The sequence below is a fragment of the Phoenix dactylifera genome, chromosome 15 (genome assembly GCF_051530095.1).
Source record: "Phoenix dactylifera cultivar Ajwa chromosome 15, Ajwa_hap1_PhDact_Kaust_v1.1, whole genome shotgun sequence".
Taxonomy (NCBI): Eukaryota; Viridiplantae; Streptophyta; class Magnoliopsida; order Arecales; family Arecaceae; genus Phoenix; species Phoenix dactylifera.
This window is the reverse complement of record NC_143204.1, coordinates 1,503,613-1,556,280: the sequence shown is the minus strand read 5'-3', so window position 1 is coordinate 1,556,280 and position 52,668 is coordinate 1,503,613. Positions and strand designations below refer to the sequence as shown.

The 52,668-nt window shown below is 41.1% G+C and overlaps 2 protein-coding genes across 15 annotated transcripts; one reads left to right on the top strand and one right to left on the bottom strand.

Annotated features, from left to right (window-relative positions):
* The first annotated feature begins 5,907 nt into the window (after positions 1-5,907).
* On the top strand, positions 5,908-17,632 carry LOC120107079 (zinc finger BED domain-containing protein RICESLEEPER 2-like). 5 transcript variants are annotated; one of them, XM_088711327.1, is made up of 4 exons: positions 5,949-6,206; positions 8,192-8,491; positions 14,803-14,928; positions 15,400-17,632. In XM_088711327.1, the coding sequence occupies exon 4, from the start codon at positions 15,401-15,403 to the stop codon at positions 17,438-17,440; it is 2,040 nt and encodes a 679-aa protein (XP_088567453.1). In that variant the 5' UTR covers positions 5,949-6,206; positions 8,192-8,491; positions 14,803-14,928; position 15,400; the 3' UTR covers positions 17,441-17,632. The 5 variants fall into 5 exon arrangements, with proteins under 5 accessions (XP_038976162.1, XP_038976159.1, XP_038976160.1 ...); XM_039120234.2 differs by lacking the exon at positions 8,192-8,491 and having other exon boundaries at positions 5,908-6,206; XM_039120232.2 differs by lacking the exon at positions 14,803-14,928 and having other exon boundaries at positions 5,918-6,206.
* Positions 17,633-26,599: 8,967 nt separating this feature from the next.
* Positions 26,600-44,928, bottom strand: LOC148699824 (uncharacterized). Of its 10 annotated transcripts, XR_016398479.1 has the most exons (5): positions 44,608-44,928; positions 40,104-40,257; positions 39,910-39,992; positions 29,699-38,340; positions 26,600-26,882 (listed from the first exon to the last, which is right to left on the bottom strand). XR_016398479.1 is itself a non-coding variant. In XM_089927456.1 (3 exons), exons 1-3 carry the CDS (start codon positions 28,044-28,046, stop codon positions 26,715-26,717), a joined length of 879 nt encoding a protein of 292 aa, XP_089783582.1. In that variant the 5' UTR covers positions 28,047-29,674; the 3' UTR covers positions 26,600-26,714. The 10 variants fall into 10 exon arrangements, 1 of the variants encoding a protein (XP_089783582.1); XR_016398478.1 differs by having other exon boundaries at positions 29,699-39,992; positions 44,452-44,928; XR_016398475.1 differs by adding an exon at positions 44,452-44,529 and having other exon boundaries at positions 29,699-40,257; positions 44,608-44,927.
* Between the last annotated feature and the right edge of the window lie 7,740 nt (positions 44,929-52,668).

The window sequence follows — 52,668 nt, the reverse complement described above, 5'->3', positions numbered from 1 at the left end:
GTGTTGCTTGCCTTAGTTGTTTCTCAGAATTTAGAGCTGGAACAGCTAGATGTTAAAACAGCTTTTCTTCACGGTGATTTAGAGGAACATATTTATATGCAACAACCACCTGGTTTTGAGGTTCCAGACAAGGAAGATCATGTATGTTTGCTCAAGAGATCATTATATGGTCTCAAGCAGTCTCCAAGACAGTGGTATCGCAAATTTGATAAGTTTATGGTCGACCATGGATACAACAGATCTCCATATGACAGTTGCGTATATCACCAGCGGTTTTCAGATGGATCCTTTTGTTACTTATTACTGTATGTGGATGATATGATGATAGCAGCCAAGGATATATCAATCATCCAAAATCTGAAAGCTGAGCTCAGTACTGCATTTGAGATGAAGGATCTTGGACCGGCAAAGAAAATACTTGGGATGGAGATCAGTCGTGACAGGCAGTTGGGTAGACTTTTTCTTACTCAGCATGGATATATTAAGAAAGTCTTGGATAGATTTGGTATGTCCACGGTCAAGCCAGTCACTACTTCTTTTGCCAGTCATTTCAAATTATCTGCCACACTCTATCCCCAGACTGAGGATGAGGAGAGATATATGTCCAGAGTGCCATATGCAAGTGCAGTAGGTAGCATCATGTATGCAATGGTCTGTACTCGACCTGATATTTCACAGGCAGTAAGCGTAGTAAGCAGATATATGGATAAGCCTGGAAAGGCTCACTGGTCAGCTGTGAAATGGATACTTAGATATCTAAAAGGAACTTCCAATTTGGGATTGGTATTCTCCGCACAGAGTAATTGCACTGTTACAGGATTTTCTGATTCAGATTATGCTAGTGATTTGGACAGGAGGAGGTCATTAACCGGATATGTATTTACTCTCTCTGGTTGTGCAGTCAGTTGGAAGGCTACTTTGCAGCCTACAGTTGCTTTGTCTACTACAGAAGCAGAGTATATGGCGTTGACAGAGGCAGCAAAGGAAGCTATTTGGTTAAGAGGACTAGTACAGGATTTGGGTCTCGAGCAGGACCGTTTGGATATTAATTGTGACAGTCAAAGTGCTTTGCATCTTGCCAGAGATCAGATGTATCACGAACGCACTAAGCATATAGATATCAGGTATCACTTCATCAGAGATTTGGTGGAGAATGGTGATGTCCGGCTTCAGAAAATCTACACTGCTCATAATCCGGCTGATATGTTCACTAAACCAATCACAGCAGTTAAGTTCAGGACTTTCCTGAACTTGATTGGTGTGAGCACTTGTTAATGCCCTTCCGGGCTTGTGGTGAGGAGGAGGTTATTTTATCAATCCATATTTGAGGATAGGTACATAATTTGTCGCAAGGAGGAGGATTGTTGACTATTTTGGACTTTGCTCCAAATATTGGCTTTGAGAGGGACCTATTTGCAAAATGACATTTCATCATATAAAAGGTACATGTTACCTGTTTCCCGTGGGATGAAGGGCTTTGTTTTGTTTTTAGGTTGAAAGGGTTTTTTCAGCCGCCGCCGCTCCCATCTTCTTCCTCTCGTACGCTCTCGGTCTCCTGGCAACATCTGACTTGGTTTCCCTTCTGTCTTCACTCGCTGGAGGCTTTCTTCCTTCTTCCTTCTTCAACCGTGGCTTCTTCCTGTGGCTTCCCTGTTTCCGTGAGCCCCTTTCTTCTTTGCTGTTCACAGAAATTGCAACAAGGGAAGGTATGGTTTTGATACTCATTTGATCTACCATTGGAGCCGTAGAAAGGTTGATTTGCATACTACACTTTTGATCTATCATTGTGGCTGCAGAAGGGTGATCCGATCAGGTTGTTTCTTGCTTTATATTTGGTTTTATATTGCCTCATATTGTGATCATTTGGCAGTCCATATTTTGGGCTCTTATGTATCTATGTTTGTACCCTATTGGGAAGATTGATATAGTGGATTGCTCCTCCTCCCCGTGGATGTAGGCACTTGCTGCCGGACCACGTAAATTTGGTGTCTTTGTGCTTATCTTTTCATGCCTGTGATGTGTTTGATGGAATGTCTGAATGAGTCCAATTCTTAATTGGTAAGCCGGATACAGTGAGTTTGTGCCCATTAATCCCAACACTCACCAATATATTTTATATATTTATAATCCCGAAGGAGAACATCGAAAGAAACTAACAAAGCAGGCAGCGAAGTTTCCAAATGGCTAGTGCTGCTATACGTTGCCCCCGAGAACGTCCGCCCTCACGCATCTTGCCTCGTCCAACGCCCGCGACGCTTGGTGGATCGCGATGTTCAATAGCTGCTAGGCTCTGGGGACTTGCTGGCATCCGCCTCCACCGCCAGTCGTGACGGCATCGATGACCAAGAACGTCATCCTCCCTCCAATCCCTTCCCAAAACCAGAACTCCAAGGAAACATTCCAGTTACCGAACGACCTCCGTTCTAACAGAGCTTCGTTTGGTTGTTTACCATTTGACCAGGAGAGGAGAAGGCTAATAGACCGAGGGGGAGGAGACTAACATGCTGGTGACTGATCGACCAGGGGAGGAGGACGCGGGCATGAGGTTCACCGATCGACGAGGTGCGGGCGTGAGGCGGTGGATGAGGATATCAGGCCAGGGAAGATCAACCTTCGCACCAATAGATTGGTGCAGTAGGATTAGCTTGAGGAGTTTTAGCTACTCCGTGACCTTCTTAAGAAGTCGTGGCAGCACAAGCCCACTTGGTAGGCAAAGACGACCTACTCTATTGCCTTCCGCTTGGCGGCTGTTGGGGGGAAAAACAAGTCATCCGGGAATACATAGGTGCGTGACCATCACGTGTTTGAAGGCGCTCGACCTGAAGGCGCCCGACCTGAAGGCGTCCGATCTTAAGATGAGCAACCAGGCTCGACGTCCGACCAGGCGCTGGACTCCGAGATGCCTCATCCTAGCATTCGACCTCGGCCTAATCTCCCTCGAGAGCCTAACTTTAGAAGTCCGACCTCACCACTCACCTACCACAGTCACATCCTTCCGCAATTCGACCAGGGACCATGTCCTGCCACTGCCGTCAACAATTAATGCACGTGGTCCCTGCAGACCTCCGGTTTACTCAACAATTAATGCGCATGGTCCCTGCAGACCTCCAGCTTACTCAACAATTAATGCGCATGGCCCCTGCCATCTACGGATCTCAAGCCTTCCACGGTAAATCTGCTCGGCTGCGTCTGATCAGTCATGACAACTCCTTGGCTCCAGTCTGATCTCCTACGGCAAGGCATTAATTCACACGATCGTGCATTAATTCAGGCGACATGCTCAATCATACGGTAACTTCGCCCCGTCATGTCACAGGTAATCCAGTACCCCTCTATAAAAGGAAAACCCTCCCACTTAGAGGGGGTTGGACTCTAAAACCCAGAAAAGATATCTCCTCCCTCCTCCTGCACATTAGCCCCCTCTGACTTAAGCATCGGAGGGCCGGCGCCGGAAACTCCGGCCACCGGCTTGTTGCAGGTTTTCCGGAGGACGCCGCTCGCCGACGGACCGCCACCTGCCATTCCAACATCGGAGCTCCTCCTTCTCAACCGACGGTCGCCCCCGGGTCCAATTTCCAGCAACAGCGGCAATAGCCTTATTCGGTAAAGCTTTCCAAGACCACATCTGCATATAAAACATGAAACTTAGATAGCTCGTCAATTTTAGCTTGGATGATAAAGAACAATAAGGAGGTCCTTACCCTAACGCTAGGTGGGGCTCAGACTCGTGTTAACCAGAGTTTGCTCAGCCAAGAGCTCCCAGACGAGAGAAACACGGACAGAGCATGGAGCTCAAGTACTTGTTGCTTGTCACTAGAGAGACTTGGAGCCTGATACCTAGATTTCTTCATGACCAGAGAGTATTGAACCCTTAGGTTTGCTTGGACACAACAAAATAGAAATGGCTCTTCCCACCATGGACTGAAGAGGGGTTTTGATCAGTTGATAACCCTTCCAAGCAAGAAAGTACAACCAACCGTGCACAGAGGGATGCTCTTTCAAAATGAAAAGAGCTCGGAAGAGGTCCATGGCGGGATGGACACCATGTAGAGCTAGGAGGAAGTGGAAGCCTATAATAATCCGCCATGAATTGCAGACCAATTAGGTGGGAGAAGATGAAACTAGTCTAAAAGAAGAATAATGGAGTGCAGAGGAAATATCATCCCTTTCTTCAAAGATTTCTTGTACAAGCAAAGATGGCAAGGAGAACAGTAAATGGCCCTTTCCTCAGGCCCGGGCAGCCTACGAGAGAAGACACATAGGATAGTAGCTTCTCCAAAACCTATCTAAATCTCCTTTGTCCAAGACACGCTCCGCTGTGCCTAGATTGTAGGGGACCTCTTGTTGGACCGCTTGCGAGCTATTGGAAGACTGACTTAATGAGGAGCTCAAGCTGGATGACCAACTGGCAAGTCACTCATGTGACCCATACGTTCAAAAACTAAGGAGAATAGAAAAAGAAGCTGATGAAGAAAAGAAAAGGGGTTGAGAAAGGAGAGAAGCTTATCGATCGAAGGAATGCTAGATACTTTTTGTGAGACGCCTATTTTAGAAAACTTGTGACTCTTCGAAAGAGAACATTGGTTTCCGAAAAGATACGGTGTTTTCAAAAAATTATGAATCTTCAGATCCATCACATTTCTTCGGTGTTCCGAATAGAGTCTATAAATAGACTCCTCTAGAATTAATCGTAATCTAATTTAATCTCTTTCTCTTTTTTTCACTGGTACTCTATTTTCCAAAAGTTTCTTCCACAGATAAAGTTTTTGTACTTTTTAACTTTCTGATTTTCATCTTTTCTTCTTCTCTAGACAATTGAAAGAGTCGATCGGGTCAAGCGTCACCAGCGATCGTGCTCATTAGATAAGGATCGGGCTGAGCCAGGTTGTTATACCTTAGGAACGAGTTCGCTGCAAACCCGTACGTAAGGGGCGAATCACATTCTTAAGTAAGTGTATATCACACGTCTCAATCCAAAAAGCTCTTTTCAAATTTTTTTTGAATTTATTTTAGTAAATTATTCTTTTATAATACTATTTTAAAATAATGACATAGCAAATTTCTAGGCAACAGTCTTCCAATAGTCTAAACTTGATTACACTAGAAATTCCTTAAAAAAAAAAGAAAAAAGGTTATAACTGGAAGATTTTCTTCTATGATAACAAGTTTCTTCAGGATAAACATATGAAATATGAAATTACATACCATATAACTCCAGTAACCAAGCCTCCCCAGGTGTGCTAGCTCGCAACCAATGGAAAAAATTGTAAGTTTTCTATTTAGTTTCTAATAATATGTTCATATATGTAAACTATAGATGTACTTGTTTCTTAACTGTGCACTAGTTATACAGTTTGCGGCGGCAAGCGCTGCTGGATCGCCCATGACGCCCATCTGCGTCATGATGCCAACAATGCCCATTTTACCCAAGTTTAAAATTTTATAGCCCTCAATGCGACAAGTCCACAAATCAGAGTGGGTCGGACTGCCGGAAACGCCTCCCAGTCCACGCAGAAAGCAGGGGCAGTCATGGGCTGGTAAGAGGGAAGCAACTCTCGTCAGCACAGCCTTGGGCTCTTCTTTGTTACAGCTTGGGCTTCCGCATTGGTCCATCATCCCCTCACAAAGGGGCATGGGTTCCTCTTCAAGCCGCATGGAGACCTGCTCGAGTCTCCTTGATCCACCTACTTGATCCAGCCATCCCAGCAAACCAATCCCATCCCACCCTGAAACCATAAAAATTTATGTGGGCTAATTAGGTCCCAGCCTGGGGACTCCCACACGCAAAGCCCAGGAAGACAGCGTGAACCAAGGAAGAAGCCCGGGCCCACTCCGGGGCACGACCGACCGTCCTCGTCCAGGCTGGACGGCGGCTCGGTGTCCCAAGCCCATTGGGCTACAGAGCCCATAAAAGAAAGGGGATTCGGTCGCCCTCTCCCCCCTCTCTCGCCCTTGTTCGCTCGCTCTCTCGCTAGGGTTTCCAATGCGCTGAGGGCCTCCGACCCATCATCTCGCCATCGGCCCCGATCCACCATCTCTCTTCGAGAAGGGGGCAAGGGGTTAAAATAGCAGAAGAATTCAAGGATCAGAGTTTCCCGCCATCGCTGCTTCTCTCTCCTGCTCTCTTCATTCATCGTTCGCCTCCATCCCCTAGGGTTCGACTCGAGGTGGTCCACTTGATCGCAAGCCTCGACCTCGGATCTCCGGTAAGATTCGCTAGATCTTTCTTCTCTTCTTAGATTCTTGTGGGGTTGCCCGGTTTTTTCTCCGAGTAAGATTTGATTTCTTCCGCGAAACCTCTTCGTCAGTCGCTTGCTTTGGTTCCGCTGTCGTTGTTATAGGCTCCTAGATTTCTTTTCGCGTTTGGTTTTCGGTGTGTGTTAGATCTATTTAGTGTTCGATTGAGAGAGGAGAGGGAATAAAAAAAAGAGAGGGGATTTTCTGGCCTAAATTGTTACCGGATCCCATGGATCTGGCAAGTGATTTCGATTCCGGAGGCAAGTCGTGTTGCTGGGCTTCCGATCCAGAACGACTCGAGAATTTGGGGTTTTTTTCTTCCTTGGATCAGTGTAGAGGAGGTTGGTCGCCTGGGAAGGTTTCGGTTACAACTTACATGGGCCTTCCTCCCTGCCCGCCTGCGAGAGCCCAGATAAAAATATCAGGTAGCTGGAGGGAAGCCCAAAGGCCGATCTATCTGCTTAGGTTCACCATCCGTTCTGCGACTGCCGTGTCGCAGCCCGGATGGGATCACGGGCCGATGCTGCATGAAGCATAGGGAGGCCCCCGTAATACTCTGCTTGATGTCTTGGGAATCATGTGTAACAATAATTGCACGATATTTAGCAATGGGCTGAATCGCATATTGTTTTCTTTTTTATTTGTTAGTCATGACGTTGAGGCCTAACTGCGTGTTGTCTTAGAGATTTCTTGAGGCCCTAATGTGAGTTAGAAGGATACATAGCGAGAACCCAGCACCAAGAATGCTTTATGAGCCACTTGGAGACCCATGGAGCCCCCTGTGGAACCTTTAACGTATAGGTGGGAAGGATGTGGAATTTATGTTCAGACGTGTACCATGGTGAAAACCTCCTATAGAGAGTCAATGGGCTGAAGCTGTATTGGTCAATTGCCTTGGGGCTAGGGGTATAGAGTTGAGGCAGTTTGTGGGATGTCTTGCTGGACTGGATTCATTTGGAATAGGAATGACATATTATTTCTTCTGTATCTTCACATTTAAGAAAATCACAGTCACTGTTATTAGAAGCAAGATGCGACCTTCGTGCTACTCTATGTCGTTTCATATTGTCTTTAATAAACAACAACATATGCTTTCACTGTTTCTCTCCACCTATAAGCTTATCCTTGTTTCGGGTCAACTTCTTTTGCAATTTTGAATTCCTCCTTGCAATTCTTGAGGGCGCACTACCCAGACTTCAAAATGTCACAGGCACTAAAAAAAGGGCATAGGCATAAGCCACCAGATGTCATGCTTAAGTTTATGAGAATTTGCAGAAGAATAATAAAAATCATTTGGAAATAAAAAGAAGCAATGTTCAGGACGTGCTTGTCCTTAGGGTTCGTTTATTACTCTAAACTTGCTGAGATTTTATAGCAGATATATTGAAATTGGTTGGCTATGTTTTGATATCATAGATGCCAATGTAGAGCGTATAGCGCACAATAACTTATTCTTCCATACATAAGTTATATTCTTCAGATCATACACCTATATGCTAAAATATACAAAAGCCCCATGACCCTGACTTTTATAACAACAATAGAATGTATGAAATAGGATGTATGATACGTTATAATGAAGCATTTTTCGTATTCTGTATCTCCTGTTACTCGTAATCTAAATCCTGAGATGTATATAAAACTTCACTTCTAGTTCTGGTTTATTTGATTTTCATGTACTTTTTACTGGCTTCACATTTTCTTAACTACTTTCTTATTTAATTAGTTGCTTCATTTCATGGGATCAATTGATTGCTTTTTTGATAGGTCCTCGAGTTTAGTTGTTTATTTTTTTGGTCAATTGAAGAAAACAATGTCTTCAAATGTTATGTTGGGTTTAGTTGCTGGAGAAGTACAATAAAATGCACAATCAAAGTCTCTTGCCCCCTGTTTTTGCAAAATTCTGGATTGTAGCTTTGTTTTTCTCGCTCACCTATTTTTCTTGTTCCAACAGGGATGAATAAGATTAGGTTTTCTAGATTGCTGCTAATGTACTTTTGAGGGATCCTCAATAGAATAAAGATGAGTTCAGCCATTCCTGTATGATATATGGAACATGATCGACCAGTGGAAATGTTCTAGTGTTGCCATGTATATGTAGAGAAGCAGAGAAGCAAACCAGGTGGCTGATCTGTTGGTCAATTTGGCTACTGCAGACAACTCCTTTTGATTGAAGCATTCCCATAGCAATTGGCAGTAAGAGCCTCGGCTGAAGCCTATGGGATAGGCTTTGAGCATGTCTAATAGACTACAGGTCCTTTTCACTACCAAAAAAAATAGAGCTCTTTTACTTTCATTTCTAATTGATCAAAACATGAGAATTCAGAATTTGCACTCAAATTAATAAAAGAAAGAAACTTCCCATCATTAGCTTATCAGTTCTTTTTAGTCTTAGTGTTCAAAAATCAAATCATGAATTTTAATTTGGTTAGTTTAAGAAAATATCTCTGAGACTGGGTAGAGTTCTTCCTCCTCCCTCCCTCCTATCTATGTCTGTTTAATTCTTTTCTAATTAGATATTGGGAGTTCTGTCCTTTGCCATCTTCATTTCTTTTCTCTGTACCATAACCCAGCCACAAAAAATTCCTAATCCTTCTTTAATATTCCTGTCAGGATTAGATTTGCTGTCACTACAAGCATTTTCATCCTTTCTCACACAACTTCTGACCTTTCTATCATATGTTTTCTCTCCTTGTATGGGCCATTAATTGAAAATATGAACACCTTTCCATGCCAATGCTTCTGTAAATCCTCTTATGGGCTCATCACTTTGATCTCAGTCGGTGCTAGTTCTATGCTTCTTTGAATGCATTGATTCATCATCTTGACCTCCCCCATTTTACTTCACATCAATCTCATCATTCATATCAATGCAATAATATGGTCCATGTCAGAAGATTTTGCTGAGCCTAACGATGCGTGATGCCAAATAATGATTTTCCTATACATTCAAAAATTGGTCATTGTTGTTTTTATTTTGCTTCATGGAAATTTTTATTTACCAGATTGATGTCAGACAGCATTGATTAGGGAAAATTCCGGGATGCTTAACGGGTTGTTTTGGGCTAAAAGGGTAAGGAAATTGCGCAAGAAGCTATGGTTTATATTGGTAGCCATTTGGGTTAAAACTTATGTCAAAAAGATGAAGTTTTGAGGGTTTTATGTGAGCTGGAAGTAGAAAAATGGGAATAAAATTTTGTTTGTTTTGTGAATTTGTCGGTTCATTGATGGATGGATGGCTATAAGTTTTGTGGCTTTTAGTTGCTAGGGTTTAGTGAGGATGGAATTAGATCTGAATTTGAGGTTTTAGGGTGCTGTGATTAAAAGAAAAAAAGAAAAAAATAGAGATTTTCTAGGCATCACACCTAGAATTCTGTAGGCATCACATCTAGAGTTAGAATTGCATCGTACACCTCTAAAAGAGAGCATAGTTGCTTAGGAAAATCTCTAAAATTTTGTCTATCTTTTAATAATTAGAGATTACAGCTCTATATACAGAGTTCTAATACTCCTACTAGGACTTGGACTTCAAATAACAAGTTTGTTATTTTGACTAACCAAATAACAAGTCTGTTATGTTGACTAATAAAAACCCACTAAAATGATAAATAAAGCCCCAAAATATAAATGGACCTAAGGTATGACCCATGAGCCATATGACAGCCATATCCAGAAAATCTGAAAAATTGCAAAAACATCCGACTCTAAAATTTTAAGAAAACATTAATAAGGATGAACCATATTATAGTACTGTTGAGAACATCAAATTGAGATTTTTTTAATGACGAATTGATCCTAAGCGAGGTTCCAAGAGGGCCCCATATTATCCAACACATTCCAAATCAGGGTTCGAGCATTAGAACTAACCTTAGGATGTCTTTTATAGGTCTTCAGTGGTTGCTGCCATCATCCTCCGTCTCTCCTTGGCTTGAGAAGACTCGACTCCGACGAGTTAAAAGCATGGAATTTATCATAAGGATCATGATCAAGCTTTTAGAGCTCTTCATTTGTGATTAGAGTGGGCCTCGAGCCTAAACTATATTCATTTTCGGTTAGGCTTCGGGCCAGGCCTATTTAAAATTTTTCGGTGCCCAAGTCAGGCTCATGATCAGCTCTATTTGTAATCCATGTACGCTCTAAAAGCGAGCACCCTCTCCATCTGACGAGATACTTTTGGTAGCCACCACCTTTTATGGAAACCACTTGATGGTTAACAATGTCTTCAATCTCCTCCTTCAAATGTGGAGCTGGTGGAAGTCTAGTAATGTGGGTTTCATGTTGTGCATCATCATCATGGCCTTGATACAAAGTGAAATCTTCAACATTAAAGACATTACAGATCTCGTATCTTTGAGTAGGTCAAGAACATAAGCATTAGGGTTGATTTTCTTGAGAATCTTGTAGACGCTAGCACTTTTTGAATGAAGTTTCTTGTATGTAGCCTTAGGATAACATTCAGGCCTACTCCTCTGAATTCAGCAGACCATCTCCTTAAATCAGTTTGTGCTTTTTAGCCTTCATTGCTCAAGGCAATCTTTCTTTGAATTTCATCATGTAGCTCATGAATATGCTTGACAAAAGCTTCAACTTCAACACTAGGACTTGCTTCAATAGGTAGAGGAACCAAATCAATTGGCTTCCTTGGAATTGAACCTGTTGCAATCTCAAAGGGACTATGATCTATAGTTCAATTTACCAAACTGTTATAAGTAAATTCAGTCATAGGAAGAACTTGGTCTGAATTATTAACATGTTGGTGATCACAGAGACGAAGCAAATCACCCAAAGTCCTATTAACAGCTTCCATTCGACCATCAGTTTGTAGATAAATGAAGAATTTTCAGCATCTTCCGTAAAAGTAACTCATAAATTTTACATCACGATCAGAAATAATAGTCTTAGGCAACCTATGAAGACAAACAACTTTTTTAAAGAAGAGTTCAGCAATATGGAAAGCATTGGAAATCTTTGATAAGATTTGAGGTGAGCCATCTTAGAATAGCGATCCACAACCATAAGAATAGAATCATGATCGCTAAGGGTCTTTGGCAACCCTGGGATAAAGTCTGCTTAGATCGTGCTAGGGCACATCTGGCAAATGTAATGGAGTGTATTGACCTGATTATTCTTTCTTTCCTTTGGAATTTACAAGTCCGATATCGTAAGACAATTCTAGCAACATCTCACTTCAAAGTAGGTCAATAGAAACAGTCCTCAACTATCACAATGGTTTTATCTCTTCTAAAAATGACCAGCCATCAACTGGAATTCAAATCTCTAATGACCTCTTCATGTAAAGAGGTATTAGGCAAGCAAAGGCAAATTTCTTTGAATAGATGCTCATCATTCAAAGAGAAATCTGAATAGTCAGCATGTTGTCCAGCCATCAAATCAATACATATGATGCTAAAATCCTTGCAAGAAGAATAGTCTTTCTTAAGCAAATCAATGTCCATAACTTGGTTAGCTATAGAAGAAAGAATTAGTGCCAGTCGACGCACTACACTGCTGAGAGCATCAGCTGGTTTCTTCTTAGTTTCAGCCTTATGCTTGATAACAAAAGCATCTTGTAAGAAAGAAACCCGCTTGCCATGGGGAAAGCTCAATTTCCTTTAGGAGTTTATGTGTTTGAAGGCTTCATGGTCGGAATGCAATACAAACTCCTTAGGAGTAAGATAATGTTGCCAATAAAGAAGAGCTTGAACCACAACATAGGATTCTTTATCAGAAATCGAATACTATTGCTTAGCTTCATTCAACTTCTGGCTAAAATAATCAATTGGATGGCCTTTGGCTAAGTACACCTTACATGTCACAAGACACCTCGAACATCTTAGAAAAATATGGAAGGCGCAAAACAGGTGCTTCAATCATCCTTTAACTTCTTCAAATGCTTTTGTTGTTTCCTTGGTTCGAACAAACTATACTTTCATGCAATTAGTGATTGGAACCATTATAGTGCTGAAATTTTTGATGAAACCCCAGTAGAATGTAGCTAATCTATGAAAAATTCGAACTTCATGCAAAATAGAAGGAAAAGGCCACTTGACTTTTTCCGAATCTCCACTCCTTTAGAAGAAACAACAAAACCCAAAATGAAAATGTTTGAAGTTATCAATGAACACTTCGTCAAATTTATGTAAAGTTTATCTTAGCAAAGATCACTCATAACTTGTTGTGGATGATAGATGTGCTCCTCTTTGGTCTTACTATATATCAAAATATCAATAAAATAAACAACCGTAAAGGAGTCAATAAAGGGCTGTAATATATGAGTCATGAAGCCCATGAATGTGCTAGGGGCATTAGCAAAGTCAAAAGGCATGACCAGCAGCCCATAGAAGCCATCCTTGGTCTTGAAAGCTGTTTTCCATTCATCTCTAGGTCTTATATGAATTTGATGATAGCTATTCTTCAAATCTATCTTTGAAAAGATGTAGAACCTCCCATGACATCCAATATATCATCAAGATGAGGATTAGGGAACCAATACTTGACAATAATCTTGTTCATAGCTCAACTATCAGCACACATATGCCATAAACCATTCTTGTTTGGTGCAAGTAAACCATGAACAATACATGGACTCAAACTTCTGCAAATATGTTCCTTATACAGGAACTCTATTACTTTTGAGTTCAGCATGCTCAGTTGGATTCATGTGATAGGTGGAAAGGTTAGGCAATTGAGACCCCAGTATAAAATCTATAGCATGTAGAAAATTATGCAAAGGAGAGAGTTCATTAGGAAACTCTTTAGGTGCTACATAAATCTCAAGCAGCAACTTAGTCACTTCTGGAGGCATATTTGAGTCATAACCAGCAGGTGTTTCTTTCACTTCTCGAGCTACTACAGCACAAATAACACCCAATTTCATGCTCTTAGCTTGAAAGCATTTCTTGGTTAGGATAATGAGATGTGTCATCTTGTTTTTTGCAACAACTTCAGCTTTTGGCTCACCAGATTTCTTCTTTTCAGCAATCTTGATCACAAAGCTAAGGTCATAGGCTTCAAATAATTGTTTTCTTATCAAAAAAGAAAGAATAAGTGTTTTCTTTACCAAAATGTTACACATCTCGATCACAAAGCCAAGGTCGACCAAGAAGAATATAAGCAACTTTCATAGGAATCACATCATACTATACAGAATCTTTGTAAGCAGTAGTGGAAAAGGAGACGATATTTATGAGTGACCAGAATGGTAATGGTGTCAATCCAAGCAACCTTGTATGGTTGAGAGTGGAAGCTCGAGGCGTTCAATTGTGGATGCCGAGACAACATTCATATAGCTTCCTCCATCAATAATAGGCTTCTTTGCTTGTCTTCTGCAATGAACCAGGATCTGAAAAATTGAGGTATGCATCCAATCTTCTTTCTCCACTTTAGAGGTTTCAAGTATCCTTCAAACAATGAAAAGGAGGGAAATATCTACCTCATCCCCTTCCAAATCATCAGCTGCGTAACTCCTCATAGTGATCCCACACTTCTCATTGTCTTCCTCTTGCGTTTGCTCCTCTTCCTTTTGTTATTCTACACCAACATATAGGCTATTCTTTCTTGGACATTGATACCCCATGTAACCAGGCTCCTCCATACTTAAAACAAGTGTTCTTGTTATCCTTCCCATTAGGTCTATTAGTCGCAACTGTCTTTCCTTTAGAACCAGTCCCATAAGAAGAAGAAGGCTTAGACCTATTGGAATGACTGAAAGATTGTGAAGGTGCTGATTTCATGCTACAATTTGCATCATCAAGCCTCTTAGCTGCAACCTCCCTGGCTTGAGATCCAATTTTTCTAGTAATAGAAATCTCAAATTCTCTTGAATAGAACCCGGCCAATCGGAGAATATCATAGGATCAATCGTTCCTTCAAACTTCAAAACCTCCATCCAAACGTTTTTTGTGATATCATCAGCTGTATCATATGGTTCATAATGAGCTCTTTCCAAAAATTCTCTAACCTACTGAAGATTAGGATTTTGAGGAACTCCTTGGACACGAACAGCTCTCAAACCACATCATTGGGGAGGATTTTCTTGCTGGTTTTCAAACTGGTTCTCTTGATTTTCACCATTCCCAATATTATTCACTTTCAGATATTTCTCCTTGAGCACCAGCTGTCGGATTATAACTAGGTTGAGAATTCCAGCTTTCAACATCATCAAGCCAAGTGTTTATCCCATTTAGTTGCTCCATGATTCTGAGCAGCATCTCATCTTGTTGGATATAGTCTTCATCTAAGAGGCCTTCCAATACCTGTCAACATGTTGCAAACCTCAGCTCTGATACCAAACTGATGTAGGACAGCATTGATTAGGAAAAATTCAGGGATGCTTAATAGGTTGTTTCGGGATAAAAGTGTAAAGAAATTGTGTAAGAAGCTAGGATTTAGTTGGTATATCAATGGAGAGCGATTTGGGTGCAAAATTGAGGCAAAAAGCTGGATTTTTGACAGTTTTATGTGAGCTGGAAGTAGAAAAACAGGAATAAATATTTTGTTTGTTTTGTGAATTTGACAGCTATTTGATGGATGGGTGCCTATGGTTTTTGTTGCTTTTGGTTGCAGGGTTTTCTGGGGATGGAATCAGATCTGAATTTGAGGTTTTAGTATGCTGTAATTAAAGAAGAAAGTAGATGAAAAGAGATATTTTCTAGGCATCACACCTAGAATTTTATAGGCATCACATGCAAGGTAAGAATGTTAGATATTGACCTTCTCAAATTTGATTGTGCATAGCCATTCGGTCAATTGCCAGTTGTGTCTCTGTTGCATGCTTGTATATCATTCCTACATGCATAGTATCACTTCCTACTCTAATAATTACATCATCTTCTTTGTTGAATTCTGAATTTTTTGTTTCTTTTTCATTAATTATAAATTATATGCTGTCAACTTTAAGATGAGTAGGATAGTTTTTTTTAATTAATGTTACGAGGACTTAACATGGAAAGAGAAAAGGGTGATAAAGAAGTTCTAGATAATTTTATGTCTGAAGAGCTGCACCATCAAAGGTGTATTGTCTTTCGTCTGAAAGAACTATGTGATGTTTGGTTTTTAGTTAAATAAGTGCACTGTTTAGGAACGGAAGGAACTGGAAATCATGTTAATAATTGTTCTCTTTTCATATAGTTTCTCTTAAAGCAGGGTTCGCTTTTTTTTCAGCATGGCAGGAGCTAGTGACACTGAACCAGTCAGTCCAGAAACAACAACTCCACAACCTTCAAGGCGCAGGAGAAAGAAGTCATTGGTCTGGGAACACTTTACCATTGAAGCTGTGTCGGGAGGATGTACACGGGCTTGTTGCAAATTGTGCAAACAAACCTTCGCTTACAGTAGTGGTTCAAAGATTGCAGGCACTAGCCACCTCAAGAGGCACATTGCTCTGGGCTCCTGTCCTAAAATCAAAAATCAGGAAAAGAAACAGCTTGCACTTACTTCAGGTTCAAAAATCGATGATACTTCCTCTGAACCACCTCCCAAAAGACGTTACAGAATCTCTGGCTTTGCAAATGCTGCATTTGACCAGGATGTTAGCTGCGTTTATCTTGCAAAGATGATCATTGTGCATGACTACCCTCTTCACATGGTGGAACATCCTGCTTTCATATCATTCATTCAAAGTCTTCAGCCTCGGTTCAAGATGGTAGACTTCAATTCCATTGAAGCAGAAATATTAGCCATTTATCATAAGGAAAAGCAAAACCTCATGCAAGTCTTTGGAACTATGCCTGGAAGAGTCAGCCTCACCATAGGCTTGTGGACAACAAGTCAGACTCTCGGATATGTCTGTCTTACTGGACAATTCATCGACAGTGACTGGAGGCTGCACAGAAGAATGCTTAACTTCATGATGGTATCGTCTCCTCATTCAGAAAATGCTCTTAGTGAAGTTATTGGGGTTAGCCTTTCAGATTGGAACATGAAGTCCAAGTTATTCACCATCACTTTAGACAATAATTGCTCGTCCCATGACATCTATAGTGCAAATCTCAGAGATCACCTGTCCAACAAGAACACACTCATGCTCAAAGGTCAGTTGTTTGTTGTCCGTTGCTACGCCCATATCTTGAATGTAGTTGCTCAGGATGTGATTGCTTCAATTCATGGTATTATATACAACATCCGTGAAAGTGTGAAATTTGTTAAAGCTTCTCTAGCCCGTGAAGAAAAATTTGCTGAGATTGCCTTACAACTTGAAATTCCTAGCACAAAGACCTTATCTCTTGATGTTACAACACAGTGGAACACAACTTACCTCCTGCTGGTGGCCGCCCTGGAATATAAACAAGCATTTACTGTCTTGGAGACATGCGATGATAACTATAATGAAGCACCATCGACTGAGGACTGGAAGAAGGTGGAGATTGTTTGCACATATCTGAAGCTTTTGTATGATTCTGCAAATGTCATTATGGCAACAGCTGATCCAACTGCAAATATATTTTTCCATGAAGCATGGAAAATCCAACTAGAGCTGGCTACTGCAACAATGAATGAGGATGTTTTGGTGAGCAGCATTGCTAAAGAGATGCATGAGAAGTTTGACAAATATTGGAAAGATTGCAGCCTTGTCTTGGCAATTGCTGTGGTTATGGACCCTCGTTTCAAGATGAAGCTTGTCGAGTTCAGTTTCTCAAAAATTTACGGTGCAGATGCTGCTAGATATGTCAAGGTAGTGGACGATAGCATTCACGAGCTCTATCTTGAGTATGTTGCCCAACCACTTCCACTGACTCCAGCTTACGAAGAACAAGGGGAAGCCACCACCAACAACATCAATGGCAATGACAGCTGTCGGCCTGCAACCCCGGCTTCCACTGGTGATGGGCTTCTAGACTTTGATCTCTATCTCTCTGAGATGGCCGTGAACCAGCCAACTAAGTCAGAGCTTGATCAGTATTTGGAAGAGTCCCTTGTCCCACGGATCCAAGAGTTTGATATCTTGAACTGGTGGAAGCTCAACAATCTCAAGTATCCAACGCTTTCCAAGATGGCTCGGGATATCTTGGCCATTCCAATGTCCATGGTGAGTACAGGCTCCTCCATATTTGCCAGTGGAACTGGGAGCAGAGTGCTCGATGAGTATCGAAGCTCCTTGCGTCCTGAGACAGTGGAGGCGCTGTTCTGTGCAAAAGACTGGCTCCAATATTTGCCCACCATGGCAGAGCCACCATCAACAGCTATCGTCAAAATGGAGATGTAGGTTATGCATAAATATTTTATCACTTTTTTTTAGCAGCTTTCATGTATGGATGAGCATATATTGCTTGAGTGCTGCATCAACTTGTTAACTTTGTAGGACAATGACAGGGCATCCTAGCACTCAGCTTTATTTGCTGTGTATTGGCTTCCACTTATCTTTGTCGGACATTTTAAATGATGTCTAGTTGCTTCATATTCCGTTTCATCTGTTGCAGCATTTGCCTAGGGTATGTGCTCATGAATCATTTTAGTTTAGATCTCCCTACGGTTTCATTTTTTTTTTCTTTTTTTTTTTTGCTTTCTGCAAAATAGTATGGAACAAGCAATAATTCCTGTCCGATAGATGATGATGTATTTGTAATGATCCGGAAAACCGTTGCTCATGGCGGGATACTATCAGGGGAATACTCTCTTATGATCTATATATGATTTTATTGCCTTGTTATGAGGGATGTTGTCTGTCTTCAAGCATGTGTAGTCTTCGCAGTTTATGACCAAAATATTTCGTGGAGAGGAGGCTCCTTTTTCCTAATGTCAAAACATCTGCTGATCTCAAGCGGAATTACTACGGATTTCTACTGTTTATCATAGCAAACGAAAAAAAACGTTATAACAGTTATAGTAGCTATTTTTCATTTTAGACAGCAACTTTTTAAATTTTAATACTAAAATGATTGCTAAAAATAATAGCTGTTGTAATGAAACATAATGGATGATAAAAGAAATACAGTGGTGCTATCTTTTCCTTTTTTTATTAGATAAAATAATATATTTTTTGGACCTTATAAATATTTTTGTAGGAATTTTGACAAAAATTAAAGTTTGAAGAACCAAAAAAAAAAAAACACAAAAGAAATCATTATAATGAGAAACAACAAAAAAAATAATAGTTGTTATATTTTTATTTTTGTTATTTATTTTAATAATTTAATGAGAGATGATTGAAACCATTCTAACAATCATTATAATGGTTGTAATAAGCAATATAATGATATAATGTTTACGAACGTTGTTATTTAAAATCATTTTGGGATAAGTTTAGGATGCTTGTGGCGATAGAGTTCATGGTGATACATCTCGAAACCGACCTATGCTGATAGAATGAATCGAGCAATGAAAGTTGGCCATTCAAAGCTTGCTAAGTTTCAAAAAGCCTGGTATGAATGGCTAGTTGAGGAGAGAGGAACTGTGGCCAAGTCGTACTTTAATGGCTAGTTCTTGCCGGCAAGAGCCTGGCGTGTTCGTCGCCGTCTACGGCGGAGGTCTCCGAGAAGGCAAAGAGGGCTCCAACGGCGAGCTGAGGAGAGGAAGCTCGGGTCGCTGGTGGGTGCTCCGTGTGCTCGTCGTCAGCCGCAGTGAAGCCTCTGTGAAGGAAAGCCAACTCTAACGGCAAGTTGCAGAGGCCAAGAAACATGGAGATCCCCTACCCCTATTATTGCTGGTGAACACTCAACGACAACATAGGTTCAACCCAAGAAAACTTCTAAATGCTCCCCTCCTAAAAATCAGACCTTTGATAATGCGTCAACATTAGTGGCGACAATCTCTAAATTTTCACCACTAACGAGTACTCACTCTGAGGAGACCCAAGATCCATAGTCTATGGGAGTTAGTGAGGTCCCATTGTTCAAGGCTGAATCATCTAGGGTAGCTTTCTCTAAAGAGAAAAGGAAGAGATCACTACTCAATAACCAAGGTCAACGGTGGTTGCCAGGGTCTGCCTCGCCTCAACAAGCCAAAGGACTAGTAGTGGAAGGTAAGCCTGGAAGCTATGAGGAGCATCATTATTCTACATGTGAGATCCTGGAACTGGGCTCGGTCCACTTGACCAGCCCAGCCCCAAACTTTCGGCCTCATGTGCGTCGCATGTGAGGGGGTGTGATGAAGGAAAGAATTCATCCCGAAAGCTAAGGATGCCTGGTTTTTTTAGGGCTCCTTCCTCCTCTTTGAAGCCATCCGAAGCAGAGCCGCCACGCCCACCCTCTTGGTGGGGGATTCTTCTTTCTTGGGCTGCTGGCCGAGAGAGAGGGAGAGAGCCATTAAAACCAGGATAGCTTTGGCACGGGTGGTTTTCTTCTTCCTCCATTGCCACCGGACCTTTGTCGGCGCCTGATCGGTTATTTCAATTTCAAAAATAAACCACGCAATAGCACGTATCCTGTAGGATAATGATTACGGGTGTCGGTCCACAGAGATTGGAGACAAGTTATTTTTCCTAATTAAATAATTACTTCAAAGGGGATAAGCTAGAGTAAATGATAAAAACTAAGAATTAATATGGGTGTAGTAGTATGAATTATCTATGGAGAGAGGTGTTTAGGGCTAGATTCCACTGATAGATTTATATCCGTGACGCTTTTCAATGATTGAGTTGTATGTAAGACTTGATTGCTTCCGACTACAAGCCAAAGCAATCACAAAAGAAAATATAACTAATTTCCAGCATGAATCATCTAAGTCTAGCACAAACCATCTACTCTAACGATAAGCATGACCTGTCTAACCTAGCATGATGCATCTGATCATTAAGTCATTAAACATGAAATCGATGTCACATGAATATCTCCTCCAAACCACAGGTGTTGGATTCGATGAAATAGATCAATCTATGTAAAATATTTTATGCAAGATAAATGATTCACATAAATTGGATAAATCATAAGATCAATTGATAAATTCTTCATCATGCAACCTATCTTACAATACAAACTCAAATCAATAAAAATGAAACGAATACTCCTCTATGGCTTCATCAAACCCCTAAACCGAGGCTTAGCTGCTCATGGTGGCCGGAAGTCCTCCCATCTTCATAAAAAAATTGCTCTTCACTCCCTTCCGCTCCCAGCCTCTCTCTCTTCTCTCTTTTTTTATTTTATTTCTTCATCTCCCTCTCGGCTTTCTTCTTCTTTTCACTGAAACAGGGGGTCTCCCCTGTTTTTCTGTTGAACCGAGCTCTCCCCCCCCCGCTCTCCCTTCTTCGTCTTCCTCTTATAGCTCGCCGAAGACCAGCAGCGATGGATCCCGAGAGAGGAGGAGGGCGTGATGTTGGGAATGATCTCGGGCGAAGATGGAGCTCGAAGCGGGTGCCGATCTGGAAGGGGCTGGGTTACCGGCTCGTTGAATGCAGTCGGCTGGGATCGCGGTGAAGGCTGAATCACAGGGATTGGAGCTGGGAATCGATGGGAGGAACGCGGACGACCGGATCTCGGAGAAGACGGAGGAGCTGCTCGCTGGTGTGCTCGTTGGATGCGGCTGGAACGGGCTGATGCGGAAGAGCTGGATCTCGGCTGCTGGGAAGAGGGCTGGCCGCGGGATCGACGGGGAGACGCCGGAGGCGTCACGGGCGGAAGAGGAGGCGGAGGATCTGGATCTGGCTGCACCGCGTGGGACTCGTGGCTGGAACGGGCAGCGGGGCGCTCTGTGAGGCGAGATCATGGGAAGAATAGATAGAGGGAGGAAGGAGATAAACAGTGAAACAATTTTATTTATTTATTTTTTTATATTATATTATTTCCCACTGTTCATATGAACAGTGTTTTTACGGGACACTGTTATATGAACAGTGAATCCAGTGATTTTCTCCGAAATTATTTTTATTTATTTTATTATATTAATTATCTTCTTTTTTTATTTTCAATTTATAAATTTTATATGAAGGCTGGTAAGGAATTGCTTTAGGTTTGAGGTGGGTCATGATGGTTGACTTGTCCTTGAGCCCATTGTCATTTAATTCTTGCTAAGCTGCTTCAGATCGAACTCGACCGGTCAAAACCAAGACCATGACTTAATAAAAATATTTTCCATATAACTTTCAATCTAATCAGGACCAAAATCCATTTAATTATAACCTTAGCCGAGTCAACACAATCTCCTTATATGTTTTTCTGTAGTTTTCATGAAAGATTGCAATCAAGAGAGAGAGACAAGTTCAAAATCTGGTTTAAAAAAAGAATTATTTACCTCTTACCATAATTTAAATTTAATTCAATGTTTATTCAATTTCATGGTAAAATATGTATTTATCAGTTTAAAAACATTGATAAGTGCTATGGAAGGATGACTAAATTATAAATTATTAAACACTTATCAGCGCCGAGGTAAGGGCTCCTAGCTTTCATTTCCTCCTCTTTGATGCTTAGCCATGATTTATAAAGGTTTTGAGCTGGCCAAATGCCAGGATTGGATCCAAAAAGGGGGAGCTCTGTTTTGGCCCGAGATCTCTTGCTACCGGCCTTGTGCGCCGCCGCCAGCCACCAGAGGTGGTCGCATTTGCCTCGCCACCCCTTGCCGCCGACAGGGCTGGCCCCCGTGGCCGCCCCTGAGTCCGACCGAGAAGGAAGGAAGCAGGGGTATGGGTCCTCTGCTCCGCCAAAGAAGAGAAGAGTCAGGAGAAGAGGGAAAAGGGAAGAAGAAAAAGAAAAGAAAAAGAAAAGAAAGAAAGAAAGAAAGAAAAAAAAAGAAAAAGAAATATATATATATATATATAAAGAGAGGGGGGTGGTTTATGGGTATGAATCCGAACTCGGGGTGCTAGACACTTCTACAGGGTCGGCCCTGGAAGGATGTTAAAATTTAAATTTTATAGATATTGTGATGAATTTAAAAAAAAAATTGGATATTAGGTTCTGCAAGGAATTTGTGAGATTAATTGGATTTGTTGTGGATCGCGTTCGAAGTAAGTAATCAACTGCCTTTTCTAGACTCATTATTTATATAATATTATTTTTGCATCGAATAAATTGTTAATGAATTTATATGTGATTTATGAATTTTACGAGATGATGATTTGAATGAAAAATAGATATGTGAATTGAAATAATATTTTTCGGACTATTATTATATTTACTGTTCTTGCATCGTATATGCATATTTAGATCGGATTATGATATATCTATTATGTTACCAAAATAATTTTGATGTGCATCAGATTTGGAACTCTCAGCCTAGCTATGTTCTGTACCCTGCCAATTGGGGGTTATGCATTGGCAATTCTAGCCCTACCACAGGGTATAAGTGCGGTATTCTGGCCCACTCCGTAGGATATAAGTGCGGTATTCTGGTTCACTCCGCAGGGTAAAGTGCGGTTCTATTTCTAGCCTAGCCACAGGGTATAAGTGTGGTCGTAGTTAAAGGCTGTTGAGTTGAATGTGATTTGATTCGAATCAGATTTAAGATTATATATATGGATATTTAAAAGATACGGATTTCAATGGATTTGTGTTTGAAAAGGAATTGATTATGTCATTATGCTGATTCGTCGTAATTTGTATTTATATCTTATGTTATTATATGAATTGTCTAGTTAAATTATTTATTACTTACTGGGCTATCTAGCTCATTATATAAGTTTTTATTATTTTAGAAATTTCGATAACTAAACCTATCGGGGTTTCAAAATATGAGAGCGACTAGAAGAACTGCAGCACAAGTTATCTTAGATTAAGGTTTATTTAAATTGATGTTTTATCTTAAACTATTGCTAGACTTGTGAAACATTGTAAGTTGTGTTAGTTAATGAAATAAATTTTGCATAATATTAGTTAAAATATTTTCGCTGCCTGATTTGATATTGTGATAAGATACCTTGCATGCTCGTAGGGAGAGTTTCCTACGGGTGTGCGGCGGTTGGCGCAGACCCCCGGCTCGCGATCTCGGGTCGGGGGCGTGACACTACAAATCTCTTATCGTCTTCCAAACAACAAAGTACTGTGACAAAAGTGTATAAAGAGGTGTGGAAGCCGGTGGGTGGTGTCACGGCCTCTCCAAGCTTCCACCATGCAAGTAGAGCACAAGAGTCGGCTAGGGCAGCAGGAGTCACTGGGCACTAGATTGAAATAAGAGGATATGGATAATATATCTCAACCTCATGACCATATTCCAACAGTTGCAGTGCAAACTAGGTAGCAGTGATGCATCGGCTGAAATTTCTCATCAAGTTATGCATGTTCTAGCTGAATCCTCTTCTAGTACTAGCACTATTGGTGCAGAGTCCGGGCCACATCCTGGTTTTGCATGTTACCTTACCATGAAGTTACTAGTATGGAATTGTTGGGGTACTACTAAGCCACCTTTTGTTAACTACTCTAAAATGTTAATTAGACAACGTAGTCCGCCATGCATTGCCTAGTCTCCATAGGACTATGGGGCCTATGTGGGAAGTCTATATAATACTTGCCTTGGGGCTATCTGGGGGTATAATTATTACTTGGCGAAAAGACCTTGGGGGGTGGTTCTATATACACCCCCCCTATTGCTCAGGACACCCCCCAAAAATTAAAAAAAAATTAAATACTCTCTACACCCCCCCATTTGCTAAGGACACCCCTAAAAGATTAAAAATTCCTAAATTACCCCCCACCCTCCCCACCCCCTCACCTAAATTGCTCTCTACACCCCCCAAACCCCCCCCCACCCTGCTCTTCCCCTCCAAAACACCCGCCGGCTTCTCCCTTCCGCCCAAAAAACCTCGCCTCAAGCACCTCGCCGGCGGCCAAACCCCCTCCGTCTCCCTTTGAACTGTTCCGCCCAAAGCACCTCGGCAACGCCCAAAACCCCCCAGTTCCCCCTTCTCCCTCTCGTCGCCGGCATTCTCCCGATCTCCGACCACCTCGCCGGCTTCTCCCGGAACCACCTCCCCGGCTATCTCCCGAGCAACGAGCACCTCGCCGGCGCCTCCACGACCACCTCGAGGTAGCTCCCCCCCCCCCCCCGTCGGCATTTTTTTTTTTCACGGTTCGTGCTCCATTCGGCACTGGATCGCCGAACAAAAGGCTTCTGTTCGGCTGAACAGTGCCGAACAGAAGCCTTCTGTTCGGCAACCCTCAACCGAACAGAAGCCTTCTGTTCGGCTGCACAGTGCCGAACAGAAGGCTTCTGTCCGGCACTGTGCAGCCGAACAGAAGGCTTCTGTCCGGCACTGTGCAGCCGAACAGAAGGGTTCTGTCCGGCTCTGTGCAGCCGAACAGAAGCCTTCTGTTCGGCACTGTGCAGCCGAACAGAAGGCTTCTGGTGCCAAATCGCGTGCCGTGCTGAATTTTGTGCCGAACAGATCCTCTCATTTATGTATGCAATTGAATTATTTTCTTTGATATAGCCTAACATTGAATTTCTATATTTTCAGACATGGATCCCGGTCCCTTCAGAGTTAGACCTACGGCGTCAGCTAGGAGACGTCGTGCTAGGATTGCTTCTCCCGAGCCTGCTCATATGCCATCGCCCTCTCCTGAGTCAGAGCATGATGATATGCCCGCTAGGGGCGAAGACGATGAGTCCGTTGGACCATGTCCAGGAGGTCCAGAGGATGAGTCCGTCCTGATCAGTTTCAGGACGCATATAGCAGCTTCCATATGGAGGCAACAGGTATTGTTTATTTGTTATAGCATTATATTTTGTTTATTGATGTTTTATAAAGTAGTAGTAATTATACATTTATATTACAGGAACGGGCTCCACTAAAGTGCATGAACCATACTGCCAAGGTTGGTGAATGGAAGTGGTGGTCTTCAAACCAACCAAATACCAGGTTCAAAGCACTATTGAGGCAGTCGGGCCTCATAGAGTTAGTACAGTGCTCTTATCGATTCACCGATAAGATTCTGATTTCGGGCTTCGTAGAGAGATGGCAGCCCGAGACGAACACCTTCCATATACCATTTGGCGAGATCACTATCACGTTGGATGATGTATCCGCCATTTTAGGGATTCCTGTCGCAGGTGCCTCAGTAGCAGTTTCTCCTGAGAGGATGAGTGATCGGGATGCTGAGGAGCTACTTGTGGAGTTGTTGGGGGTGTCAGCTGGAGACGCGCGTCAGGAGGTACTGTCATCGCGCGGTCAGTCTATGAGGATGGAGTGGCTGAGGACTCAGTTTCACTCTGTATCTAATAGAGACGGCCAGCAGAGGATAGAGTGTGCAGCACGAGCCTATTTGTTATTTTTGTTAGGCTGCACACTCTTTGCTGATAAGAGTGGGACCAGGGTGCCTATAGCGTATCTGTGTTTACTGCGGGATTTGGATAGGGTGAGCACATATGCCTGGGGTACAGCTGCCTTAGCATATTTGTATCGGCAGTTGGGGATTGCGTCGAGGTCATCAGTGAGACAGATCAGTGGTTATATGACGCTTCTGCAGGCATGGATTTATGAGCATTTTCCAGCACTCAGTCCTCACCCGTCGCTTGAGTATACTGATGCCAGTCCCCGCGTGCACCGCTGGATGCCCGGTACTCCATCCCGTACCACGATGGACCATTTAGTGGTTCTACGTGAGTCATTGGACCTTTTGAGCATCGATGAGGTACGTATCATATTACCATTTGCTTGTGTTTGTCAGTACTTTTAATATGCGATATAGTATAAAACTGAAATGAACCTTTTGTTTTGCAGGTTATTTGGGATCCCCATCATCGGCTTCGGGGAGATCGCCCATATGTTGATATCGCATTTTTTAGTGGCTCCATCAAGTGCCTTGATATCGTAGAACCCTATCATCCAGAAAGGGTTCTTAGACAGTTTGGTCGTATTCAGACCATCCCTCGAGCGCCACTAGCCCCTACGCGAGCCAACAGAGGTTCCACAGCAGGCTCGTACCGGATACATTACTCCTATATGGATCAGCTTTGGGAGCGGTGGGAGGACCACGTGCTAAGCCAGGCGAGCAGGAGCCACCCAGTTACCCGGCCATCAGACAGCGTACCGGGATACATGGAGTGGTATCTCCGTATCACGCACGTTGCAGTTCAGCCTCCTCATCTGCGCTCGAGTACTCATTCTGGAGATAGGGGAGGTCATGATGATGCTGACATGCACCGGCGGCGTATTGCAGATGCACTCGGTATCAGTACCGACATTGTACGAATGGGTCCCTCAGAGGCTACGTCACTAGGTGCCGGGCACCTATTTCATGCTATTTGTTAGATGCATCAGTTACTTCTGGGTGATGAGCCTGGCCCGAGTACAGCACCCTCTCATTCGGATCCAGCACCCTCTCATTCGGACGTACAGCAGTACACGCGTCGACGACGGCATCATAGGGATTGATGATGGAGCCTTTATTTTGATATTAATGAAAAATATATATTTTTGGTACATTTACGTGTAATCTTTGTAAAGCCTGGCCCGTTCTATTTTACACAAATATAACAGTGCACATAACAATCAATCTAACAATGCGAAGACAGATATTTTTTGATTTATATTGATGATGGAGTTTCACAGTACATGACTCTAAGAGCCCAAAAAAATTTACAACTTTCAAAAATTGTACATATATAAACAATCAATCTAACTCTACTGTCTCGCTAATTATAACATTAGGTGAGATGCTCTCTTTGAACTGTTGAATCCGGGCTTCATATGAATTTTCCCATCCGGTAGCACAAGGAAGATGATATTTTCGCCAGTTGGTCGCTACTGGCGGAACGGGATGTCCCGGCAACAAGAACACCTTCAAAATTAGAAATAAGAAAATATTAATAGCTACAAAATTATAAATAAGCAAAATTAAATAAGCAAAATTAAATATTCGCAAGTGTTGTGAACGTAGTACCTCAACAAAATGATTTCCATTTACGAATCCGATAGCGATATCTTTGCGGGATAGAAGAGGTACTGGCACAGAACGGAGAGGTAGGAAGGTCAGACATTGTTGCAACGAGAGATGGTATAGGACAACATTATAGCAGGATGCTATAAGATGACCCATGTCCGGCATAGTCATCCATCTGTCATATGGTGGACAATCATCATAATATGATAATGCATGAGTGATCTCAGTAATCGTCCCTTCCACACCATATAATGTGCGATAGTGGTCCGAATGACATTGCAACTCTTGCAATAAATCCTTCCTAACACGCACCCAGTCATCTTCTCCAAATCCCAGTAAGTCAGCTATTGCCCTAAATCCGCAATTCCCATCAGCTTTTACATCCTTGATATGCTGGATATATGGTCTCAAGGCAGAAGGAATAGCATCAATATAGATAATGGGCGTATGTGACTGGGCTCTAGTACGAAAAACCTGCAAATAATACCAAATTATAGAAAATATGTAACAATGGCAGAAATATCCAAATAGTTATCCGTCTCAGCACATCCCGTACTGGCACGGCACGGCACGTCCCGACATGTCCCGTATCGGCACATCTCGGCACGGCACATCCCGTATCGGCACATCTCGGCACGGCACGTTCCGAAATGTCCCGTATCGGCACATCTCGGCACGGCACGTCCCGACATGTCCCGTATCGGCACATCTCGGCACGGCACGTCCCGACATGTCCCGTATCGGCACATCACATACCGGCATGGCACGGACCGTCCGGTAGACGTTGTGATACCTATTGTAAGGAAATAAATATTTGGTACTTACCTTTTGCTTGGGCCGCCTCTTTTGAATCTGAGTAGATGGATTGCGGATGGTAACTTTCTCAACACCAGGTGAATAACTATCCTGTCCAGATAGAACCAACTCAAACGCAGACGGGTCACGTCGAGTAGACGTATCAACCTTCATTGAAGCGCGCCCATGTGAACCGGTCTTCCGTTTTGCAGGCTCTAAAAGAGGTGTACTATCTGGACTTGCAATCTCTCGTAACTTCTTGATCATCTGCAATTGAGAAGCCCCATCTAACTTCTTGAATCGTAGCGCAATCAAATCTAACTCTGCATCACAACTCAACTGAATTGGCTGCACGGGGGGGGGGGGGGGGGTAGGCAGAATATCAAGTTTCCTCCAATGAGGATCTATGCAGTCGAGAGGAATGGGCCGACCTTCCACCCTGTACCGCGCAATCTGGTGAGCACATGGTATACCATGTGTGCGTCGAATAGCGCACCCACAATTTGAATCATCAAACCCAACTGAATTGGCTCATTTCGATTGGGCGAGGACATGATTTAACGCACTTATAGATATGAAACCTCGCAACTCTTTGAATTCAGCTGGCTTGAAGTTGTGCTGCACTACCAATAAACTCTTCTCCAATGAGGCTTTAACGGAGCTGTGCTGCAACTCAATCAATCCATGTATTCTAGTCCAAGATGACTCGAAACTTCCTTGGCTTGATCCAAGCTGCTTTTTGAGCTTTGCATGTGCACTCTCGACCCTAGTAAACAAATGAAAGTTAGATATAACAATTGAGGCAAATTAAAATTAAATGAGTCTTTATTTGTGATACCTATTTGTCGTCACATTTCCGTAGTGCCTGCATGTATCCGTCCACGCCGCAACAAATCTTTCTTTGTATTTGCTCAGCCAAGTATCTGACACATACTGTAGTGCATCTGGATAGGTACCGAACTCTCTCTGCAGTGCACTCCAGCGATCATTATACTCGTCTTCCGTGGAGGACAGCACTAGTACATTCCAACTCATAATAAATTTATCCCATTTCTCCTTCAATTCGAAAATTTTTTTGCACTTGGCCAAAACATTCCTACTAATATGCCATCTACATAATAAATGTCTAGCAGTAGGAAATACTCTATGAATTGCATTCATCAAAGCCAAGTCTCTATCTGTAACAATCAACTTAGGCAAAACATCATCAGCTATGACACTGCGCAATCTTTCTAATGCCCAAGTATAGCTTTCTTCCCGCTCAGAATTTAAGTATACAAAAGCAATTGAAAATGTCATGTCAGTAGATGTCACCCCCACAATCTCTAAGAGCGGAAGATGATACCTATTCGTCTTGTACGTGCAATCCATTATCAACACACGGGAAAATGCACGGAACAAATCAATGCTGCCAGGGTGTGCCCAAAATAAGTCATGCACAACATCCGTATTAGTACAATTCCTATGCCACTCAATATATTTAGCCTCTGATAATTTACCTAATAGATGTTGCATTTCAGACCTCCCGGCTTTCTCTACAACCTTAAACCGTTGACGTACATTGTAGATAGTCTTGATAGTCGTAACATTGAGGGCATCTCTTTCCTTCAATGTGGATAATATGTCCTTTGGACGAACCAAACTCTTCGACATATCCACTAACAATTCCGTCTCCTGCTCAGATAATCTCCCTGCATATGAGTGCCCCTCCAGATTCTCTGCAGCGGGATGATTGTGCACTCCACATACGACCAGTAATATCCAATCATCCGCAGTATCCAATTTCTTTCCTCTTAATGCAAAAGGGCATCCACACTTCTTTGTCCCACAGGCAGTCTTTATTCGCTTTTCTTTTTTGGTTCGGTACGTCCCACCCCTCTCACAACCTAACGTAATTCTGGGTTTCTTAGAAATGGTACCTGCATCGGATGATTTGATTACAACAACAAAACCATTTCGCCTCCCAGCTTCACGACACCAATTACACAAGTCCTCTCTACTCTTGAAGATCTATACATTAAACAATTTATGTAAGTACACAGTTGTAAAAAGAGCTCGCTAAACTAATACAAAATTGCACAATACATTATAATACCTCGTAAGTTGTAAATTCGCTTGTGTAATCCAGTACAAATTCTGATCCAATTATACTCGATTCGGTTGTAGCATAGCCCTACATATAAAATAATTTATCACCAAGAATTAATGAATCAGAGGATCTGTTCGGCACAAAATTCAGCACGGCACGCGATTTGGCACCAGAAGCCTTCTGTTCGGCTGCACAGTGCCGAACAGAAGGCTTCTGTTCGGCTGCACAGAGCCGGACAGAACCCTTCTGTTCGGCTGCACAGTGCCGGACAGAAGCCTTCTGTTCGGCACTGTGCAGCCGAACAGAAGGCTTCTGTTCGGTTGAGGGTTGCCGAACAGAAGGCTTCTGTTCGGCACTGTTCAGCCGAACAGAAGCCTTTTGTTCGGCGATCCAGTGCCGAACGGAGCACGAACCGTGAAAAAAAAAAAATTTCGAAACAAGGTGGAACACGTACCTTTGCGGCCGATTCTTCGTCCCAAATCACTAGTTGCTTGTCCATGCTTCGAATGGGGCTTAAATCTCCTTCAAAGATCGCCTAAACGATGTAAATGGATCGAGGGGTTTAAGGGGGGGGGGTTTGAGGGGTGTTTTTTTTTTTTCTTTTCAAAACAAAACGGAGGAGGAGGAAGGGGGGGTGTACTAAGAAAATTTCAAGGGCAATATGGTAATTACACTAAAGGTTAGTTTGGGTATTTTTTTTTTGGTTTTTGGGGGGTGTCCTTAGCAATAGGGGGGGTGTATATAGAACCACCCGACCTTGGGGTGGTGCATTTTACTCATGCAGATAGACAGGCAGTCTTGGGGTCATTACACATCATAATGGTCCCGTATGGATTTTGGGGGTTGTAAATGCTAGTACCTATGGGCTAGAGTGTCGTAAGTTGTGGTCAACAGTCATGAATATTTTATCTTTGGGTGTGCCTTTACTTTTGGTTGGGGATTTTAATTGTGTATTGTACGCTGAAGATTAAAAAAAGGGGGAGGGGGGGAGCTTTTTTATTTTGATCAGGAGATTCAAGAATTTACATCCTTTCTTCGACGTACGGGACATATAGATCGATTTGGGTTTCTAGGGGCCAAAATATTCCTGGAGTAACAATCGACATGATCTTGCCAAAGTCTAGGAATGGCTTGACCGTGCTTTAGCATCGAATCCCCAGCTGGATTTGTTTCTTGAGCGTACTATCACACATCTCACTAGGTTTGCATCCAATCGTTGTCCCTTGTTAACATCAATGGCAGAGGAAGCTAGAAGAGGGACGGTGCCTCACCATTTTGAAAAGCTCTAGCTTTCTTGCAAGGGGATCCAGGAGGTTGCTCAGAGTGCCTGGCGGTGCAGTGGGAATTATTCCCCAAGAATTTAGCTATTTGTTTTATTGCACAATACTAGAAGAGCAATTAAGCAATGGAAGCGAAGCATTGATAATATTTTTAGGCGGGGACGGTACCTCTTTGAGCAGATCTATCGACTTCATATATAGGAAGCAGACCAAGGTCTCACTTCTCCGAGCATATTATAGGAATTTGTTTATGCAGGAAGTACTTTGGAGATAAAAGTTCCAAACCACTTGGTTGCATGAAGGTCATGCTAATACCAAGTTCCTCCATGGCACTACAACCATCTGGAGAAGGAAAATAAAATGTTCATGTTGCACAATGTCCAAGGAGATAGGGTTGATGATCCAAAGGCAATGACTGGTTGGTAAGACATGATATATATAAAACTTGGTATGTTTTTATTCGGTGATTTAGTATATCGTTGGTATAAAATTTGGTACTTAGTATTGTTGTGGTTCAAATTTGGCGATACCCTCGGCCTCATCAAGTATATATGTCAGCGGTTTTATATTATGCATTAGCAGAGTAAGGAGCGAACTGCTATTTATACTGGGAATGCTTTATGGTTTCAGCCTAACCAATTTAGATTGCTCGTTTCTCACTAATTTGTTGTTATATGATCATTTTGTGGATGCTTATGAATGCACGAGGATGCTTTCCTTTTCCCATCCTTAGATAATGGATTTAAGATATGATAGTGATCTTCTCTCTCTCTCTCTCTCCCCCTCTCTTGTTTTTTGTTTTTTTCGTTTTGTTTGTACATGTGACCACATCATCACGAGGAACTTAATATCCAGAATATAAATTTGGATCTCTCATATAATCTAGAAAAATGCGTAGCGGAAGCTAAGATGAAACTTTTTCCCTTGTCTCTTTTTGCGTTGAAGGAATAATGGGGCTCTGAGAACTTTTCCTCTAGAAGGAGTTGTTACGAATACTCTCTCTACAACTAGGACCACGCCAGATGGATTAATCTGTCTATAGTTAGGTTTGATGGGTCACAAAACACTTTCAAAAAGCAGAAAAAGGGTCATAAAAAGACTTTTCTGAATTCTGGTAAAATTTGTAACTAGCTTTTTCTTTTCTTTTCTTTTTTTTCCTGACATACAGAATATAGTAGCTTCAATTTTGCTTGTATGAATTAATGTTGGAGATCCCACTGTAAGACAATTGAAACTATGTTCAATTCTGAGACCACCATGTAGTTGTTTCTTGACACCGAAAGATGCATGGTTTGTTGCAAAAGCATCAGTCATCTCATTGCTGATCGGCCTAGCTATTTATATGGCCTGACAACTCAACAAGGATAAAGAGCAAAAAGGACTTCATGCTATTTTCACAATATTAAAGCACATTTTTATTGAAAATATTATATTATAAAAATTTTGCAGTTTAAATTATAGATGCTATAAAAGTCATAGTGAAACAGTAGGCAATACATGCTTGTGTCTCTTTTTTTTCATTTTAATTTCAATATTGAAAACCATCCTTGAATCCCTTTCATTTTATAGGTTTCCAAATGGTGCCTTGATAGACCATATAATCTGCAAACAGTCTTGCAACATTATGGATATCAAAGCATATATAAAATTAATGATATCATTGATCCTGCGGTTTAAAAATATAGGTACGTAGGACATCAAAAATAAAATTTAAACAAGGTTTAAATGAAGAAGGCTAATGCCACCTTATTGATTAAATTGAGGCAAACAGCTACATACGCACCTTGCACAACCTCCTTAATTATGGAAGACCTACCATAGTTGCAACGCCATCATTAAACTCATCTTCGCAAGAAGGAGCTTCAAGCTAAGCAAAGAGTGTGATATTGGCACGGCTCAATCAGATAAAACTCCCCAAATTATGTAGATATTGATTCGACTCAGTTTGATTCGATTGAGCCATTCCAACATCACACTCCTCCCTAGCATCATAGAACCTGACCTAGTTCCAAGCTTGCCAACATATAGCCTCTTCCTTTTAATTCGACCAGGAGCCTTTTCGCATGACATCAAGGAAGAGGAGCAGGAGGAGAGCAACAAAGAGAGCTACGAAAGAAATAGAGGTGATGGTGGAAGGAGAGATGAGAGAATTGGAGGACCGTGGTGGTTGTGGTGGAGAGGAACGCGAGAGGAGGCGAGGAAAGGGATGGAGAAATAGGGAAAGATCTGAAAGAAAGAGAGGAGAGGAGAAAATAAGCAAGAACAGTTGGCACGTCAATATCTATCTTCCTCATGGGGAAAGACTTCAAATATTTATATATCATACAGAAGAAAGAGTAAGGAACTTGTTAATCTGGTTTTTCCACATAGTGGTTGATGTCAAGGTGCACGTTTCCCCTCCTAAAATGGCTTGGGCCCCTCCTTAACGAAGCTTCTAGCTGCCTCACACCAGCACCATTTTCACCCAATATGAGTAGATTTAGGTTTGGTTGCTGACCCAACACTTACCAACCGGCAGTCGTGGTCGTACAATAAGATTGTGAGTGGTTGTGGCTCGCCATGGGATGGAGTGGTGTAGTAGTCGCATGAGTGGAACTAGCCAATGCATTCTATTATAGAAAACGATGAAGTCTAATTTCCACCTGTTAGGAATTAGATTTTTTTTTTCAAAAATATTTTTAAGCTTTTAAATAGAATGGGTAAGATTTTCTTTCTTTATTAAAAGTATGTATAATATATATTTTACACCACTTTTTCAAAAAAAATAGTTGCTGAACCAAAACATAAGCCTTTTTAAAGTATGTCAAAAAACTATTTTTTCAGACATCATCTTTTTAGCAAAAATATTTCAATGAGAATTCTCTTCGCAAATATTAGTTCCAAACGAGATGGCTTGAGATGACAAATTAATGCGCTCAATAGCCCCAGCAGTCAATGAACCACATGAAATGCAGAAGGAAAATCTTGAGACTTACGGTACAAATTTGAGTTCGGATTGTTATGGTTTTTTAACTACAGAATGTTTAATCTGGTTAATCATGGTAACATCCACTTCAAAAATGGACGGCTGCTGCTCGTTGTGGGAATCCGATTGATCACGCTCGCTGCCATATACGGTGTGCGTTTCAGACTCTGTACCATGTGGTGCAAAAGACATACGGGAGGGGAACCTAGGTCCTTGAATTTTGTTGGAGTGGCCTAAAAGAAGAGAGCTTTAATTAGGAGCTTCACCCTCCGTGCAAAAGGACAGAAGGGTTAGATTCTACGCCTAATTGGCTTTGTTCATTATAGACGAACCAACCGACCCGTCCCATTGACGCTCAATAAGAAATCTTCCACCATGCTTTTAAGATAAGAATAATAGGAGGTAGCAGTGTTTGTGGACTTGCAGTTGTGTTTCTGTGAGAAGCGGGGAGGTGATATTTAGAGTTGGCCTGGCCGGCAACTTTATGATTCCTCTTTTGGACGCATTATTTAAGTATCAATGATCTCACTCGCTTAAAAGAAGGGATCAGAAACTCTACATAGTCCACGTTTTGTAGGCATACATGACATCATACCTTTCTGGCTTTGAACTGGATCGGGTCGGGTCAGGTATGTAGAAAAGAGGCATGTCAGCGATGCGGTTGGAAGGCAGGATATAGACTAGCTAAGGACCAGGTACCAACACCGGAGGTTATTAGTGGCATCTCTCTCTCTCTCTCTCTCTCTCTCTCTCTCTCTCTCTCTCTCTCTCTCTCTCTCTCTCTCTCTCTCTACCATGTCTCTTGCTCTTACAATCATATCCTACACTGCATGCACTATGTGGTCGTGCACCAATCACCTCATTTTCTTTCTATGGACCCTACTCATCGTGCACTCATTCAGTGTCCTACCCAGAAAAAGAATTGTGGTGCATGGCCACATTGGAGAGTATAATTTACCCTCTCCTTCTAAAATTGGCACTTTCTCTGCGCAATACTATTTGCATGGTATAGGTCCTGTTGCATGCATGTTTGTAATCATGATGGACTAAATGGCACATCATCATATCTTGCATGCGCTTGTTGTAGAGAGGCTAGTGAAATCAAGGTTCGATCTCTCTCTTGTTCTATATATATCTATATAGTCTGATATACTCTTGTCCAATAATGAATAAACATGAATTTTAGAGAAACTTGAAACAATAATTAGATTTGAAGACAAGAACATAGTGATGAATTTTGGAGAATCTTGCCTCCTGCTCTATTATCAGTCATTTTATATAATATTTTTATGTTTCTGCAAGTTCGATATAATCAGGTGGCCCTGCCCCTATTGTGCAAACTAAGACATTCAAGTGCACGTTTCCATTTTTTTTCCCATTTAGATAGGTAGTTGTTGCATTTCAAAGTATTTAAAGCCTTGCATGAAGTGTACTCAGGTATGCAGAACGAGCAACACTCAAGGATACTGATATGATTAAGACTGGATTCTGTTGCATCATGGCATTGTTTCAGACTTGTGCAATTTCCTATGCATTTTCTTCCAAAAGATAAAAGGCGTATGCAATCTTGGTATTAGGCGAGAGCTGCACCTCTCTTTCTTCGCTGAGCGAGACCAGCAAGGAAAATTTATCCATTTGGATAGGAAGATGTCCTCCTACTAAGAGCGATGCCTTGGGACCAGTAGCCAGGGAAGGGCAAGCTGCTGCAGCTATATATTTCTAGCAACGAAACATGTGATTTTTTTTTTTTTGATAACACAGATAGCATCATACCATTCTAGTACGAGTACATCCAACAAAATCAAAAAAGAGAAGAAGGCGAAGAGAGAGGGAAGAAGATTTCAGACTATCCCATAACAGACCACCAGAGCACTGGAGGACGAAGGATGCCATCTAATCAACCACTCTGTTAGCTTTCCAGAACTCATGAGTGACCTGAGCATCCAGACAATCCCTCAAGGCGACCATGGATATCGAGCAGTAAGGGGTGTTTGCCACCAACCCTAAAATGACTCTGGATCCAATAGATGACAATCGTTGAATCCCCTTTGAGCTGACTCTGATAGGCCCATAGGATAAGGCAAGCATAAGAGATACCCTCCCAGGCTGCTCTCATCTTCCTCTCAAGTACGGAAATATCATGAAGTCAACATCCCCCCGCCGCAATCAAGTTGGAATCGAAACTTCTGACGACAAGGTCGGTCTCGCCTCTTCCATCATACAATAAATTATCGTCGAAATTCACCTTAAAAAGGCTCAGAGGTAGAGGCTCCTAGGCGATCAATATCGCCCAAGGAGCCATCAAAGCTGAATGAGAGCCTCAGATATCCCTCACAATCTCGGTTCCATCGACAACTCAGCCTAGTCACGCTCTATTGCATGGATGAGCACCCTGCCCGCAACACACCTCGGGATCTACCACTTGTCCTCAAAAACTCTAGCAATTCTACTTAACCAAACATGACAAGCAATATAGGTGCATCTAGCTCCACCAATCGAGCTGGTAGGTCTCTTCACAGACTCCTTCAAGTAATCCAGGAAAGCCGTGGTTGTCTATGAAGAATGTAGGAAACTATAGGCCTCCCTTGTTAGACACCACACTAGGACAACCCTTGGACATTGAAAGAGAACATGCTCCACTAATTCCTCGACCTTTGGGCAGCTATCACAATTAGGGGAGTGACTCAACCTTCTTCTGCAAAACACCCTCCTAGTCGGTAACCTGCTCCACATCACCTTCTAAAGAAACAAGGTGGCCTGTGGCTGGATGCGAAGCTTCCACAGTCAGCTCCCATCAATCGATTGCAGCGCAGTGAAGCTGTACAGCACCCCAAGATCAGTGCCCCTCACTTGGACCGGCAGGTTGGGCCCCAATGCATTTGTTCGATCCCACCAACCTCGAAATCGGCACAGTAAGAATCCTCTCCACCCACTGCTCTCCAAAAAGTTGATGAACAGTAGCTACATCCCACCTCCTCTCACTCGCTCTCAGCAAGTCACACATCCTGAGACCCAAGCTGTTTGTGTTGGCCATGGTGGGCGACAACCGTAGAAGAAGATCCGAAATCCAGATATCTTCTACCCCTTCTTACCATGAAAAAGAAAGGCCACCTCGCATCCTTGAACCGATAACCATCTTTCGACTAACCTAACCTCTTCCACCCCTCAGGCCCAACAAGAGATAGTGTAAGAATATTTACCTATTGTCCATCAACTATACCTTTCTAAGAATCTTAAGCTCTAACTCACCCTCCATGGACGAACCTTGCGAAGGAACCCTTAAGTTTTCGAAACATTGGATTCTCATCAATATTTACGTTACTCAAGCTACTCAAGCTTGCATAGAGATTCTATGCAACTTGATCTTCTAACCATCCAGTGGACACTGCCTTGATGTCATACGAGATCTATCACTAGAACTACCATCATTTTCCTCATCATTTCCATAATCTAACATCTTGACACTTCCAAATTCAATCAAATTCAAGTCGTAGATTAGTACTTTGTAATACCGGACCATATAAAACTCTACCCCGAAAGCTGGGTGGTGATCAAGGATCATCAATCTAGCATATTCCCTTTGGATATTGAACGAGAGCAAGCTCGAAGATTTGTCCTCAAACCTGCTCCACTTAGTTTGTTGCTATGAGATCTCTCTTTTAAAATGGAAAAATTTTGATAGGTCCTATCAAATATTCATGGTAATGAGAGTTTAAAGTAATAATCCACCGGTGTACAACTTATAGTCCTTGAAACAAAGAGCCATGCATTCTTCAAAAAACCCCAAATAAAAAATCTATACCAAAAAATAAAACCGAAGATGCATGAAATGTTGGAAACAAATTATACCACTGGATTAATTATAACCATGTTTTTAAAGATGGACACTTATTATTTTTGACCTAAATATGATAAGGATCTAGCAATTCCTAATGGAAAAATATGTAGCCATGCTATATACTTTCAACATAAAGGCACCTTCATTTCGTTTTTCTTCAGGCAGGTATTACATTTAATTACAATCGTCACTTCTCTCGTGCATCTTGTATTACATTTAATTACAATCACCACATCTTTCCTTATGCATCTTTTTGACTAAGTTATGCTCTGCATCCTACTACTGCTACACTCACAGGCATCCACTTTTTCAAGCCCCAGGTTTTACACCTAAAGAAAGGCTTCAAGGCATGCAGCATTAACACTTTCTTGAAGACTTTATTCATCCCACTGAGAAATAAATTTGATTAAATATCTTTATTAGAAATTGTCTTAATTAATATGTCAATTTTCAAAAGCTTAAACCAAGATTTGCCATTATAATTGGTACTGCATCGTTCCAAGTGTGTATCGTACACTATCAGTACCAAACTGATACGTGGTACCATATCGTATCGATATTCAATTCACTTAATTTTATTATATTGTACTACGAACCAATATTGTAATAGGATGGTATCCATACGGGGTTCAGTACCGAGATGGTGAATGTTGGCTTAAACTAATTTTTAATAAATAAATTTAATTAGTTGCTAGTTTGTAGAATAGGATGCTATCTGCGCACCATATCCTTTCAAAAAAAGTTTTGCGCAAACAGTTCAATAAATATATATGAATGGCAAACGAAGGTAAAAGATAGTAAATTCAAATGCAACAGGAACCCAACTAAAGTAATAATGGTAACTGAGAAGGGAAAAATACTTTTCCTTTACCTTTCTGCAGGTCACTAATATTAATTCCACTTCGTTATTTTAGCAATATAATTATTTCTTTTTGATCATGTCCGCCACAAGTATATTTTGGTTTCCTCTATAAATGGGGCAAGTAACAAATACAACCGTGGTTTTATATCTGGAGAAAGATTAGGAAGTCTGCACAAGGAATGATTCCGGAAACAAGGTAATTAACTTAAAAAAATATCCATCCATATAAGACAAACTCTAAAAGGACAACCTTCAACATATTCTGATTAGATTTTGACGCAGGACAGAGGAATAAGAGGAGAGAAAAGAAGAGGAAGGAGAAGGAAGAAGGAGAGGGAAAGAAGGTGAAAGAGAATTCTTATCCGTCACAGCTTATAGAAGTCAGAGAGGTGATGGAAAATAGATGCCTCAGCAGCTGAAATGCTGGAACAAAAACTTTATTGCAGTAGGAAAATAGATTCAAGGACTATCTTCTATTGATATAGTGCAAAGGTCCATACGAAAATAAATTAGGGATAGGTTCTGTGCTCCCGAAATGGGGAAAAACCAGGATTTGGAGGAACCCTATCTTTTCACATTGTTGAAAGCAATGCTGTATGACCAGCATCTGCCAGAGACAATAGAAAATGCACGAAACTATATACTTGCTTCACTTCATTAACAATGGTCACTTGTATGGATTTGACTATCCTGGATGCTAGAGCTCCTTATGAATAGATCCTTGGGAATTTCAAGTGTAAATTTTTGCAGTCCACCTATGGTGAATTCTAGGCATATAATATAAGCTAACATGTCAGATATTGCGAGCAGGAAGAGTGGAAATAAACATAGGCTCTGAAAGCATATAAACGTGCAGAATATTTTGATTGTCAAGATTTGATCCTAACATCTAATTTTATTCACAGGAAGTTTGTTCCTAAAAAGAGAAAAAAAAAGAATTCAGGTACCAGAGGCTAAAGGTTGTCAGAGAACTCATTAGAAGCATGCATCGCTTGCTCGAAAGATTATTTAGCATCTTAAGGCTAAAATGTTTTGCAAAGCAATAGTTAGTAGAGGGCCAGGCAGGACTGCGGTAAGAGAGGAGGTGATTTCTTACCATGGTTCCTTTCTCAATCACCAGATGGAAGCATTTGCTGATGAAGGGGAGGTCTAGCATGTCAGCTTCCACCAGATTCATGCCTGCAGAGAGACAGCTCAGAAATAAACATCATGGAAAACTCTGAATAGCTGCTGAAGCAGCTGTCACCAGAGTCATAGTACAGTAAGGGGCTGTTGTTTCTGTTGCTTAACATGCTGCTCTCCTGCTGATACATTTGCAGTGGGTGCCTGAGAAATGCTGGATGGGGATGTGAGGGGGCTACTATCGCAAGCTGATGTTGAATCGGATGGCACAGCAGCAGCAGCATTTGAAGATGGTGAAGCAGGAGGCCTGAAGCTATCATCCCTAAAAGGAGTTTCCACAAACTCAGATAAAAGAATAAATATGAAAGCAAGAAAAGTTACAAACATGTCCTACTATCAGGTATGTGTGAATATGGTGCGGTCATATGGTTACAACTATATTCAACATTGTATGTATAAATGTGTGAAACATCAAGAAAGCAAACAATTCATGAGGGCATGCAGGACTAAGATATGTTTCATTGCACAAGATTGCCGTATCAGCATACAAAGGCAGAATTATGCCTGAATTTGGAGGTTCGATCGTTGCCCTGTTTCTCTGGAAGGTGGTTTAAAACCGGTTACCGACGAGATCTGTTCTGAGAAAGCATGGACTAAGCATCCAACCACACTGCTCTAGGTGCCAGGTGGAGACTGTGGACCATGTTATGTTTTGCTGTGACCGAGCTATGAGGGTTTGGAGGCTAGCTGATATCTCGTTGGATGCTCGAGGCCAGTCTATTCTCTTCACCCAAGTCCTCAGACGGTGGGCCACCCCTCCTCAGACCCGGTATGTAGCTATTAGGACAACTTACATTGCTTACTATATTTGGCTAGCTATAAATGCCTAAACCTTTGGAGAGAGCAGTCCTACACACCCAGGTTTGTAGTGGAGCAGGCCTGTGTTCAGACTATAAAGATTACCCATGCAGGTCCATCAGATAGGCCTTTGACAACTAGAGGCATCTGACGCTCTACATCTTCTCTTGTAGTGCCACGAACGGTGTTTATCACTTGGGAGGCTCCACCTCCGAGTTTTCTCAAAGTCAACTTCGACGGATGCATGCATATATGCTTAAAGTGAATCTAGTGCTTCCAACCAAACAAGCACAAGTTGAAAAGGGGAAGAAATGTCCATTGCGACAGCGAGGGAGGGCGGCGAGGGGAAAAAAAAGATGGCCAAGTCAATGGTTATGCAAGTCAAAGTTCGACAACACTATATGATAACAAAATGTAGAGGCAAAAGGAAAAATCTCAGGAGAACATGGAATGTTCCACAAAACACTCTTGCACATGCATATCCCAATCCTATGACCACTTATAAGGATTCCAAATAACACAAGCAAACTAAACCATAAAGTTAGAGTTAGCAGGATCACTAGAATTGTTTCCACTGATGTCTAAAATAGAAAAAGAACATGAGAGATAAAAGTAGCCAAACCATGTTGAGAGATAAAAGAGACCCATATGCAGTGTGGCTCTCACTAGATAAAAAACATTTAAAGCTGATATAATAATTTTTATTTTATTAAAGTTGCTGGGCGACGGTGGCTGCTGGATTGACCAAAACATTTCTGAGAATTCAGCATCAACAATATTTCCAACTAGCACCACAAGAACTTGTAGACTGTCTACATATAAATATAGCCTAAAAAAAGGCTAAAAGAAATAAAATAGATGTCATGCCGGTACTATTAAGTAAAGTTTGCAATATACTAAAAGTTATTGGATTAGTATGAAGATAGATTATCCATAAATAGCAAACAGAAGTCATTATATGCCCCAAGATAATATAATTTGAATCTAATTATTTTATTAATTTTAATATAAATATTTTTTTTATTTTTATTACAAATAACATCACATTTCATATATATTTTGTATAGATCTATTTTTAGATATTGAACATTAAAATTCATGATATTGGAGTAATTGACCACAAAGATGAAATGACTGTGATGGAAGCAATCAACCGACATCTCGTGGGTGCTAGAATAGGTATCTCTAAAGAATTAAGAAAATACAAAAAGGTCGATAAAAGATGTAACATCAATTTTAAAATAATTGACTTATTATGTTTGTTTTAATTTCTTACAATTGTTCCATTTCTTGCTGAAGGTTCAAAGTTGCTTGGTATGCATGCCGTCATATTAGTTGATTACTGAACTGAGAATGATATAGACTATTGCAAAATAAAAAAAAAATCATGGGGAGAGCAATGTGAGAGAAAGGATAGGCAAGAGTCAAACATGATTTGATTGGAATGACATCATATCCAATCAGGATAACCATTATCGAACCAAAGAGAGATTCTTTTGGTAAGTGAAACATTTGATTTTTTTTTATTTAATATATTACAATTTCTTAGCATAGTTTTTATCTTGTCTGCATTGATACCTTCCAATATTCTGATTTCTCTTTTTATGGTTTATCCTTCTATCAAATTATTCTTTTAGCTTGCAGACTTGTGTCAAAGTTTCCAATTTCAGTATGAATTCTTTTATTGAAAGTAGTCACAGATTACTGTTATTCTAATTTAGAATGAAATTATAAGGTGATTTCATGGATGAAAAAAAAATAAAGGATGGTGGATTATTTGTCCTCATAATTGAAATGGTTTCAAGGTACACAACAAAATGAATGATGTCATTTGAAAATGGATGAGAAGGAATCTTAGAGAACATAACATCTATGAAAACGTTGATCAATATACAAGGGTGAGGCAGGGTGGGCCGCCCACCAAAAGGTTTTTTTTTTTTTTTTTTGGGGGGGGGGGGTGTTACTAAGATGCTTTTTTCCTTCAAATAAGGGTACAATGAAGATCTGAATAAATCCTAGCCTCCCAGGAAAAGGAGACAAAGAAGAGAAAAGAGAGAATGGAAATATAAAGGTAGTTGATCCTTCTGAACACCAGATTATCGATTTTCATCATAGCGGTGAGGGATAGATCATAGATCTTTTAAAAAAAGATAAGGGAAATTAGTTAGGTTTGAGATTAAATTGTCAATCCTAAAATATCCCACTATCGATCTGTAGAATCACGTACTATTTCATCCATGAACATCATCTATTTTTCATTGAGGGAAAAGCTCATCCATGACCACCATTTTAAAAATTTCCACCATATGATAGTCGTCATGTTGCACCTAGCGACAAACACATAAGGTGTACCCAGAATTTGGCTTTCAACTTATTATGTCAATTGGCAAAATTACGAACCCACCATTCCCTTACCTAATAAAGTGATTCCTACCTATAAAAGGAAAAAAAAATTCAAAGTGATTACATGCATAAATTAAGCATCTATTTGGATGCACAAAAATTACCAAAAAGTCAAACAAAAAAAATGATGCATTAGAAGAATACTTGAGAAATTGTTTAATTTGAAATTCAGTTATAGTCATGTTCAGATTAGTGCAAGAATAGTCTACTTTTATTTATTTTAGTTATTGTAATTTTCAGATTAATTTAGTACTATCATTATGGTTAACTTAGACAGTTGTGCCTACTTGGTCATGAATCAAATAGTAACAATCAAAGTTCACTTAGTTGTTAGATATAAAAGCCTTACATTTAGTATCACTAATATGCTGCCACATTATTACTTGTTCATCCTTTACTGTTAAAATAATCAGAGCTTTATTTGCAAGAAGATTTACATTAATTTAAAGAGAACCAAAATTTGAAGAAAGAAGAAAAGCAGAATAAAGACAGTAATCTGCATCAAAGAAATTTATTTCATTTTATTAGAAGAAAAAGAAAATTCATTCTGAATTAGAATAGCAATAATCTATGACTACTTGCAGAAAAAAATCTGTATCGAAATTGGAAGCTTTGACTAATATGATAGAAAGATGAGCTATAAAAAAAAGAAATAAAGAAATTGGAAAGGATCGAGGCAGACTAGGTAAAGGGATTGGTAGGCCTTATGGGCACATGTCTTTATGTTTTCAAGTGATATTAAATATGTACAATGTAATGCATTGGCTACCATCTATATCTTAAAAGGTAGAAAGGATTTTACGACGTGATCGACAGAAACAGGTAGAATTCTAAGCAATCACACATTGGGCATGCAGAGAATCAGGGCTCTGGTGCTAGACTACAGCAGACCACAATCTCATCGCTCCCCTTGTATTTGCATTGTGAACGTGGTAGAGGGACTGGTTTCTTTTTTCTTATTACAGAAATTGGCCACAAGTTCCTGGGTAGATCAAAAATAAACCAACCTGTTGCTCTGAGAATGTAGTCGAGACAAAAGTCCATAGCTGCTGAAATAACTGATAGAATGAGATTGATAGAATGAGATAGATCATGAACTAACTTTTCCAACTAACCTTTTATTCTGATATATAAGAAAATAAAACAATAAAAAATTGGCATCAACAACGAACACTAATTTTATATAAAGAGACACAAAAGCAAGCTTTGGTGGGTGAAAGAGTAGGAAGAAATTAGGACTTGGGGGATGGAAGACCTGAAGGAAATAAGGTTGTATGGGTCTCGTCTTAGCTTTCTTTTTTGTGCGCGGTGGTCCATCACGCCCTCATGTCCACTGTGATGGCTTCTCAAAGAAGAACCCCCGCGATGTAAAATTAGTATCAAAACGAGAAAATCGGGAGAGGGATCTCACCGTTGGAGTGGGAGAAAAAGAGAAACGAAGGCGGTGCGGAGGTTCACAGGGAGACGGCGGCGATGAAGGCGTCGCTACGGCCGCCGGCGATGATTGGAGAAGAAGAAGAGGAAGAGGAAGCGATCTCGAGCGTTTCTCGAAGAGGAGGGAGACGACAGGAGCACCGCCGTTCCAAACCAAGAACAAGGGGAGTACCGCCAACCCTAGCCGGCTATGGGCTGGGCTATGGAATACATGGTCTGTGAAATCCCAGGCTTTAGTCCTGTTTGAAAGACTCGAGAAGACCGAGTATATATATATATATATATATAGAGAGAGAGAGAGAGAGAGAGAGAGAGAGAGATTGGGTTCCTTTCCAAACGATTTAGAGCGAGATCCGGTCGAATTCCAGAACGTCCGATCAGTATTAATCTCACAGCGAGCATTTTCTCCCTCTAATGCTAACGTTAGTTGTTTAAAAAAGGGAAAAAAATATTTAGTACGACCGACGAGAGGCAATGCACACTCCCATCTCTTGGTCTCTTCCTTTCAAACCAGCAAGCTCTCTCTCTCTCCTCATTGAACCACTACATCTCTCTGGACAGTATCCCAACCTCCCATCTCTCTCTCTCTCTCTCTCACCATAACCCGAAAACTCCACCTCTCTGTCTCTCTTTCGCCAGAATCCCAACCACCCTACTTCTCTCTCTCGGCAAAAAAAGCCCAACCCTCCTAACCACTCTCTCTCTCTCTCTCTCTCTCTCTCTATTGAATCTACTCATCTCTCTCTATGTTGTCGGAAGGAACTCCCTCTCCCTTCAGCAAGCGGCCTCTTCATCCTCACTAGAAGACATCCTCTTCCCCTCTATCACGATTTGGTAGCCCGGAGGTAACAATTTTATATATATCTCTAATTTAAGTCCATTAGACACAAGTCCAATCAAACCCTATATTCTTTTCTAGTTTAAATCTATCATGGTCATTTATGTGCATATTTTGTTATTATGATTTGGTTGGTTGCACAGTAAGCAACCATTCGCATCTTTGAATATTTTATTTTTTACATCTTTTGCACCTTTTCACCTTTATAATGTTGCTGACTAGCCTAAATTTTTTTTTGTCCCTAGTGTTGCACTGGAACTTATGACTTCTAAGTTTTTTGCATGTTACTGGGCAAGTATTTCATATCAGATAAGTTTAGATAATGCTTAAGGATTAGATATCAAATATTAGAGTAGTTGCAAGGAATCAAGAATCTGAGGTTTGTAGGGTAGTTGGTATTATCACAGCAATCTCTTTGGTACTAAATATTACCTAGGTACCTAGACAAGTACCAAGTGTTCGAGTTCAAATTGTTTCAAGGCTAAATGTGCTTATTTTCGTAAACAAATTTGATCTACAAATATGTTCTGCAAGAAACTAAGTTGTTAAGATGTTACTTATTTTTGTCAAAAAGAAAAACCATCAGCTCACACATGTGCACACACTATTAAATATATAAAAAAGGAAAAGTTTGTAACACATTTATGGAAGTGTTTAACACTAATAATACTATTTTATGGTTGAAATAATTCGGAACTAAAGCTTCATCCTTGCATTCAAATGCCCTCTAACTACAAATTAATGCAACCTAAAGGCTACAGGTACTAATCTTAGAAGTTGATAATTTTGGTTTGGTGAAAACTCTTTGATGGGTCGTCTAATCACATCTAAAATAGAACAAATCTTGGAGAATAAATTGAATATGAGGTAATGGTAGCTTCATGGTTTTGGATTTCCTAGAATTGGGAAAAGATATTTCCATGATGAGGTCTGGATATGTGTTGGGCATACAAAAAATTGTTGAAAGTCTAACAGAGCATTTTAATGATATCCCTAATCACTATAGGACATATCTTATATGAAAAGGTTAAGCAGAATCAAAAGAAAAGAGAAGAATGATGATCAGTATAGTACTATAGTATGTTATATACTGATATATGACCAATATCTGGTATGTGTCTATACCATGGTATTGCATGAATTGACAGCAACATTCTTAATTTGATTTCAAACAAATTATGCACGCCAGCTAATTAAGGACCCATATAATGGTATCTCACTCTCGTTTTGGTAGTTATTGCATGCTATAAATTGATTACTTTCTATTTCTTTATATTTTTTAATAGTCTGATGCAACAAAGTAATCAACTTCCATTATTTCATACAGATGCCTCGTACGAAGTCTAGAAAGAAAGCCTGAGGGGAGAGCTCCCGAATCTCCAAAAGTAGAACAAAACTCTCGAACGTTTGATAAATTGTCGGTGCTATTTGAAGAGATCTATAGATTTTATTGGGGGCATTCATGAGAGGTTGACCGACACCCATAGGGTGTTGATAGGGTAGACAGCTTTCAGTTATATGCTCGACACCCTAGTTATTATGCAGTGAGCTCTTACATCTATTTTTTATTTATTGCTCCCCATTTTGTGTTTATTTTTGATCAGTTTGTATTTATTCCATTCGAAGTTAGTGTTTATCCTCCATTCTTATTATTTATCATGGATGAGGCCTATAGTGACCAAGGGTTGGGGGTGAAGTCTATGTTTATTCTGGAGCATTTCTGATTATTATCGTAGACTCGATGTTTATCAAAGCTTTTCTATTTATTCTAGAGGGGTTTGTATTTATTCTGAAAATATTGGTGTTTATTCTGGAGAGATTTGTGTTCATTTCTAGACCCACTTGTAATTATTATAAAGACATAGCATTTCAAGTTAACATGCCATTGATAGCTTAGCATTTAACGTACACATCAAATAGAACAAATAAATTCATAACTTAGGAGTAATAAAATAATTTACAACTTTGTACGAACAAATTAGTTTACAACTTCGGAGGAGGCATCATGCATTAGCTATCCAAGCCATAATATTCTCTCTCATATAACTTTTACAAGCATACGATCTAAGGCTTTGATGATCCTATGCAATCATCATATTGCTCAGAATCAAATGACTCCTTACTCGTGTAGCTTTCAAAATTATCAACCTGAATAATGTACAACGATGCAGAAAAACACAAATAAATTATCATTAATGTACAACGGTAAGTATTTTAGAGGATGTAGCTTTGGCTTCTCTTTACCTTGCAGGTTTGAATATTATTATCCTTTTGATTACATTTCTTGCATATCTGCTGTTTCTTCGATATAGACTCCATTGGGTGTTTGAATCTGCTGTTGGGAATTGTATCCTGAATGTCAATCGTCAGCGTAATGATGATTGAATTTTGTAAAATGGATTAACAAATTAATAAAATGTTATTTGGCATTATTCATCATTTCATTGTACATCTTCAAATGAACTCTTATATGATGAAGTCCTTAGGACTTATTTTATGATAAAGGAGGATTTATCTTCAAGTCCTTAAACCTGTTCAGGACCAAATGATATGCTGTTAATAGTGTCAAGATTAGATCATTGTGAGACATATATGTTGGTTGTCCTCTTAACCAAGGAGTGTGGAGACACTGATATGTCACACAGGTGAAGTGTAAGAGTACATTTCATTGAACGTGACCAATTCCAAAATGCTCTACTGTCAAGGGATGTTCCGAGTAGATATGGATATAAGTATCTCTCAGACCTGAGATCACCACAGTGATTAGCGAGCAACTCATTGTACTTTGGTACCGGACTAGCAGAATTTCTAATTCTGGAACGGAAGGTTACTGGGTGCAGTCAAGTACTTGCGAAATCAGTGTGTGAGTCAAGATGGAATTGATCCCTCCTAAAACTAGGAGATAATGCTTTGTATTCAATTTAACAAAACCTTGACTAGGGTGATCCTTATGATGAGTCATAAGATTTCTAAAAGTTGATCACATAGTAGATGTACTGATTAGAGAATTGACAGAGCTCTGAGGTCATCCTAGCATTAGAAGTCAAAAGGATGAATTATACAGTAACCATAGTCCAGTTGATGCAGCACAAGTGCGGGGAAAGAGGAGAAGAAGGAAGAACAAGAGAGGAAGAAGGAAGAAGAGGTTCTAGGGATGCAGGAAGAAGAGAAGGGGAGGAGGAGGAAGAAGAAGAAGAAATATGTGGGGGAAAAGAAAGTTAATAATCATTCATTAAAATTCTAATCATGAAAATAGTCCCCTATATATAGGGCCAAATAAACATAATTAACATAAAACCCCCTTACACAAAAATAACTCCCAATAAGCCCACAAATAACACAAATAAGCCCTAAAATGCAAACAAGCCCAGATATAAAAATAAAATAAATATGCAAATAAACGGATCTGACTCAATCCGGAGGCTCAAGATCATTCATTCATTTGGATGAAGGGCTCTGATATCCCCATCAATTCCTCTCGGGTGAGAAAAACTCGACCCCGTCGAGTACAGGTCTGGCCGGCTGTCATACTGCTCCAAAAGATCGGGATCAAGGCGCTGCAACTGTGCTTTGGAAATCCACATCACATCAGACTTTGGTCGACCTTTCCACCGAACAAGGTAACGTTGGTAACCACCGTTCTTGGTTGAAATAACCTGCTCATCCAATATATGTTCTATTTGTTCTCTGCGTGCATGAAATTTGGGAGGTGGTGGCTCAACAGCAGGTAATAGGTCAGGGTGTCCAACATGGGCAGGTATATCAATAAAGGGGTCAGAAGGCATGAATATTATCTTTTTGTATGGGACTAAATCTTCAATATTAAATATCGCACTAATTCCATAGTCATCAGGAAGATCCAAAACATATGCATTCGAACTGATTTTCTTTAAGATTTTGAACGGTTATGTACTACAAGTTTGCAATTTCTTAAACGTATCCGAAGAAAATCGTTCAAGCCTAATTCTTATCACGACGTAATCTTTTTCACTTAACTCTTTATAATATCTGTGTAAATCAGCAAGGGATTTATATTTTAAGTTATTAAAGTGACTACAATTGCTGATTTTTTGATGCAATGAATGTGGATGTGATGCAGTTGATTGTGCAGACTCAAATACTCTATACTGATGAGACATGAAAAATAGGTTTATGGATTGCCTAGGTTTGTAATCATGCACCACTTCGAATGGATTTATGCCTATGGATTTATGAACCAAACTATTATATGCAAACTCAACTGTCGGTAATATTAAATCCCAGGTCCTAGCATATGCATTTGGGTTGAGCCTATAATGTGGAAAATTGGGCAGAAATACTCCGGAAACTAGATCAATTGCGTGTTGGATATCACGCATCGGAGAAAGTGCATCCGGAAGATCATCAGGGACTACATCATTAAACTCCTCTAGAAGGGAAACTACTATAGGGGAATGTTCAAGATTGGACTCCACATGGGTATTAGCTACAAGTGCCAATTCAGGTGACTGGCTCTCAATATCTGTCACTACCTCTTCCACAGTAGTGATGTAAAGTGGCTTGGTTGTACTTAGATCAATAGTCTCCCTTTGGAAATCATTTTGGACAAAATCTAATTCTATAGGTTCGTCTTCAAAGTCTTCTATATTTGGTTCATAAACTTCTTCGACATATTCGACCTCTTGGCTCCTAACTTCTAGTTCAGTAATCAGGTAGGTCCTAATGGAACATTGGGATGCTATGTGGTCGAATTGTTGACACCTTAAGCATTGGGTTTGGTGCCCAAGAAAATGGGAAAGGATTATAGGTGGTGCAACCAAACCGATTTTAGGTTGGGCTGCAATAGGGGTTGGCGGTGTAGGGGTCCTAGAATTTTGCATGAGCTCACGGATCTCTTGTGTGAATTTCTTATATCCAGCCCGCATGGCAACGATCTGTTATAGGAGAGACCTCAAAATGTCGGAATTCATGGTAGCTACAGGAGTTTTAGGTTGATTGAGATAGTACTCCATATCACTATAGGTTGGCATGCAATGATGATACTGGGTGATGATATGAAATGCAGTGTCACTAATTAAACCCTAATAACTATGATGTAGGACCAAATTTGATGCAGGACAACCTACTAATGCAATCTATTATGATTTAAGAAATCAGCAAGTCTTCACAAGAATAACTTAAAATTGAAATGTTGCTAATTTTTACTTCGGTTATTCAGAATTAAGGATTAAGATTATTCAGTTTAAAAAATTAGATTGCAATCAAGTAGTATAGTTGTTCTGATCCTAAATCAATCTGATCGAAGAATGTTGAGAAACATCCAGTTGTTAGGGTGTGCTAATTTAATATTTAGATTTTAAAAGGGCAAATAGGATAGGTTTGAAAGTAGGAGTTCTATGTTCTGAATTTTGACAGCAAAAGTAAGTTTTCAAAATGTGGCTATCATGCAAGAGAACTAGAATATAATTAAATGAACAAGCCCAAGAAAAGTAGAAATCTTATTACCTGTCGTGAAGTAGGCGACCAGAATGTGAGCTCGTGGGCCGGAGCGACGATCGGTGCGCGGTTGCAGCTGATGGACCCTTTCAATTGGCTTCTACTTGCGTCTGCTCACCTCAAATTAACGAGCTGCAGTTTTTGTAGGCATGATGGATTGGCCTTACGAGAGAAAAGTGGCTCGAGTTATGGGCTTTGGGCCAGTTGGTCTTGGACTTCTGAGGAGGACTGATGCCGAGTGTGGGCTGCGTGGCCGTTAGTGGATGGAAGGGGAAGATGGGTTGGAGGATTGGGGGTTTGATGTGCGGGGCTCGAGGGCCTTTGGTGAGAGGGAAGTGGGGGTCGGGTGTGGTCTAGATAGGAGGGGGTTTCCCTGGTGTTGGGCTCTGATGGCTGGAGAAAGAGGAGAGGGGTTGGTTGGTTAAAAGGGAGAGGGATTTGTGTGGAAGGAGATGTCAGCGGCCGAAATGGAAGGGAGAGGGTTCGGGATGGTGACGGGCGGTGGCAGAGCAGAGGAAGCGGCAGGCGGGTGGCGGCGGAGCTGCTGCGACAGCGAAGGCGGAGCTCGAGGGAAGAAGGAGGGGGGATTGGGCGGCGCAGCGGAGGCGGACGCCGAAGAAAGAAGGGGATGGTGGCTTCGGCCGGTGGAGCGGAAGCGGTGAAGGGTGGGCGGTGAGCGGCGGAGCTCGGCGGCGGCACGAGTGGAGCAGCGCTCAAGGACGGTGGCGCTGCGTGCGGCCGGAGAAGACGAACAAAGGTAGGTTTTTTTTTTTTGCTTTTTTTTTTTGCATGCACGTGCGGTCACGTGCGGAGCTTTTTTTTTGACCCGGATTACCGGGTTGCGGGTTATCGGGCTGAGAACTTACCCGTTACCCTGATTCCTTCTTCAACCTCCCGATGGTTCGGGAGGGCGAGCTGTTCCTCGCGGCGGCGGCTGCGGGGACGGGCTGCGGCAGAACTCTGCAGCGACGGGACGGCTGGTTCACAGGCTCCAGCAGGCGGCGGCTTCCGGCGGTGCGGCGGCGGTCACGGCTGCGGCTCCGTGACCTACGGCGGTGGATGGCGGCCGTTCACTGGATTCCGCGGGCGGCGATTTCCTCCGAGGGGTTGCGGCGGCGGAAGAAAGGGATGGGGCGGCGGCAGAAAGGAGCAGGCTTAGGAAGGGACACAGTGGAACTTCTCGGCTGTGGGACACAGTGGAACTTCTCGGCAGAGGACTCCTCTTTCTCTTTTCTCCTTGGAAGTTTGCATCCATGGCTCTGCGTGGCTAAAGCTTTTATTGGTCTAAGAAAACAGAAGCCTCGAAATCAATAAAACTGTGAGATCTGAATTTGTTTTCATTGTTCAATTCATGCTTTGATGTCGAATGTCCTTCTGTGCATATTTTCATAATTATTTTCGTTTAATGACTAGGAGGCCTACTAGTTTATTATTCGTTGCAATCTACTGCTAGGTTAGATATCAAATCCGTAATTGTTTGATTCCTCTAATCTGTGAAGCAACTAAGATCTAATAATTTGCTGCGTCAGAAATTTTCAGATCTTAGGAAGAATACTCGGCTAAATCAAATGCAACCGCTTGTGTTTGTGTTGTTTAGTTTCATCGATCTCTCTAATTCTTAAGGCTGCTACTAGATTAAACCTTTAGCGCTTGTCTTGGGTTGTTTAGTAGTTAGGGTTAATTAGATCGCTTGTTTTTAATTAACTACAACTAAGAAGAGATAGA

What these genes read in the sequence shown, in the direction of transcription:
- LOC120107079 (XM_039120234.2), top strand. Translation starts at nt 15,401, where the DNA reads ATGGCAGGAGCTAGTGACACTGAACCAGTCAGTCCAGAAACAACAACT.
- LOC148699824 (XM_089927456.1), bottom strand. Translation starts at nt 28,046, where the DNA reads ATGATCAAGAAGTTACGAGAGATTGCAAGTCCAGATAGTACACCTCTT. An exon ending in AGAGGCGGCCCAAGCAAAAG is followed by an intron (nt 27,459 to 27,809) that starts GTAAGTACCAAA and finishes TATTATTTGCAG; the next exon opens with GTTTTTCGTACTAGAGCCCA. An exon ending in ATGGAAATCATTTTGTTGAG is followed by an intron (nt 26,883 to 26,984) that starts GTACTACGTTCA and finishes CTAATTTTGAAG; the next exon opens with GTGTTCTTGTTGCCGGGACA.